This window comes from Cervus elaphus, chromosome X (genome assembly GCF_910594005.1).
Source record: "Cervus elaphus chromosome X, mCerEla1.1, whole genome shotgun sequence".
Taxonomy (NCBI): domain Eukaryota; kingdom Metazoa; phylum Chordata; class Mammalia; order Artiodactyla; family Cervidae; genus Cervus; species Cervus elaphus.
In genome coordinates this window covers 176,971,030-177,043,118 of record NC_057848.1, presented here as the reverse complement: position 1 = coordinate 177,043,118, position 72,089 = coordinate 176,971,030, and the positions used below count along the sequence as shown (strand labels likewise).

At 41.4% G+C, this 72,089-nt stretch overlaps 2 protein-coding genes across 2 annotated transcripts; one reads left to right on the top strand and one right to left on the bottom strand.

The window, feature by feature from the left end:
• Positions 1 to 16,916: 16,916 nt before the first annotated feature.
• On the bottom strand, positions 16,917 to 27,812 carry LOC122690065 (odorant-binding protein-like). The gene is made up of 7 exons (XM_043897016.1): positions 27,618 to 27,812; positions 27,018 to 27,154; positions 24,504 to 24,574; positions 20,362 to 20,472; positions 19,343 to 19,444; positions 18,867 to 18,909; positions 16,917 to 17,123 (listed from the first exon to the last, which is right to left on the bottom strand). Exons 1-6 carry the CDS (start codon positions 27,795 to 27,797, stop codon positions 18,890 to 18,892), a joined length of 621 nt encoding a protein of 206 aa, XP_043752951.1. The 5' UTR covers positions 27,798 to 27,812; the 3' UTR covers positions 16,917 to 17,123; positions 18,867 to 18,889.
• A 15,236-nt stretch (positions 27,813 to 43,048) lies between these two features.
• Positions 43,049 to 70,594, top strand: LOC122690067 (odorant-binding protein-like). The gene is made up of 8 exons (XM_043897017.1): positions 43,049 to 43,075; positions 62,451 to 62,579; positions 63,051 to 63,190; positions 64,080 to 64,150; positions 66,746 to 66,856; positions 67,867 to 67,965; positions 68,174 to 68,218; positions 70,435 to 70,594. The coding sequence occupies exons 1-7, from the start codon at positions 43,073 to 43,075 to the stop codon at positions 68,194 to 68,196; spliced, it is 576 nt and encodes a 191-aa protein (XP_043752952.1). The 5' UTR covers positions 43,049 to 43,072; the 3' UTR covers positions 68,197 to 68,218; positions 70,435 to 70,594.
• The last annotated feature ends 1,495 nt before the right edge of the window (positions 70,595 to 72,089 follow it).

The window sequence follows — 72,089 nt, the reverse complement described above, 5'->3', positions numbered from 1 at the left end:
AAACAATTCCATTCACCATAGCAACAAAAAGAATAAAATACTTAGGAATAAATCTACCTAAAGAAACAAAAGTCATAAAACTCTGATGAAAGAAATGAAAGATGGCACAAATAAATGGGAAAATATACCATGTTTATGGATCAGGTGAATCAATATAGTGAAAATGAGTATACTATCCAAGCAATCTACAGATTCAATGCACTCCTCATCAAGCTACCAATGGTATTTTTCACAGAACTAGAACAAATAATTTCACAATTTGTATGGAAATACAAAAAACCTCGAATTGCCAAAGCAATCTTGAGAAAGAAGAATGGAACTGCTGGAATGAACCTGCCTGACTTCAGACTCTACTACAAAGCCAATGTCATCAAGACAGTACGGTACTGGCACAAAGACAGAAATATAGATCAATGGAATAAAATAGAAAGCCCAGGGATAAATCCATGCATCTATGGACACCTTATTTTTACAAAGGAGTTAAAAATATACAATGGAGAAAAGGCCATCTCTTTAACAAGCGGTGCTGGTAAAACTGATCAACCAGTTGAAAAGAATGAAAGTAGAACACTTTCAAAAACCATATACAAAAATAACTCAAAATGGATTAAAGACCTAAATGTAAGACCAGGAACTATAAAACTCCTAGAGGAAAACATAGGCAAAACACTCTCTGACGTAAATCACAGCAGGATCCTCTATGACCCACCTTCCAGAGTAATGGAAATATAAATAAATGAATGGGACCTCATTTAACTTAAAATCTTTGCACAATGAAGGAAACTATAACCAAGGTGAAAAGACAGCCTTCAGAATGGGAGAAAATAATAAAAAACAAAGCAACTGACAAAGAGTTAATCTCAAACATATACAAGCAGCTCATGCACCTCAATTCCAGAAAAATAAGTGACCCAATAAAAAAAAATGGGTCAAAGAACTAAACAAGCATTTCTCCAAAGAAGACAGACAGATGGCTAACAAAGACATGAAAAGATGCTCAACATCACTCATTATCAGAGAAATGCAAATCAAAACCACAATGAGGTACCATTACACGCCAGTCAGGATGGCTGCTATCCAAAAGTCTACAAGCAATAAATGCTGGAGAGGGTGTGGAGAAAAGGGAACCCTCTTACACTGTTGATGGGGGTTCAAACTAGTACAGCCACTATCAAGAACAGCATGGAGATTCCTTAAAAGCCCAGAAATAGAACTGCCATACGACCCAGCAATTCCACTGCTGGGCATACACAGTGAGGAAACCAGAATTGAAAGAGACACGTGTAGCCCAATATTCATCACAGTACTGTTTACAATAGCTAGGACATGGAAGCAACCTAGCTCTCCATCAGCAGAGGAATGGATAAGAAAGTTGTGGCACATATATACAATGGAATATTACTCAGCTATTAAAAAGAATACATTTGAATCAGTTCTAGTGAGGTGGATAAAACTAGAGCCTATTATATAGAGTGAAGTAAGTCAGAAAGAAAAACTAATACAATATATTAACGCATATATATGGGATTTAGAAAGATGGTAATGATGACCCTATATGGAGACAACAAAAGAGACACAGATGTAAAGAACAGACTTTTGTACTCTGTGGGAGAAGGCGAGGGTGGAAGGATTTGAGAGAATAACATTGGAACAGGTACATTACCATATGTGAAATAAATCACCAGTCCAGGTTTGATGCATGAGACAGTGTGTTCAGGGCTGGTGCAGTAGGATGACCCAGAGGGATGGGATTAGGAGGAAAGTGGGAGGGGGTTTCAGGATGGGGAACACATGTACACCCATGGCTGATTCATGTCCATGTATGGCAAGAACCACTACAATATTGTAAAGTAATTAGCCTCCAATTAAAATAAGTAAATTTTAAAAATAATAATAGAGAACATAGGCAAAACACTCTCCGACATAAATCACAGCATGGTCCTCTCTGACCCACCTTCCAGAATATTGGAAATAAAACCAAAAATAAACAAATGGGACCTAATGAAACTGAAAAGCTTTTGCACAACAAAGGAAACTATAAACAGGGTGAAAAGACAGCCTTCAGAATGGGAGAAAATAGTAGCAAACGAAGCAACAGACAAAGGATTAATCTCAAAAATATACAAGCAACTCCTGCAGCTCAATTCCAGAAAAATAAATGAACCAATCAAAAAATGGGCCAAAGAACTAAACAGACATTTCTCCAAAGAAGACATACAGATGGCTAACAAACACATGAAAAGGTGCTCAACATCACTCATTATCAGAGAAATGCAAATCAAAACCACAATGAGGTACCATTACACGCCAGTCAGGATGGCTGCTATCCAAAAGTCTACAAGCAATAAATGCTGGAGAGGGTGTGGAGAAAAGGGAACCCTCTTACACTGTTGGTGGGAATGCAAACTAGTACAGCCACTATGGAGAACAGTGTGGAGATTCCTTAAGAAACTGGAAATAGAACTGCCATATGACCCAGCAATCCCACTCTTGGGCATATACACTGAGGAAACCAGAACTGAAAGAGACACGTGCACCCCAATGTTCATCGCAGCAGTGTTTATAATAGCCAGGACATGGAAGCAACCTAGATGCCCATCAGCAGATGAATGGATAAGGAAGCTGTGGTACATATACACCATGGAATATTACTCAGCCGTTAAAAAGAATTCATTTGAACCAGTCCTAATGAGATGGATGAAACTGGAGCCCCTTATACAGAGTGAAGTAAGCCAGAAAGATAAAGAACATTACAGCATACTAACGCATATATATGGAATTTAGAAAGATGGTAGCGATAACCCTATATGCAAAACAGAAAAAGAGACACAGAAATACAGAACAGACTATTGAACTCTGTGGGAGAATGTGAGGGTGGGATATTTCAAAAGAACAGCATGTATACTATCTATGGTGAAACAGATCCCCAGCCCAGGTGGGATGCATGAGACAAGTGCTCGGGCCTGGTGTACTGGGAAGACACAGAGGAATCCGGTGGAGAGAGAGGTGGGAGGGGGAATCGGGATGGGGAATACGTGTAAATCTATGGCTGATTCATATCAATGTATGACAAAACCCACTGAAATGTTGTGAAGTAATTAGCCTCCAACTAATAAAAAATTAAAATAAAATAAAATAAAATAAAATGATGGTAACGATAACCTTATATGCAAAACAGAAAAGGAGACAAGATGTATAGAACAGACTTTTAGAATCTGTGGGAGAAGGGGAGGGTGGAATATTGTGAGAGAACAGCATCGAGACATGTATATTATCAAGGGTGAATCAGATCACCAACCCAGGTTGGATGCATGAGACAAGTGCTCGGGGCTGGTGCACTGGGAAGACCCAGAGGGATCGGGTAGAGAGGGAGGTGGGAGGGGGGATCGGGATGGGGAACACATGTAAATCCATGGCTGATTCATGTCAATGTATGGCAAAAACCACTACAATATTGTAAAGTAATTAGCCACCAATTAATAAAAATAAATGAAAAAAAAAGAAGAAGAAGAATTTGCTACTGTCAAAGCCCATTCCACAATCTTGCAGAAAAAGAGGGCAAAGACCTTTCTGCCCTGTCAGATGGATCTTTCTGGGAGTGTCCCCCATCATTGCCAGTGTTTCATATGTTGAATTTCTCTTCTTTTTGTTCATTCTGGTAAAGTGTCCTCTTTACGACTGTAGACTTAGAAATGCTGAACTTGAAATCCAGGAGGCAGAATTTCAAGTTAAGGACTTTAGCATTTTTCTATGTATGGAAGGGTGCAAGAGTCAGGGCTCATTACAAATACTTTCTTGGTATGTACCTCAGCCATCTGAGGGCCTGTAATCCTATGTTCTCAGCGGTTCCTCTGGGTTCACCGTAGGGAGTCGTTGCAATCTGATGGCTGCTAGATGGCAAGTATTCTCCTTCCTCAGGGCTCACCAGCTCATGCTGGAGGTCGGCAGCTGCTGATTCCATTTCTCAGCTCTTCCCCTGTTGGTCAAGAATCTGACCAGTATTTGGGAGACATTTCCAGATTAACTTTTATCCCATGGCACTGGGAGGCTCAGCCTAGTCCAGGAGAAAATTCTTCATATGCCACTCCAGGTGTTAAGTTTTGGATGAGGCCCCATCAATAATTTAAAATTCTCTGGATTTTGTATAACTATAATCGAGGAGAGATTATCCCCTTTTGCTTCTTCCCATACATAGATTCACACTGTAACAATTACTTCATGTTATAAATGTGATTTTCTCTAAATGTTTAGCCATAGAAGTTTTGCTGGAGGCTTGATTACACATTAGTAACTTCAAGAGACAACAGTCCTATAAATGAGACAGGATATTAGTAACAAAACTAGTAACATTGATGATGACGTAGTTCAGCAGACAGGCACAAATCACGATTTGAAAAGAACTTTAAACAATGATTAGCATAACTCATTGCAATCCAGTTTCAATAATCATTTGACCCAAGGAGCCATAGATGATTTAATGACTTGTTTGCAGTTTTACTGTCCTGGCTGTGCACATTTATCCATGGCTTTATTTTTTTAGACAATTGTATGTTACTGGCAGTATCAACCTGCAAGAGGAAAAGAGATGTTTCAATTTTGCTAACAAAAAGTATAACATACCAAGTTACTCTACAGGGCTTCCCTGGTGACTCAGAGAGTAAAGAATCCTCCTGTCAATGCTGGAGATGCTTGAGACAGGAAAACCCTGGAGAAGGGAACGGCAACCCACTCCTGTATTCTTCTCTGGGAAATCCCATGGACAGAGGAACTTGGTGGGCTACAGTCCACAGGGTCACAAGGAGTTGGACAGGACTGAGTTACTAAACATGCACTCTACCAAGTTACTATAAGTCATAGTTAGTTAAAGGAGAAGATTTTTCTTATACCTGGAGAACACAGATTTAAACTAGTAATATTTTTGGTAGGAAGCATAAAAATTATAATCATATTTACTAGTTCACTCATTCCTATGTAACTAATTCTTTATGTTAACAGCTTTATGAAGCCCTCAGGTTTCCCATTAGAATTCTTTAATAATTTCTTTACTCAGTCAGCATTATGGTCTTAAATTAGAAAACTTGTGTTATCCAAAAGACTTTTTTTTATCATATAAATTTATTTATTTTAATTGGAGGCTAATTAGTTTACAATATTGTAGTCGTTTTGCCATACATTGACATGAATCTGCTGCGGGTGCACATGTGTTCCCCATCTTGAACCCCCCTCACGTCTCCCTCCCCATCCCATCCCTCTGGGTCATCCCAGTGACTTTTCTGTAAATCGTCTGGAAGAGGAGGCATTTTTGCCATGACATCAAAATGAAACCATAAGTATCTATAATGACAAAAAACTTAAGAAGGCAAGTTTAAATCTGATTACAATGCAGTTGACAAAGCAACCCAGTTAGTGCTGTGATATACATTTTCAGATAATAAATAGAATTATGACTAATAATATTCTACCAGGACATCCCAGGTTTTTAGGAACTCTATATAATCTCTACAATATCTGTATCATTTACAATGTAACTTCATATTTATTACTAATCTGACATCTCCCATGTAGTTTAACATACAAAGTGAAGCTAATTAGCTTAACATCTTCCACAGGGAGTGTTTTAGGGACTCTTGGAAACATCCTAAAGTTAGATAGAGGTATTTTGATTTGAGAAGTTTTATCAAACGAGCTTTTAGGAAAAAAGAAAAAAAAAACTTTTAAAGCACAATAGAATGACATGTCACTGTGAAAAATAGTTATTTATTTAGGCAAAGTGACAGTAAAAGATTTCAAAGGCAAATATTGAACAGATCACTTAAAAGATAAACAGACTGAAAATCTGTTATCCAAGGCAACATAACATCTTCAGAAAACTTGAGATTTTTAAAAAGAGAGAAAAGCCAAATTCATGTTTTGCCTCAGCTGACTTTAAAGGTTCATGGACTGAATGAAAATTGTATTAAATGTAGTTATTCTTGATTGATTATGTACAAAACCCTTTTGGGGGTCCATTTTCCACTCAATGAAAATGATGAAACCATTCATCACTCAATTTATTTTAGCACAAATTTAACTTTCAAGTTGTAGAATATCTGGACAGATCCTAAAAGACATAATTCTTTCTAAAAGTTCACTGAAAACTCAATATCAGTTACACTCTTTCCTCAAAAGTTTTTTCACATTGACTTACTTTCCTTGCTAACAAATTTGCAACAGATATCAGTTCAGTTCAGTCCAGTCGCTCAGTCGTGTCTGACTCTTTGCGACCCCATGAGTCGCAGCACGCCAAGCCTCCCTGTTCATCACTAACTCCTGGAGTTTACTCAAACTCATGTCCATCGAGTCGGTGATGCCATCCAGCCACCTCATCCTCTGTCATCCCCTTCTCCTCCTGCCCCCAATCCCTCCCAGCATCAGGGTCTTTTCCAATGAGTCAACTCTTCGCGAGAGGTGGCCAAAGCACTGGAGTTTCAGCTTCAGCATCAGTCCTTCCAATGAACACCCAGGACTTATCTCCTTTAGGATGGACTGGTAACAGATATAATAAGATGTTATTTAGCTTGTATTAAACCTACACACAATGAATGTATTATACTTAATGGTATCCATAATGAGGTGTTTAGACAAGGAATATGATTTTAACCAGAAAGGCAGTTGACAAATAAATGGCAGACTAATGTCTTAAAATAACCATCTTGTTGCGGTGTAGATGCAAGTTTCTTGAATAGAACCAGAAAAAGAAGCGGTGAGGATCTAGTCAAAAGGCAGAATAGAGAGGGAGAGGCAGTGAGGAAAGAGTGTAAAAAGGGTCTTAATTCTTGCAAAACATCTATGGGAAGTGAAGTGAAGTGAATGTAACTCAGTTGTGTCTGACTCTTTGCAACCCCATGGACTATACAGTCCATGAAATTCTGCAGGCCAGAATACTGGAGTGGGTAGATTTCCTTTATCCAGGGGATCTCCCCAACCCAGACATTGAACCCAGGTCTCCCACACTGCAGGCAGATTCATTACCAGCTGAGCCCCCAGGGAGGCCCATCTATGGGAAAAGCCAGTCTTTGAAGGGGTATGTTCATCTCTACTCTCTCTTCTTTTCACAGGTGAGCAGGGTCAGGTTACCTCTTTATGAACCCAGCAAAGGCATTTTAGTTTACATTCAGGCAGAGGGGCACTGTCCTTTGAGACAGGTATTATGTATGATGATGATAATAACAGCAGGGGCAAGTAAGCTGATGAAGCTACAGCCTGTAGCCACAGCTGGTTCTTCTTTGCAACAGTTGTGGGGCACAGGTTCCATCGTGCAGCCTGTGGGCTTAGTTTTCCTGTGGCACGTGGCATCCTAGAGATCAGACCCATGGCCCCTGCCTTCTTAGGGAGATTCTCAACCACTGTACCATCAGGGAAGCCCCAGGAGTATAGTTTTTGAGATCTGACCTTCTCTACACAGTGCTTCTCTTAAGGGATCATGTCCAGAGAAGGTGACAGGTGCCCTTGGTTCTAATGGAGCACATGCAGTGTTGAGCCTGGAACCTGAACTTCTAACAACCTCCCCAGGAGATGTCGTTGTTTCTGGTTCCAAATCACACTTCTCAGCAGGAAATCTTTTGAAAGACTAATTTGTGTTCAGAGTTCCCTGGGGGTACTCTTTCCCTTAACCAGCAGCTTTGGTTTGTCCAAATCTGGGAAGGGTTTCTAAGGCTGCTGGTGGAGTATTCTTCTCAAGCAGACACGCCTCTACCTCTGAGGGAGACATTTATCATATGGGGTCATGTTTCTGGGCATTACAATGGAAGACGTGGGAGGTGACACCTTCTATTTGGTCACTGGAGATGAATCAGGGTGTCTAACAGACTACAGAGCACAGGAAAACACCTCACAGAGGATTATGCAGTCATGTCCATCACGGGGAGGGTGGGAAATCCTGGATGACCTGAGTTAACCTGCTGCTCGGACAGAGAATGAAGCCTCAGTCCTTGTAGGATCCTGCAGCTTTCTACAGCACGTGGTCCTCCATCTAGTGTTACAGCCCCACGCTCCCTAACTCCTTCTCCTTGCCACTTCATCATCTCTTGCTCTTTATACAAGCAGCCTGCACGCACTAGTGAGTAACTTCCACTATGGTCCTGAATATTGATGTTACTGAATCTCCAGTGCTAGAGCTGATGAGTGAGTAACTGAGGGTGTTTCATGCAGAGTTTTGTTCTTGGATGGCAAATGTGGGCAACTGTGTGTACTGCAGGGGCATTTCTTGGTGAAAAGAAAGACCAAAGCACCTGTTAAAGTCTAGACTCCAAAACCATGTCCGTGGGTCCTTAGTCACAGGCACGGCAGTATGACTTCAGGAGAAAGGTCCCAGGACAGCATTGTTTTGTGGACAAGGTAGAAGGCTCTAGATATTTGGGGGGCACCAGCCCGGTTGTGCCGGGACCAGCCAGCAGTGTGAACAAGTCCCAACTGCAACAGCACGGAAGCCTGAGAAAGAAGAACTGAAAGTAACAGAATGGGGTCGAGAGGGCTGAATGCTCTTTAGACAAGTCAGCAGCTTTATTGAGTGAAACATCTACTTTTATACCTATACAAGCAGAAAACTTCATACATATGGAATGCCACCTGGTTTTAACCACATTAATACAATTTTGTTTATCATGAGTGATTGCAGAAGCTAAGGATATTGTTATTAACATTCCAAGATAAACTAGGTGTCTATGGCTAATATTCCTTAAGATAAGTAAAAACAGGTCTGTTTATAAAAAGGATAAAAGGCTACCTATTAATTAACCCTAGGGTCAGGAAAGACATGCTTGAATAAATTCCAAGAAAACAGAGAGCTAGGTAAGAGGTCACTATGTTTTTCTCGAGGAAGAACAAAGGACGCCTGATAAATATTTTACTTCTAAACCGTGGGGTGGTGGGACAGGGAATAGCTTCTCTCAAGGCCTTTCCCAGGGCCTATTTGGGCCTTGTCCAGGCCGGCTCCCCACACAGGTGTGTCTAGGAGTCACCCAGCACCCGGGTTCTGTGACTGTTTGTCCTGAGAACTGTGACATCAGGGAAACACAGCCATCAAGGTTCAGTTAGACAAACAGGAATGTACAAAGATGGAAGGAAGACATGCACACTGTTCTCTAGGGAGTCTCCACCAAGAAGCAGGTGACCGAGAGTAGGGATTCCTCTGAAATAGTTGTCCAGGTTGCACATTTCAGCATAGCTTCCAAGGGTGTCCCATTAGTGTGAGTCAGGAAAGATTTATCATTTTCCCACTCAAGGTTAGGGAAACGCTCGGAGGTGCACACAGCCAAAGCAAACAACAGATAAACAGCAATGGTTAAGAAATATCAGCGCTTCATCAATCAGAAGAATTGGTGCTATCAGAATAGAAATTTACCCTCAATTATAGCCCGTGGCATCTGACACTTCCTCTCTATGAAGCTCTCTGAGGGGCCAACACAAGTTCCTTTCCCGGTAATGCCCTGTAATGAATAAGGGGCTTTTTAGGGACATTTTCTTGATCAGACATGCCACTCTCAGTACAGTAAGAGGATCCTGTCTCCAGTCCCATGATAGTTTAGGCCTTTCTCTTCCTCTCACTTGGACACATGAGGGCATCACTCTCGAATCCTCATCAGAATGGTCTCTGATGAACACCTGTCCTAAAAAAGACAGTTTCCTGGATAATTAACGTGGACATTTGTGTGTTTTAAATTAGGTGACTTCTGCACAGACACACGTGTGCACGGCAAGCATTAAATCAGTTTATTTAAACCCTCAGAAATCAAACACCACCAGACAGGACGCGATTTGGTGACCAGGAGAGATGAGACGGGAGAGGGAGTGTGAGTGTGAAGAGAGAAGGATCACGTTAATCAGGAACCAAGAAGGTCATCTTCATGTTATTGATGTTGACTCCATGTAGATGAGAACGTGTGTCTCAGGGACTGCTCCCGTAGGTGAAAGAAATGGGCCCAAAGGTTTAGTCGAGTCGACTGTGCAACAGTTGACAGGGATGAGCCTCAGGCAGTAGGCTGTCCAGGGAACAGGAGCTGGTAGGAGATCCAGTGTTAGAATCCTGGTGGGCCTCAACACTCCACATCTCAGTGATGTAGGTGGGAGTCCTTGTGGAATTTTCCGCAGAATGTACATGCAGGGAAACTTTCCCATTGGGGATTGACACTAGGAGTAATATTTTCAGAATGCATGTTCATTGGAATGGTTCATCTAAAGATGGTTTAAAATCTCTGTTTCAAAGTTTGCATTTTCTGAATTAGTCTCTTCTCCTAATTCCAAAAGTTTGGTCTGTTGGGTCTTCAAGAGTTAATTGTTTAATTTTAATTTTATTTTGAAGTAGAATTGATTAACAATGTTGTATTGGTTTCAAGGGTACACCAAAGTGACTGATTTATACATGCAGATATGAATATCTGGGTTTTTTTTTTTTTAGGTGCTTTTCCCATTTAGATTTTTACAGTGTTGCATACAGCATCCTGCATTCCACAGGAATATCTTTTTGTCTATCCATCCTGTATATAATATTTTGCATCTGCTAATCTCAAACTCCTAAACATTCTCTTAGCCAACTTCCTCCCCCTTTACAACCACAGGTTTGTTCTCTATGTTTGTGAGTCTGTTTCTAATTTTGAAAATGATCTCCTCCAAGTCTTATTTTAGATTCCATATGTAAGTGATATGTACTGTTTTTGTCTTTCTCTTTGTGACTTACGTCACTTAGTATGACAACCTGTAGGTCCATGCATGTTGCTGCAAATGTCATGATTTCATTCATTTTTATGGCCGAGTAATAATCCATTGACTGTTTTCAGCATGTCTTTTTTTTTTTTTTTATCATATTCACCTGCAAGCTGGTGTTTTTCTTTGCCTCTTTTCTTTCATTTTTTCTTAACAGATATTTAAAGCCACACCTTAGCCTAGATCAGTGTCATCTTCTGAGGCTGTCTTACTTAAGAAAGTTTAAAGGTCCCACTAAAAGAAATCACCTTGTGAAGGGGAATACAATTAAAATGCTTATTTCAGCCAGTGCAGTTGGAATGGCTTTACTGGTTCTGTCAGAATCATGTGAGATTAAAAGTTAATCTTGCAGAACAGATGAACTGCCTTTAATCCTGGTTATCCTAGAGAAGGGAAATGTATGGACAACCACAAGGTCAAGACTGACAAAAACACTAAGTAGTTTCCACCAACTTGAGGTGATTCCTACTTCTCTCTGATGAGTCTGGCCTGCAAGATTCCTGAAGGTTGACATGCTTTCACAAAATACACTCACCGTTAATCAACCTGCCAGTTTGCAATGTAATATGGCTCCAGAGAAGAGAAATTGCCTCATGTGACAACGTTGTCTAGTGATAGGATGCTAAGTTATTGGGCCAAAAAATTGCCTGCAAAATCTGGCATGTATGAAATATGCAGTAGTGGTAAAGAAGCAACCTGTCCACACAGCAGATGTAAGAGATGTTAGTTTGATCCTGGGCTGGGAAGATCTCTTGGAGAAGGAAATGGCAACCCATTCTAATATTCTTGCCTGGAGAATCCCATGGACAGAGGCGCCTGGCGGGCCAAAGTACAACCAGTAGCCAAGAGGCTGACAGGACTGAAGAGACTTACTAGGCGTTAGGCATGAAATAACAGTATGTCCTTTTTTTATTTATTTGGTGGGGCAGTATCAATAACACACAATGTTTACTTACAAATTGTCCGTGTCCAAGTCACATTAGTTCACTCTGCTAGACAGTCATCTGTGGAAAAGCAAAATGGTAAATAAAACAGCCACCAATTACTACCAAACCACAATATTTCTAGGGTTTCTATCTTTCTATTTCTTTTTTTAAGTAATGTATTTTATAAGAGATTACTTTCATTCCAATCTCAAAGAAAGGCAAAGCCAAAGAATGATCAAACTACTGCACAATTGCACTCATCTCACAGGCTAGTAAAGTCATGCTCAAAATTCTCCAAGCCAGGCTTCAGCAATACGTGAACCGTGAACTTCCAGATGTTCAAGCTGGTTTTAGAAAAGGCAGAGGAACCAGAGATCAAACCGCCAACATCCGCTGGATCATCAAAAAAGTAGAGAGAGTTCCAAAGAAAAACATCTATTTCTGCCTTGTTGACTAGGTCAAAGCCTTTGACTGTGTTCAGTTCAGTTCAGCCACTCAGTCGTGGCCGACTCTTTGTGACCCCATGAATCGCAGCACGCCAGGCCTCCCTGTCCATCACCAACTCCCAGAGTCCATCCAAACCCATGCCCAATGAGTTGGTGATGCCATCCAACCATCTCATCCTCTGTCATCCCCTTCTCCTCCTGCCCTCAATCTTTCCCAGCATCAGGGTCTTTTCAAACGAGTCAGCTGTTTGCATCAAGTAGCCAAACTATTGGAATTTCAGCTTCAACATCAGTCCTTCCAATGAACACTCAGGACTCATCTCCTTTAGGATGGACTGGTTGAATCTCCTTGCAGTCCAAGGGACTCTTAAGAGTCTTCTCCAACACCACAGTTCAAAAACATCTATTCCTCAGTGCTCAGCTTTCATTATAGTCCAACTCTCACATCCATATAAGACCACTGGAAAAGCAATAGCCTTGACTGGATGGACCTTTGTTGACAGAGTGATGTCTCTGCTTTTTAATATGCTGTCTAGGTTGATAATAACTTACCTTCCAAGTAAGAAGCGTCTTTTAATTCCATGGCTGCCGTCACCATCTGCAGTGATTTTGGAGCCCCCAAAATAAAGTCAGACACAGTTTCCACTGTTGCCTGATCTATTTCCATGAAGTGATGGGACCAGAGGCCATGATCTTAGTTTGATGAATGTTGAGTTTTAAGCCAAATTTTTCACACTCCTCTTTCACTTTCATGAAGAGGTCCTTTAGTGCTTCTTCACTGTCTGCCATAAGGGTGGTGTCATCTGCATATCTGAGGTTGCTGATGTTTCTCCCAGCAATCTTGCTTCCAGCTTGTGCTTCGTTCAGCCCAGGGTTTCTCATGATGTACTCTGCATATAAGTTAAATAAGCAGGGTGACAATATACTGCCTTGACTGCATATTGACTTGACTCCTTTTCCTATTTGGAACCAGTCTGTTGTTCCATGTCCAGTTCTAACTGTTGCTTCCTGACCTGCATACAGGTTTCTCAAGAGGCGGGTCAGGTGGTCTGGTATTCTCATCTCTTGAAAAATTTTCCACAGTTTATTGTGATCCACCCAGTTGAAAGCTTTGGCATAGTCAATAAAGAAGAAATAGATGTTTCTCTGGAACTCTCTTGTTTTTTGGATGATCCAGCAGATGTTGGCAATTTGATCTCTGATTCCTCTGCCTTTTCTAAAACCAGCTCGAACATCTGGAAGTTCACGGTTCATGTGTTGCTGAACCCTGGTTAGGAGAATTTTGAGCATTACTTTACTGGCATGTGAGATGAGTGCAATTGTGCGGTAGTTTGGGCACTCTCTGGCATTGCCTTTCTTTGGGCTTAGAATGAAAATTGGCCTTTTCCAGTCCCATGGCCACTGCTGAGTTTTCCAAATTTGCTGACATATTGAGTGCAGCACTTTCACAGCATCACCTTTCAGGGTTTGAAATAGCTCAACTGGAATTCCATCACCTCCACTAGCTTTGTTTGTTGTGATGCTTTCTAAGGCACACTTGACTTCACATTCCAGGATGTCTGGCTCCAGGTGAGTGATCACACCATCGTGATTATCTGGGCCATGAAGATCTTTTTTTGTACAGTTCTTCTGTGTATTCTTATCACCTCTTCTTAACATCTTTTGTTTCTGTTAGGTCCCAACCGTTTCTGTCATTTGCACTGATCTTTGCACTAAATGTTCCCTTGGTATCTCTAATTTTCTTGAAGAGATTTCTAGTCTTTCCCATTCTATTGCTGTCCTCTATTTCTTTGCATCGATCCCTGAGGAAGGCTTTCTTATCTTTCCTTGGTATTCTTTGGAACTCTGCATTCAAATGGGTATATCTTTCCTTTTCTCCTTTGCTTTTCACTTCCCTACTTTTACAGCTATTTGTAAGGCCTCCTCAGACAGCCATTTTGGTATTTTTGCATTTCTTTTTCTTGGGGATGGTCTTGATTCCTGTCTCCTGTAAAATGGCATGAACTTCCATCCAAGGTTCTTCAGGCGCTCTGTCAATCAGTCCCTTAAATCTTGTTCTCACTTCCACTGTATAGTCATAAGTGATTTGATTTAGGTCATACCTGAATTGTCTAGTGGTTTTCCCCTCTTTCTTCAATTTCAGTCTGAATTTACCAATAAGGAGTTCATGATCTGAGCCACAGTCAGCTCCCAGTCTTGTTTTTGCTGACTGTATAGAGCTGCTCCATCTTTGGCTGCAAGAATATAATCAATCTGATTTCGATGTTGACCATCTGGTGATGTCCATGTGTAGAGTTGTCTCTTGCCTTGTTGGAAGAGGGTGTTTGCTATGACCAGTGCGTTCTCTTGGCAGAACTCTATTAGTTTTTGCCATGTTTCATTCTGTACTCCATGGCCAAATTTGCCTGTTATGCCAGGAGTTTCTTGACTTCCTACTTTTGCATTCCAGCCCCCTATAATGAAAAGGACATCTTTTTTGGGTCTTAGTTCTAGAAGGTCTTGTAGGTTTTCATAGAACCATTCGACTTCAGCTTCTTCAATGTTACTGGTCAGGGCATAGACTTGGATTACTGTGATATTGAATGGTGTGCCTTGGAAATGAACTCTGGATCACAATAAACTGTGGAAAGTTCTGAAACAGATGGGAATACCAGACCACCTGACCTGGCTCCTCAGACACCTGTATACAGGTCAGAAAGCAACAGTTAGAACTGGACATGGAACAACAGACTGGTTCCAGATAGGAAAAGGAGTACCTCAAGGCTGTATATTTTCACCCTGTTTATTTAACTTCTATGCAGAGTAGATCATGAGAAACGCTGGGCTGGAAGAAGCACAAGCTAGAATTAAGATTGCTGGGCAAAATATCAATAACCGCAGATATGCAGATGACACCACCCTTATGGCAGACAGTGAAGAAGAGCTAAAGGGCCTCTTGATGAAAGTGAAAGAAGAGAGTTGAAAAGTTGGCTTAAAGCTCAACATTCAGCAAACTAAGGTCATGGCATCTGGTCCCATCACTTCATGGCAAATAGATGGGGAAACAGTGGAAACAGTGGCTGACTTTATTTTTCTGGGCTCCAAAATCACTGCAGATGGTGACAGCAGCCATGAAATTAAAAGACTTTTTTTCATTGGAAGGAAAGTTATGACCAACCTAGACAGCATATTAAAAAGCAGAGACATTACTTTGTCAACAAAGGTCCATCTAGTCAAGGCTATTGTTTTTCCAGTGTTCATGTATGGATGTGAGAGTTGGACAATAAAGAAAGCTGAGCACCAAAGAATTGATGCTTTTGAGCTGTGGTGTTGAAGAAAACTCTTGAGAGTCCCTTGGACTGCAAGGAGATCCAACCAGTCCATTCTAAAGGAGATGAGTCCTGAGTATTCATTGGAAGGACTGATGTTGAAGCTGAAACTCCAATGCTTTGGGCACCTGATGCGAAGAGCTGACTCATTGGAAATGACACTGATACTGGGAAAGATTGAGGGATGGAGGAGAAGGGGGCGACAGAGGATGAGATGGTTGAATGGCATCACCGACTTGATGAACATAGGTTTGGATGTACTCCGGGAGTTGACGATGGACAGGGAGGTCTGGCGTGCTACGGTTCATGAGGTCGCAAAGAGTCGGACGCAACTGAGTGACTGAACTTAACTGAACTGCCTGATGGGGCCGGATACAGAATCTTAGTTTTCCGAAACAAAGAAACACGTTTTACATCCCTTGACAGTTTCATTTCTAGTTTTTCTTAATCCTTTTTCTTTAAAGACACATGAAGTAAGTTGGAAAGTGTTTTCAATTCCCAAGTTGGATGTTTGATGTCAGGTTTTAAGAAGTGTTCTTTGGGCATTAGAGGGTAACATACGTTTCTCATCTGTTTGAAGCCATCCTGAGGGGAGTAAAATATCTCCGTCAGACAGGGAACCTCACCATTCCTCAGGGTAATAATGGGGTTTTATATCAGTGTGAATCTTGTCCCACAGGAGGTGGTAGTTTAGTCACTCAGTCGTGTCCAACTCAAGTCCCCAACGACTGTAGCCTGCCAGGCTCCTCTGTTCATGGGATTCTCCAGGCAAGAATCCTGGACTGGGTTACCATTTCCTTCTCAGGGGATCTTCCCATCCCAGGGATCCAACCCAGGTCTCCTACACTGCAGGTAGTGTCCTGAATTAGAGGCAGCTTCTTTAGCAACTGAGTCAGGTGGGAAGCCCCACAGAAAGGGGGCATGAATATTAACAGACCGGGTGGCTGTCTCTCTTGTTTGCCGGTGGGCTCTTCTTTTTCCCTCTGTTATGTCAGAATCATCCATTTGATGGCCCCAGTGGGGTATTACTGCCACTTCTTTGGGTAGTTGAATTGCATCCAAGAGGGGTGTAGTCTTAATTTCATCTAAAAGGACAGGGGAGATCCTGTCCCCTGTCTCCTGTCCCATGGTTGTTTGGTCTTTTTTCTCCCTCTCTCCTGGACACCTGAGGGCATCTCTATCGAATCCTCATCAGAATTGCATCTGATGAACACCTGTCCTATTTAAGGCACCGTTTCCTGGGCTTTCCCTGGTAGATGGTAAAGAATCCACCTGAAATCATGAAGACCTGGGTTCAGTCCCTGGGTTGGGAACATTCCCTGGAGAAGGGAAAGGCTACCAATTCCAGTATTCTGGTCTGGAGAATTCCATGGACTACATAGTCCATGGGGTCATAAAGAGTCGGACATGACCGAGCGACTCTCACATTTCCTGGATATTTAAAGTGGAAAATTGTGTGTTTGAAATCAAGTGGCTTTTGCACAGCCACACATTTGCAGGGCAGATATTAAATCAATTTATTTAAGCCTTCAGAAACCAAATACCAGCAGACAGCACATGACCAGTGATCAGGAGAAATGACATGGGAAAGAGAGTGTGTGTGTGAAGAGAGAAGGATCCTGTTAATCAGGAAGCAGGAAAGTCATCTTTGTGTTGTTGATCTTGGTTCCATGCAGAAGAGGATGTGACTGGTCTCAGTGACTCTGAAGGTGAATAAAACAGGGTCAAAAGTTTAGTAGAGGTGAGTGTGTGATGGCTGAGAGGGTTGAGCCTCAGGCAGCAGGCTGTCCAGGGTATAGGAGCTGGTAGGGGATCCCGTGGACAGAATCCTGGTGGACGTTGATACTCCACATCTCTGAGATGGCAGGGTCCCTGTGGAAGTTTCCCCAGAATGTACCTATGGTGGGAGATTTTCCACTTGGGATTGATTTGAGGTGCAATGATTTCTGAATGCATGCTCATGGTGATGTTAATCTAAACGTGGTTTACTGTCAATGTGATTGAGATACATTCTTCTCCTAATTCCACAAAGTTTATCTTTTGGGTCTTCAAGAACTAATTTTTTTTTTTTTTAATTTCATTTAGGAATATAGGTGATTATCAAAGTTGTATTAATTTCAGGGGTACTGGAACCTGATTCATGTATACATACATATATTAATATTGATTCTTTTCCAGATTCTTTTCCAATTTAGGATTTTACAGAATATTGCATTTAGTCCCCTGTGCTATGCAGTTGGACCTTCTTGTCTATCTGTCCTGTTTACAATAGTTTGCTTTTGCTGACCCAAACTCCCAATCTATATCTTTCCCAAATCCTTTCCCCTTTGAAACAATGTCTGTTCTCGATGTCTGTGAGTCTGATTCTGTTTTGTAAATAACTACCCCATCTCTTATTTTTTATTTCATATATAAGTGATATGGATTGTAGTTGTCTTTTTCTTTCTGAGTTACTTCACTCAGTATGATAATCTGTAGGTCTAACCACGTTGCTGGAAATGACATGATTTCATTCTTTTTTTATGACTGAGTAATATTCCATTAGATATTTGCAGCATGTTTTTTTTTTTTTTTTAATTAATCATATTCCTCTGCAAGCTGGTGTGTTTTTTTGCCTTTTTTCTCTCAGTAACTTTTTCTTAACAGGAAATTAAATCCACACTTTAGCCAAGATCAGTGTTGTTTTCTGAGGCTGTCCTAGTTTTAAAACCTTAAAGATCCCAGTAACAGAAATTACCTTCTAAGGAGGAATATGATTCAAATGCATATTTCAGACAGTGTGGCTGGAAGGCATTTAAATTCTGTCAGAATCATGTGAGATGAAACACTGGTCTTGAGAAGCTGTGCACACTCTTTAATCCTGGTGTTTCTGGAGGACAGGTGTGTGTGGACAACTGTCAGGTCAGGACTGATGGAAACACTAAGTTGTTTCCACCAGCGTGTGGGGATTCCTGCTTCTCTCTGATGACTGTTCTGCAAGATTCCTGCAGGATAAGGCTCTCTCACCAAAGCTGCTCAGCAATAATCAAGCAAACAATTTGTAATTTCATACGTCTCAAGATAAGAGAAATTACTGAACGTAATAGACAAGGCACTCTAGTGCTAGAATGCAAGTTATCGGGACAAATAATTGTTACGTGCAATGTTTGGCATGTATGAAATAGGTGCTAGTGGTAAACAACCCGCCTGCTGATACAGGCAATGTAGAAAGGCTTGTATGGCACCCAGGCTGAGAAGATCCCCTGGGGAAGGAAATGGCAACCAACTTTAGTATTCTTACCTGGAGAATCCCATGGACAGAGGAGCCTGGTGGGCTACAGCCCATGGCGGTAGTACTGAGTCTGACACCCCTAAAGCCACTTAATGGGCATTGGGCCTAAAATAGCAATGTATCCTCATTGATTTATCTGGTGGAGCACCATTAATAACAAACTATGTATACTTACAAAACTGTTGACCTCAATTTTATTCACTCCTCTGGACAGTCATCTGTGGAAAAACAAAATGGGAGAAATCAAAGAGCCTCTGATTATGACCATTCTCCAGTATTTTTAAGATTTCTTTTCTTTTTTAAGCAATGTATTTTATAAGAGGAGCTTCCCTGATAGCTCAGTCAATAAAGAATCTGCCTGCAGTACAGGAGACCCAGGATCCATCCCTGGGTCTGAATGTTTGCCTGGAGAAGGAAATGGCAACCCACTCCAGGACTCTATGCTGGAAAATCCTATGGACAGAGGAGTCTGTCAGGCTACAGTCCATGGACTTACAAGAGTCAGATATGACTTAGAGACTAAACCACCATCAACCACCACTCTACATGAGATTACTTATGGAAAAAGAAATTTTAAATAAGATGATTTGTTTCCTGATATTTACATACCAGGTGAAAGATATAGTCAGAAAAAAAGTGTAATTTCATTACCATTATCAGTGAAATTTACAATATTTTCTTCTGGAATCCCTCTGTCAGTCGCCTCCTTTTTGAACTTCTGATACCTTCTGTCTGAAATCTTGTCACGTTTGCCTGAAAATCACCATGCAAAAAGGAGAACGCACAGAAATTTCTGAATATACAGAACAAGGAATTGAATGTGCCAATCTGATCTCCACCTGTATAATTTAAGAGAGACTCAAACAGTTTCCATGTCCCATGTTGCAGATATCTGCTGTCCTAAGATTTAGTTTCCCTCTAACTCTGTAACTAAATCCTGCCAGCATCAGCAGCAGGACCCCCAAAGACTTGCAGGAGCTCCATGAATTTGAGACTCAACCCATGTCAGTAGGCAACTGACTTGCTTCTTTTTTAACTTCCCAGGACCTGTACCTGGATTCCTGTCTTGTACTGGACTGAAATTAGCAGCAAACTGGGTTTTCCCATTGTGGAGACACATTAACCCCATCACACACCACTTGGGGGACAGTTTACTCTTTAGCCAACCTTTCTACACAATACCTTTTCTGAAACTGACATCTATTATCTCAATGGTACACGCACTGCAGTGCTTCTTGTGGTCAATTGGGGTCATGTCACTGTTCACAAGAAGAGTGCATTGTGATAATTGAACAGGATGAAGATACTTTATAAGTTTCTGTTCCAGGGGTTATAATGCATGAGAAAACTGATATAAAGTGATGTCATTCAGGCCAGCCTCATTATAGCCATGGCTTGAGCTTAGTTGACGTATTTTTTTAAATACTCTATAAAAACAATTTTTTAAAAAATCAACGTGTAGAGATTATTTTCAAATATATGAAAATTACTTTTGGCCCCAATTCTTATTAGGTTACCTTCCATGATACTTAGGTCAGTGAACACGAATACAAAGACCTTGCACAGTGAATAGTGAATATTGCCAACACCTCGTGATTTTCTGAATGAAATTTCTGACATGGACATGTGGTGTGACAGTAGCAATTGGAAATTTAGAATGCCATACATACCGATTATCCCAACCAAGTCTGTCTCTTTTCCATCTTCAGCCACATTGTGAACATATCCTACTATATGGGTAAGTGACAGTTGAAGAATTCTAACTTTGTTTTGACCCGCATCTGTGAGAGAGAAAAGAGATACATATGTACAACCCCGCATTCATTTGTTGTCAGTTAGATGTATTGTGACAGACTGGGGGCATTACGAACAGCATGTGTGGTATTGATGGATGCCTCGCTCCACAGGTGCCCTGAATGATACCGTGGATACAGCAGCAAGAAGAGCAGGCAAGACCTTCCCTCATTCTCATGTTCCCTACAGATAACCAGTCACTCCTTGCTGTCTTACTAAGACGCTTTCTAGAACCTGAGTCCTAGTGAAACCAATAGATGTATATTTTTAAAATTTATCTAATTTCAGTTAATTGTTTGCTACTCTGAATGTTCCTCACTGTCTGCAGGCTTTCTCTACTTGTCTGGACCCGGGGACCACTCTCCAGTTGGGGTACACTGGCTTCTCGTTGCAGTGGCTTCTCTCTGGTCGAGCAGAGACTCTAGGAGGTGTGGGCTGTGTCGTTGCTGCTCGCTGGCTCTAGCGCATCTGCTCAGTAGCTGTGGCACATGGGCTTTGTGCCCCATGGCATGCAGAATCGTCCAGGGCCAGGGATCCAATCCATGGGTCCTGCATTGGCAGGCCGATTCTTATCCACAGAATCACCGGGGAAGTTCCCAACAGCGTTTTCAACAGCATGAGGGTATTATCAAGCAGAAGTTCCAACATCCTTTGTATTCCTGTTATCCCAGCCATGGCATTGATTTCTCTGGACCAAAATCAGCCTACCATTCATAAGCTTGTGTTCCTGAGTGCCTAAGCCTCTTCCTGGCAACCTTCAGAATACTTTACATTAATTACTCTGTCTCCTCTGCCCGCTCAGTCTGGGGTATGACAAAGCCCACTGCCGTGTCTGTTGTTCTGAAGACAGTTCACCTTCTGGGACATGTAGGCAGTGAGCTCCATCCCCACCTGGAGCCCTGCCCCTCCTCTCTGCCTGCCCGACCACTCTGCCCCCCGTGTTGGGACAAGAAGCAGCTCTGACCTACTGCATGTCACCTCTAAACTGTCTACTTCCATTCTGCCTCTCCTGGCCTCCGTCACACCTTCCTGCAATCACTCAGCGAGATGGGATGTACAACTGCCCAACTGTGTTCCTGAGACATGAAAACACCTTTCTTCAGTGTCTAAAATACTGAAAATCATCAGTCTGCTTGAGAAGGAGAAGAAAAATAGCAGCTGAAACAGCTTCTCCATCTCATAACCCCGAAAATATATGCAACACATCCAAACCGACCATGAGTCCGTGAACCTTGGATCGAATTGGAATAACTTAAGATTGATGATGCATGTCCTCAGATTATCAGTGACCGCCTGTTTTTGACCATGACTTCACCAAGGTGGGCATGGCAGAATCACTGAATTGCCTGTGAAGGCGATGGTACACAGAGTAAATCTGTCTTCTGGGTTTCAGCTCACCGACAAGGTCACTGTCTGTGCTGTGCTTGATGAGAGACACCACACCCCACCAAAAACTCTTGGGGGTTAGCTCCTGAAAGAGACCTGTGCGAGACGGCAAACTCTTCTGTTTCTCTCCCTTGTCATTTGCTCTTTAAAAATCCAGCTAAAAGGTATTACGACAACAAAGGAAACAATAACAGTGGAAGCATTCATGACTCAGTCAAAGGAAAAAATAATATGGGAATAATGATGCATGGAAAGATTGAAGGCAGGAAGAGAAGGGGATGACAGAGGGTGAGATGGTTGGATGGCATCACTGACTCGATGTACATAAGTTTGAGCAAGCTCTGGGAATTGGTGGTAGACAGGGAAGCCTGGCGTGCTGCAGTCCATGGGGTTGCAAAGAGTCATGCACGGCTGAGCAAATGAACTGAACTGAAGAATATGAGAGCATAATTTAAAAATCAGATTTAGATTTAGATATCTTAAGATTGGTTTTAAAAAGTGATTGACCCCAATGTACAAACTCAAGACAGAATCTTGAGACGTCATTTCACAAAGCTCTTGTAATTTCCTGTGAGAAACATCTCAGTCTCAGTTCAGTCACTCAGTCGTTTCCGACTTTTTGCAACCCCACGGACTGCAGCACACCAGGCCTCCCTGTCCATCACAAGCTCCTGGAGTTTACCCAAACTCATGTCCATCGAGTCAGGGATGCCATCCAACCATCTCATCCTCTTTCTTCCCCTTCTCCTCCTGCCTTCAATCTTTCCCAGCGTCAGGGTCTTTTCAAATGAGTCAGCTCTCCACATCAGGTGGCCAAAGTATTGGAGTTTCACCTTCAACATCAGTCCTTCCAATGAACATTCAGGACATTCACGGTGAGAATCGTACAAAATACAAATTCAACACCTGTGCTTAGTCTCATTTTCCCGTTGTTCAGTAGCTGGGTCACGTTCGGCTCTTTGTGACCTGACAACTATAGGAATCCAGGCTCTTCTGCTCTCCACTATCTCCCAGTTTGCTCAAACTCATGCCCATCGTGTAGGTGATGCCATCTAATCCTCTGCCACTCCATTCTCCATTTGCCTTCTTTCTTCCCCAGCATTGAGTTCTTTTCCAACAAGTTGGCTCTTATCAGGGGGCCAAGGGATTGGAGCTTCAGGTTCACCATCAGTCCTTTCAGTTAATACTCAAGGTTGGTTTCCTTTAAGATTGACTGGTTTGATCTTCTTGCAGTTCAAGGGACTTCAAGAGTCTTCTTGAGCACCACAGTTCAAAAGAATCAATTCCCTTGTGCTCAGCCTTCTTTATGATCTGATCATCATATGATCTTTTTGCTCTCACATGCATACATGACTACTGGAAAAATCATAGGTTTGACGCTATGGTTTGTTGTCAACAAAGCAACATCTCTGCCTTGAACGGCAGTATCTAAATTTGTCTTAACTTTACTTCCATGGAATAAGCATGTCTTAAATTCATGGTTGCAGTCACCATCTGCAGTGATTTTGGAGCCCATGAATATAAAATCTGTCACTGTTTCCACACTTTCCCCTTTCTATTTGCCATGAAATAATGGAACCAGATGCCATGGTCTTCATTTTTTGAATTCTGTGTTTCAAACGTGCTTTTTCATTCTCCTCTCTCACCCTCATTCAGAGGCTCTTTAGTTCCTCTTCACTTTCTGCCAATAGAGTGTTATCATTTGCTTATCGGTGGCTCTTGATATTTCTCCTGGCCATCTTGATTCTAGCTTGTGATTCATCTAGCCTGGCATTTCACATGATGCACTCTGCACATAAGTTATGTAAGCAGGGTGACAATATTCAGACCTGAGTTATTGCTTTCTCAAATTGGAACCAATGCATGTTTTCCTGTGCAGTTCTAACTATTGCTTTGTTGCTTCTTGATTCGCATACAGGTTTCTTAGGAAACAGGTAAGGTGTTCGAGTATTCCCATGTCTTTAAGAATTGTCCACAGTTTGTGGCAAGCCTTTCGTCAAAGGCTTTAGCATAATCAGTGAAGCAGAAGTTAGTGTTTTTCTGGAACTCCCTTACTTTCTCCATGATCCAGCAGATGTTGGCAATTTCATCTCTGGTTCCTCTGCCTCTTCAAAACCCAGCTTGCACATCTGGAAATTCTAGGTTCACGAGCGACTGAAGCCCAGCGTGAAGGATTTGGAGCACAAACTGACTAGCATGCGAAATTAGCATGACCGTGTGGTAGTTACCATTGTTTGACATTGCCCTTCTCTGGGATGGGAACAGAAACTGCCTTTTGCAGACCTGTGGCCACTGCTCAGCTTTGCAAATTTGCTGGCATATTATGTGCAGCATTTTAACAGCAATATCTTTTAGGATTTTCAATAGTTCAGGTTGAATGTCATCAGCTCCACTAACTTTTTTCCTAGTAATATTTCCTAAGGCCTATTTGACTTCACACTCTAGGATGTCTGGCTCTAGTCTTGTTGAGTAAAACTCAGTTTTGTGGAGACGGTCCAGCCCTTGACTTCTAACTGTTAGGAGGAGTAGAATGCAGATGTATGGGGGTAACTGAAGGAAGTCAAGACCAAGATTGCCACCCAAACACGCTCCTCCCAGTGAAACACTCTTACATTCAACATCAAATACTTACATTCAACATCATAAAGCAAACCTTCTTGCCTTACCCCTGTGACACGTTTTTTTACGCATTCTCCGTCTGACCTTAAAGACAAAATATATTCAAGTTGTTTTATTAAAATAGGAAGATTTGGTATATAATTAGAATTTCTTTTTGTATCAGAGCCCAGACGGTGCTTGTATCACCTTAGTACCTGTGAACAATGGGAACAAAGAGAAGAAATATATTGTCTTAGATCCAGCAAATATCAGGTGACAAGGATGGTTTGTCTACACATTAGATCTGACTAGTTGTTCCAAAGATAAACTTCAAATACACTATAGGTTTGTTTAAAGCCAATACACATGGAGACGTCTAGAATTTTAGGAAAACCTAATAAGAATGAGCCGTTCCTTTATATAGTTTCTGAAAACTGAGAGGAATAGCCATGATGACAGACGTTGGCTGTTCTCACAACCTTGGGAGTGAGTTATTAGAGAATATGAGACCCAAATATCACCAAGAGTTAGAAGAAAATTTTTAATTTTCTCAGAACGCACACTCTTCGTCCATCACAATCCCATAAAAGGATTAAACGTTAAAGACATCTATGTGCTATATACACATCGACACATACAGACACACAAACAAAAACACAAGTACATATGGTATGCTTGTATGATATAAGGAAATTATGCATATATAATATATGTTAAGTATATATTGTCACCTATGTAACAGAAAGGTTTGGGTGACTTCCTATATTGTCCTCTGTGCATTGATGTGAAAAAAGAAAAAGGTATATTTGGCACATAGAATGCACAGGAAACAAATATTAAAATGGGCATAACTCAACAAGAATTGGGTTAATTTTTGAATGGACTCCTTGCAAAGAAATGTCCACAGTGAATTGATTTTACTGTTATCAGTCTTTAGGGAAATATACTGAACTTACTGAAGAGAATCATAAGGTGGGAACCAAACAATTTTCCAAAAGCTGCAAATTTACAAAATTTTATCTATGCAATCCAAGCCCTTTCATGTGGCTGAAAAACACAGCTCCCTGTATATGTGGACACAAAGTTAAATTTTAAAACCATTGTGCTGAGTGAGAGAAACCAGAGAAAATGATGCAGAGTACATAACTTTGTCATCTAAAGATCCAGAAAAGGTGAGAATAAGCTGGTCAGTTGTTAGCTGTTGCCCGAGGGGTAGACATTGAATAATGAGTGATGAAAGGGAGCTGTGATGGAGAAATTTTATATATATATATATATATATATATTCAAATTTATATATAATATATATATTTATAAATATATATATATAATCCTAATCTTTATCTTTGACTGTGCTGAGTCTTTGTTGCCATTCGGCTTTTCTCTAGTTGTGGTGATTGAGGGCTACTCTGGAGTCTCAGGCTTCTCACTCTGGGTAGCTTCTTTTGTGGAGCATGGGGTCTGGAACACGGGCCCTAGAGAACAGGCTCAGTAGTTGTCTCACACATGCCTTGTTTCTCTGCAGCATGTGGGGTCTTCCTGGACCAGAGATGCAACTTGTGTCTCCTGCACTGGCAAGCGGATTCTTTACCCCTGAGCCACCATGGAAGCCCAGAATTCTATATCTCAACTGTGGAGCTCATGGGACAGTTGTGGATATATCAAAGCATATGGAATTAAGACCTCGACAAAGGTGCAGATTATACATAAATACACTTCAGTAAAGCTGATTTCAGAAATGGTGGCTGTGTGACAAGTTAAATACAGGGCACCAAAATTGTCAAGACAGCAGAGGATAATAGGTGTTCTTAAAATATTAGTGACAACACACACGTGTATAAATATGTATGTGTGATATATATCTGTGTGTTTGTGTGAGTCTGTTTCTGTATGTGTGGTTATAATTTGACTGTAAGTATACTATCTCGGCTCAGTGGTAAAGAATCTGCCTGCAATGCAGGAGACCAGGGTCCCCTCCCGGGGTCAGGAAGATCCCCTTGGAGAAGGGAATAGCAACCCACTCCAGAATTCTGGCTGGGGGAAATCCATGTTCTTTACCCCTAGTATCACCTGGGAAGCTCATCTGGGGCTGTGAAGACTTTAGTGAATTCGGTGGTGATGAAATATTCCCGTGAGGAAGCCCCACAGAGCAGAGCTCACTGTGGGCTCTCCCAGTACCGTCAGGTTCCGGGCTTGATGGGAAGCATCTCTTACAGACTCTGCAGTAAGGGTTCAAGCCCCTGGTTGGTTCCAGGACATGAGCCTCTTCCCTCTGCCGAGTCCCTCTTTCATTTAGTGAGTTGCTGCCAGTGGAGCTTCTGGAACTCCCACCCTCTTCTAAGCAAAAGCACCAGGACTTCCCCTGGAGGCTCACAAGTGAACAGCCCCCACCCCAGCTCTGAGACCCTGCTCATCCACAATTCATGGCATTATGCTCTCAACATCATCCAGAATTCCCAGCAGATGGAGAAGCCACACCCTCTGCTAGACTCAAGAGCTTATAGTTTTTTTGTTTTTTTTTTCCCCCTTCAGAGTGATTTTTACTTACTTGACATAAAAGTCGATGTCAACTGTGTCATTTGGATGAAACTGAACATGACGTAAGTAAATGTGGAATGGTCCGCCCTCAGTGATAATGTCTTTGTTACTGGCTGCGAGGTAATGGGTTTTCCATTCCCCTGAAAACTAAAATGAAATTCTTGTGAGGAAGCTTCGTCCATCTCTGCAAATTCTGCCCGACATTATCCCTCAGGAGGTTCCCTTGTCCTTTCACTTGGGCAGAAGTTACCCATCTTTATGGACACAGCCTTAGGTATAAAATCAGGTGGAAACTCAACTCGCATAAAGGAGGGAACTGAGGCATTACTGAGCTGGCTTGAGCTGTCTTGCAAATGCAAGAGCCCTAGTCGAATAGCCGTGTGATCTTCCTTCTGTTTTACAAGAGCAGTGAACATGCATGAGAGCCAATGAATAGACGGCAGAGATGACATGGAGGCCATGCAGAACAGGTATAGAGTGAGTGAATGGAGCGACTTTGAGTTGCAGGGAGATGGCCAGACTTAGGGATCCACATGACCGAGCCTCAAAAGGGACACACACACACACATATACCCCAAGACCTCCTCCCAGCGTGCACCACCCCTGGTACCGGTACGAGAAGTAGCTGAGCTTCACCTAGGCCTGCATAAAGCAGACCAAGGACAGCGCTGAGCAGCAGAACCTTCATCTCACCGTCTCTTCTTCTGCAGAAGCTGAGGGTGTCCCAGTGGTTGGAGAGGATGCAAAACCGGTGCCTCTTTTCTAGCGTGCATCTGTTGGCGTGATGCATCACGGACCAATGGTTGTTCCTCTACAACCAAAGTCACACAGATGTCATCCTCCGTTTCCTGGTTGGTAGAGATAAGCATTTCTGGCACTCTGTCATTTCAGTAATGAGATTAGTCTGAAGAGAAGGTTACCTGGATCTGGCCTTTTGTCATTCTCATAAAGAGATTTGTTTCAAGAGAGGCTTATGAATGAAATCACAGTACACATGTGATAATTTCAAGGTCAGCAATATTTATTTTTTTTTTATATCCGGAGATATAAAATGGGATGAGCTGTCCAAGGTACACACCGCCCTCCCGTCATCGCCCCCCCCCCCCATATTGTTCACTTAACTTAGAGGAAAGTGTTTAAAATTTATTATGTAAAAGTAAATATTGACTGTGTGGGTTAGCCAAGGAAAATCTTTTGTAAGCGACCCTTGGAAAGCCTCCTGTTTCTCAAAAGTGAGGAGCATGTCTGTACAAAGCATCCCACAGTGGGCTCTTTCCTCTTAATTTCTAAAAGGAAGAGCCATTCAAATGCCCTTAACCTGATATGAAGAAGGCATGTTAACAATTCATTTTCATTACCCCTTTTCCAGACACCTTTTACCCACCTAATCTGTCATGTAGTAATTACTCGCTAACTCAGTTGTTTCTCTGTGTGAGTGAAAAAGCAAGATAGTAGTTCTTGTAATTTTTAGAATTTAAATGGGAAAAGTAAATTTACTAACTCTATACATCTAGTTATTTTCCTAACTCTGTATGAAAGAATCTCTTGTTTTGTATTTTTAGTCAAATTTTTACTTATGTTCATCTTCATTGATAGTGATTTATCAAATAAATACATTAAAAGATTAGTCTTGTTCTGAGTATAGAAATGGAGAAACAGTGAGTTTCAGGATTCCCAAGTCAGCTGAGGGCCAATCCCTGCAGGGTTCACCCAGTACTGGCTTCTCCTGGGACAAATCAGAGCTGAGAGTCCTATGCTTGGATTGAAGCCTGTCTCAAGAACGTCTTCAGCTCGTGGCTTCAGTCGAAACTTTCCATCTTTACGTGGAACAACGGTATTATCTTTTGCTTTCTCTTTCTTCTTTTCTTTTGGTTCCGTGTCATTTTTCTCTTTCAGTCACACATTCCTTCATATAGTATCCAGCTCTGGTATTTGGCTGTGACATCTGGATGATTGAAGGCTTTCATGTCTCAAAAGACCCTGAAATGGTTCCCTGTCTTTGGTCCTCGATCCAGATAATAATTTGGTTTTTTGTCTCTTTGTCTCTTTTGTCTTCACCCAGCAGCATGCAGGTTCTTAGTTGTCCAACCAGGATTAGAACCTATACCCAGCGCACCAGAAGTGCAGGATCGCAACCACTGGACCACCAGGAAAGTCCCTGAATCTGATGATTACAAGCAGGGATGTGACCCCAGCTAGCAGCCCTTGTCTTCCCATCATCACCCTTCCATCTCTTCCTCTGCACTTCCAGCACTTTCAGGTTTTTCTTTGGGGTTCACACCAACATGTGTCCCCTCGGAATGTATCCTAAGACCATCGCATCTTAGGACGGCCTCACTGTCTGCCAATCCAGGGGAAATTAAACATCATTTACTCTTAAGAGTTCATCGCACCAGTTGTGAAAATCCAGTTGTCTTCCGTTCATCTCAGCGCTCCTTCCCTCACTGTGTTCTCACGTCTGTTCTCTATGTCTGTGTTTCCACTCCTTCCTTCCAAGCTGGTGAGAAGTTGCTTTCACACAGGGAGACCAGCCATATGCTCTATGACGACCTAGAGGGGGTGAGATAGAGCGAGAGGAGGGGCTCAAAAATGAGGTGTTGCAAGGATAGTTATGACTGATTAGCTTGCTGTACGCAAGGTCTGAAGAGAACATTGAAAAGCAATTCTCCAATTAAAAAAATGAACTAAAAACGAAAATTGCCACTCATAAGGTAGTTCATTAAAAAAAAGAATCCTATTGTTTTTTACCAAAAGGAAGTCATACAGCCTTGAATGCAAACTATGTCATGAACAGTGGTCAAAATATAGATAATCTAATGATAAATAAAAAGACAACCATCTTACTCAAATATTAACTCTGCAAGCACTCAAAAATCAGGTTAAAGCTAGGCTTGCTATGTCTCCTTCTCGAATTTATCCACGTTTCTGTAACCATGAAGCCTCTCTCTTCCAGTACGTTAATTTTGTCTTGCTTGTCTCTTTTCTCTGTTAGCACTGTTTTTGCATCTTATTGCACACCTCCTATCTAAACAGTGGACGGAAGTTTTTGAGGTTGGTTTCCAAAAACTCTGCATTCCCTCTAACATTCATGAGCAAGGTTCCAATGAAATTAGAATTTAATTTGACATAATAAACCATAAGCCCACTTTTTTCAAAGAAAATAATTGCATATGTAGCTTTATTACCAAAAAGGTCTTTTAAAAATATTTATTTACATGTATTCCCCATCCCAATCCCCCCTCAAAGTAATTAGCCTCCAACTAACACAGATAAATGGAAAAAAATTATTTATTTCCAACTTTATTTGTTTCAGGTCTTAGTTGCAGCACATGGAATCTTTGTTTCATTATAGCCGGTTTTTAGTTATGGTGCATGGACTCTCTAGCTGTCTTACCAACAGGCCAATGAATCCGAGAAATGAGGTATTGAGGCAAGGGATATGACCTTATTCAGAAAGCTGGCTGACCTAGAAGATGGCAGACTAATGTCCCCAAGTAATCATCTTGTCAGGGTCCAGATGCCTGGTTCTTATATAAAGCCAGATGGAGAGAAGCAATGAGGGACTCAAGTCAAAAGACAGAAGAGAGAGCAAGAGATAGTGAGGAACTAAAGTAAAAAGCATCTTCAGTCTTGGAAAACATCTCTCCCAAGGGCCAACCTTTGGAAGGGGTGTGTTCATCTCTTCCTTTCATTGGTAGGAAAGGTCAGATTGTCTCCCTGTGAGCTGAACAAAGGCACTTTAGTTCAACAGCCAGGCAGAAGGGTGTGGTCCTCTGAGGCAGGCCTTTATGTTTGCCTATGATAGCAATGGCAAGGAAAAGCAAGTCAGAAGGAGCAGTTCCAACATGGAGTCAGAACCGGTTCTTCTCTACGACAGTTCCCCCCATCTAAGTCCATTCCATAAGTCTTGTTGAAAACGGGGGTGACAACCATCCTGCTTTATCAGATTTCTCTTTCTGGGGATGTCTCCCATTGCTGCTTACTGTGTTACATGTTGAAATGTGTCTTCTTTTGGTTCCTCCTTGTAAACGGTCTGGAAGTCTAGACTTAGAAAGACTGCTTCAAACCCAGAAGGCAGCATCTCAAGTTCTGGAAGCATCTCAAGTTTTATATGTGAAGATCAAAAAGCCAGGGCTTAATGAAATGACTTCCTTGGTCTGTACCTCAGCCATCTGGGCGCCTGTAAACCTGCTTTCTCAGTATTTCCTCAGGGTTCACCAGATGCAGTGGCTGAAGTCTGGTGACTGCTAAGTGACAGGCATTCCTCCTCCTCAGGGCTCACCAACTCATGTTCAGTTCGGGTCAGTCACTCAGTCATGTCTGGCTCTTTGTGACCCCATGGACTGCATGTTGGAGACCTATAATTGCTGGTTCCATTTCTCAGGGTCCCCTCTTGGTCATGAATGTGACCAGTGTCTGTGGGACACTTTCTGATCAACTTTTCTCCCACTGTGTTGAAAGTCTTGTTTCAGTGATTTTTTGTTTGTTTGTTTTTGCCCAGTCCAGTCACATATTCAAGCCACTACAGGTGTGATGTTTTGTACCAGGTCCAGCAGTTTTTTAAAAAGTCTGGATTGTGTCTAACTATAATCCAGGAGACATTTTCCCTTGAATCTTCTTCCCATCCCTAGAATCACACTGTTCCAATTATTTTATGTTACACGTGTGATTTTCTCAAAATGTTTAGCCATAGTGGTATGTTGAATGCCCTATGACATATTGGTTACTGCAAGAGACAAAAACCTTATAAATTTAACAGGATATAAGTAATGAAGCTAGTAACATAGACAGTGATGTAGTTCAACAGAGAAACCTGAGACGTGATTTGAAATCAAAGAGCAAAGTTAAACAATGGTTAGTATAACTAGTTTTATTCCAGTTGCAATAATCAAGTGACCGAAGGAGGCATTAACTGATTTAATGAGCTATCTGCAGTTTCATTGTACTGGCCACACATATTTATACATGGCTTAATGTTTGAGACAAGCCTATACTGGCAGAAACTTCTAGGTAGAGAGAAAAAGAAAATATTTGTTTTATTCACAAAAGTTTTATTTTACCAAGTTGGTATAAGTCATAATTATTTTAAGAGAAGATTTTTCTTACACCTGGAAAATACAGATTTAAACTAGTAATTTTGTATATAGAAATCATAAAATTTATGACCATATGTACTAGTTCACTCAGGTCTATGTAAGTAATTCTTTATGTTAACAGCATTGTGAAGGCTTCAGGTTTCCCATCAGAATTCTTTCATATTTTCGTTTACTCAGTTCAGCATTATGGTCTGACAGTTAGAAACTTGTGTTTATCCAAAATTCTTTTTTATCAGTGTTCTGAATGGAAAGCATTTCTCCAAAGGCATAAGAGTGAAACCATAGCTGTCTATAATGAGAAAAGACTTCAGAAGTCAAGTTTAAATCTGATTTTACAATGAAACTGACAAACCAATCCGGTTATTGCTGTGACATACACTTTCAGATAATAACTAGAATTATGACTAGTAATACTTTACAAAAACATATCAGATTTTTAGGAACTCCATATAATCTCTAGACTGTCTTTATCATTTATGATATAAGTTAAATTTTTACTAATCTGAAAACACTCCCATGAAGTTTAACATATCCAGTGAGCCTAATTAGGTCAATATCTTCCTGTGGGGTATTTTGGGAGCCCTTTATCGTCCCAAAGTTACACAAAGGTTATTTGATTTGAGAATTCTGTCAAAAGAGCTTTCAAAAACAAAAAAATTTTTAAATACAAAAGGCTCATATGTCTCTGTGAAAGAAGTTATTTACTAAGCCAAAGTGGCAATAAAAAAGTTCAAAGGCAAATACAGAACAGATCACTTAAAAAGGTAAAGAAACAACATTTGTTTTCAAAAGCAACTGAACATTTCAGAAAACTTGCCTTTAAAAAAAAATTTACATTTTGCATCCACTTACTTTAAAAATTCATTTATTCAGTTAAAGTTGTTTTAAACTTACTCAGTCCTGAGTGATCATGTACAAAGCCCATTTTGGCGTCTCTTATCCACAAATCTTTTGTCACGTAATTGTTTCAGCATAATTTTAACTTTTAAGTTGTAGAGTATGTGGAGAGATCCTAAAAGGCGGAAGCCTTTCTAAAAGTTCACTCAAAACTCCTGTTTAATTTGCATAATTTCCTCAAAAGTTTCTTCACACTGAGTTACTTTCCTTACTGACAGATTTGTAAGAAATATGATAAGATTTTATTTAGCTTTTGTTAAATGTTGACACAATTCAAATATTATACTTAAAGTTATGTCTAATGTTGATGATCAAGACAGGTCTATATTAGTTAGATCAACAAACTTAAACATTAATACCAGGCACTAATTTAATATGGAATATCCCAGCTCACATGAATGTGACATTGATTTAAAATAATGATTTTCTTTTATTTAGAATTGTATGGTTTGTATGTTTGTGAGCACTTACATTCACTTAAGTTAACTAAATAGAGCTCTTTTATAAATCAACTCTGGCAGCGTTATCCAAAGACAAAGATGCATACACACAGCAACAAAGAGGTGTCAGTTTATTTTCAAGAATTCAGTCCTAAGTCAGGTAGAGCAATGTAAAAATCCATCAACTTGCAAAAAAGTTTAGACTCAAGTGGGGTTTCTGAAAAATGGAACGAGTCAAGCTCACTTGGCTAGATGGCTGAATATTTGCAGAAAAAGAAATTTATAAGTATCTTGTACAAACCAACTTCTAAATTACATTACACTCTCTTAAATTTGCATGTAAAAAAGGCAGTGCAGATGACTGTTCCTGAGAAGGCCAGATGGGACATTTTCATCTCAAAACTACAGGCAAATTTTTCCTAGAATGACTTTGTTGCCCTCTGGCTTAATAGTCACCAGCCTCTTAAGATAAACGGGAAACTTTCTGGAGTGGTAAAGCATTTTTGGAGCCACCCTTGGGTCCTGAAAAGGCTACATTTGTAAAACAAAGACAGTTTTGTTTTTCTTTTTGAAAGAATTGCAAATGGTCACCTCAATGAAACTGAAGGACTTGCATACCCCTTTCCCTATGTTGGAAAGCTTTGCTTTTACTCATTTAACTTAGGGGAGAAGACCTCTTGAGAAGGCTCGCAGGCAACACCTAGGCTCCTGTAAATCAATCTGGACCGAAGGGGAATGAGGTGAAGGTACCAGGAAAGACAGACTGAGAAGTCTGCATAGTCCCGCCAGGAAGGCAGCAATCAGGGGGAAGTGGGTTCAGTGATTAGCTTGAACCAATATATGCCTCATTTGCATGGAAGCCCTGAGGACAAATGACCTCTGCAGCTAGGGTCTTTCCTAAATATTTTCTGATCATGGCCGGCTAGCCTCAAGCTCCTGGCTGGCTAAGCCAGATTTGTTACCAAGTCCAAGCGCCCTCTGGTGACCACATAACAGGCCACTGCATCTGAGAGACTAGGACAGGCCACTGCGTCTGAGAGACTAGGCGTTGAGGCGAGGAATATGACTTCATTTGGAAAGCCAGCTGACCGAGAAGATGGCCGACTATCGTCTCAGGGCAGCCATCTTGTTGGGGTCTGGGTGCCAGGTTCTTTTATAGAGTCAGACGGAGAGATGCAATGAGGAACTAATGTCAAAAGGCAAAACAGAGAGTGAGAGATAGTGAAGAAGTAAGGTAACCTGTGTCTTCAGTCTTGCAAGACATCCCCGGGAAGGACCAGCCTTTGGAAAGGATGTGTTTATCTGTCCACTTTTGTAGCCACTCACAGGTGGTCAGGTTCAGATGATCTCTCTATGGACTGAAGAAAGGCACTTGAGTTTACAATCACGCAGAGGGCCAGTGTCCTCTGAGGCAGGTCGTTATGTATCATGGGGCTTTCCTGGTGGCTCAGGGGGTAAAGAATCTTCCTGCAATACGAGAGACCCAGGTTCATCCCCTGGTCAGAAAAATCCCCTGGAGAAGGGAATGACTATTCACTCCAGTATTCTTGCCTGGAAATTCCCATGGATGGAGGAGCCTGGCAAGCTACACAGTTCATGGGGCCCCAAAGAGTCAGACATGACTGACTGGCTAAAAACTTTGACTTTGATTATATATGATTATAATAACAGCAGCAGTGAAAAGCAAGTCAAAGAAAGAGTTCCAGCCTGGGGTCAGAATTTTTCCTTCTCTTCTGCAGCAGTTGGGGCAAATAGGCTCAGCAGCGCATCATGTGGGTTTAGCTTCCCTGGAGCGTGTAGGGTCTAAGTTCCCCATCTAGGGACCGAACCTGCAGTCTCCAGCATTGCAAGGCAGATTCTTAGCTACCGGATCGCCAGGAAAGTCCCACAAGCACAGTTCTTGAGATCTACCTTGATGACCTTGTCTACACAGAGCTTCTCAAAGGGGAAGATGCTCAGTGACTCCCCAGACAAGGTGGCACACACCACTGGTTGTGATGGAGCATGTTTAGTGTTGAGCATGAACCTGCATTTCTTTTCTGTTTTTTAATCAATTTATTTATTTTAGTTGTAGGCTAATTACTTTACAATATTCTGGTGGCTTTTGCCATACATTGATTGACATGAATAAGTCATGGGTGTACATGTGTCCCCCATCCCAAACACCCCTCCCACCTCCCTCCCCATCCCATCCCTTAGGGTTATCCCAGTGCACCGGCGTTGAGTGCCCTGTATCATGCATCAAACTTGTACTGGTGATCTATTTCATATATGTTAATAGACATGTTTCAGTGCTATTCTCTCACATCATCCCACCCTTGCCTTCTTTCACAGAATCCAAAATTCTGTTCTTTACATCTGTGTTTCTTTTGCTGTCTCATATATAGGGTCATCGTTACCATCTTTCTAAATTCCATATATATTCATTAATATACTGTGTTTGTTTTTTATTTTTTTTCCTGATGTACTTCACTCTGTATAATAGGCTCCAGTTTCATCCACCTCATTAGAACCGATTCCAGTGCTGAACTTGGATGTCTAACAATCACCCTAGGAGATGCCATCACTTCTGGTTCCAAACCACACACGTTTCACCAGGAAGTGTTCTCAAAGGTTGTCACCTGTCTAAGAATTCCCTGCTATACCAGTTCACTGTGTAGATTTCTCTGTCCTTAACCAGCAGCTTTGATTTGACCAGACCCGGAAAGGTTTCTTCCAAGGGTGCTTTTAGGAAATTGCTTCTCAATCAGATGTGCTGTGGCTCCCAGGGGAGACACTTGTGTACGGTGATGTTTCTGGTTGTCACAGTGGGACAGGTCGTTGTTGACACTTTCCATGTGGTTGTTAGAGATGAATCAGGCTACTGAAGAGCCTGCAATGCACAGGACAGTAGCTCACAGAGAATTATCCAGTCGTGTCCATCACTGGGAGTCTGAAGGGTCCTGAATCACTTGAGTTAGTTAACCTGCTGCTCTGACCCAGAATGAAGCCTCAGTCCTTGTAGGAACCTGTAGATTTTCTACAGGATGTGTTTCCCCGTCCAGTGTCAAAGACCCAAGCTCCCTAAATCCTCCTCCTTCCCCAGTCATTCATATCTGGTTCTTTTTATAAGCAGTCTTCATTCCCTGATGAGTAACTTCCATAATGTCATGGTCTTCACGCTTTGATGTTGGCTGACTGTCCAGTGCTAGAGCTGGTGAGTGAGTGAGTCAGGGTGTTTCCTCGGAGGTTTTTGTCCCCAGTGGGCAAATTTCAGCAACCATGTGTGCAAGAGGGGGCATTTCTTGGTGAAAAGAAATATCACACAGGCATCAGAGAGGGCAGGTTCCACAAAGGGCGTTTCCATTGTGGCTCACCTCTGTGTACTTTTGGTTTTTTGTTCCCGAATTGGTATTTATCCGTTGGTGTCTGTTTGTCTCCAGTTCCGTGTGTGTGTGTTTGTTAATTCCTGTGTGGGTATTTCAGGCAGTAAGCCTTTGGGTGTAGTCTTTGATCAAAACGTTTCATTATTAATACCAATTGTATAGGAATTAAGATTCCCCACCTCTCCTCCCCAGCCCTACTCTTATCATTGGTGTCTGTTAGCAAATGCCAGGTTGGAACCCAAAGCCAGCATCAATAACAGTAAACCTCAGTTTTTGCCGTTCTCAAGGTGTGTGCACCAACAAATGAGACAAAAGTTTCATTTTCTGCAGAATGTCTTGATTTTTCCTTTTCCCTACAGAAACAGACTAGAGATTAAGTTCAGTACAATGTGCTGTAAACCTTTACCTACATGTACATCATAAAGAATGTGTGTTCTGTAGGATTCCTCCTCTCATTGCTTTGTCCCGAATCCCGCAAATACAGATTTAATGCCTACAACTGCCTAAGCCTGAGAATTTAGCAAGAAGCAGACAGACTCAGTACATCATCCAGTGAGCAGCCTTGCTGTGAAAGGAGGCAGAATATATAAGATCTTAACAAATAATTGGGCTTCCCTGGTGGCTCAGCTGGTAAAGAATCTGCCTGCAATGCAGGAAGTCCTGGGTTCGATACCTGAGTTGGGAAGATCCCTTGGAGAAGGGAGAGGCTACCCACTCCAGTATTTTGACCTGGGGAATTCCATGGACTGTATTGTCCATGGGGTCGCAAGGAGTCACACACGACTGAGCAACTTTCATAACATGAGTTTGTAAGTTGTAGGATGAAAAATAAAGAAAGCTGGGAAAAGGTATTGATGAGCATATTTACCGGGCAGGAATAGAGATGCAGAGATAGAGAACAGACATGTGGACCCAAGGAGGGAAGGAGAAGGTGGGGCAAAGTGAAACAGAAACACTAACATATATACACTACTGCATGTAAAGTTGGTTGTTAGTGGGAAGCTGCTATATTGCAGTAGGACTCAGCTGGGTGATCTGTCATGACTGAGAGGTTTGGGATGGCAGTTTGACGGAGGCTCAAGACAGAGACAATGTATGTATACATATAGCTGATTCACGTTGTAGTACGGCAGAAACCAACCTCGCATTGTAAACCAGTAACACTGCAATTAAAAACAAATTTTAAAAATTAAGTGTTAGTATGCTCTAATGATCTTTATCTTTCTGGCTTACTTACTTACTTACTTACTTACTTCAGTCTGTATAATGGGCTCCAGTTTCATCCATCTCATTAGAACTGATTCAAATGAATTCTTTTTAATGGCTGAGTAATATTCCATGGTCTATATGTACCACAGCTTCCTTATCCATTCGTCTGCTTCCATGTCCTGGCTATTACAAACAGTGCTGTGATGAACATTGGGGTGCACGTGTCTCTTTCAGATCTGGTTTCCTCGGTGTGTATGCCCAGAAGTGGGATTGCTGGGTCATATGGCAGTTCTATTTCCAGTTTTTTAAGAAATCTCCACACTGTTCTCCATAGCGGCTGTACTAGTTTGCATTCCTACCAACAGTGTAAGAGGGTTCCCTTTTCTCCACACCCTCTCCAGCATTTCTTGCTTGTAGACTTTGGGATAACAGCCATCCTGACTGGCGTGTAATGGTACCTCATTGTGGTTTTGATTTGCATTTCTCTGATAATGAGTGATGTTGAGCATCTTTTCATGTGTTTGCTAGCCATCTGTATGTCTTCTTTGGAGAAATGTCTGTTTAGTTCTTTGGCCCATTTTTTCATTGAGTCATTTATTTTTCTGGAATTGAGCTTCAGGAGTTGCTTGTATATTTTTGAGATTAATCCTTTGTCTGTTGCTTCGTTTGCTATTATTTTCTCCCAATCTGAGGGCTGTCTTTTCACCTTGCTTATAGTTTCCTTTGTTGTGCAAAAGCTTTTCAGTTTCATTAGGTCCAATTTGTTTATTTTTGCTTTTATTTCCAATATTCTGGGAGGTGGGTCATAGAGGATCCTGTTGTGATTTATGTCGGAGCGTGTTTTGCCTATGTTCTCCTCTAGGAGTTTTATAGTTTCTGGTCTGACATTTAGATCTTTAATCCATTTTGAGTTTCTTTTTGTGTATGGTGTTAGAAAGTGTTCTAGTTTCATTCTTTTACAAGTGGTTGACCAGTTTTCCCAGCACCACTTGCTAAAGAGGTTGTCTTTTTCCCATTGTATATCCTTGCCTCCTTTGTCGAAGATAAGATGTCCATAGGTTCGTGGATTTATCTCTGGGCTTTCTCTTCTGTTCCATTGATCTATATTTCTGTCTTTGTGCCAGTACCATACTGTCTTGATGACTGTGACTTTGTAGTAGAGTCTGCAGTCAGGCAGGTTGATTCCTCTAGTTCCATTCTTCTTTCTCAAGATTACTTTGGCTATTCAAGGTTTTTTTGTATTTCCATACAAATTGTGAAATTATTTGTTTTAGTTCTGTGAAAAATATCGTTGGTAGCTTGATAGGGATTGTGTTGAATCTATAGATTGCTTTAGGTAGAATAGCCATTTTGACAATATTGATTCTTCCAATCCATGAACACAGTATGTTTCTCCATCTGTTTGTGTCCTCTTTGATTTCTTTCATCAGTGTTTTATAGTTTTCTATGTATAGGTCTTTTGTTTCTTTAGGTAGATATACTCCTAAGTATTTTATTCTTTTTGTTGCAATGGTGAATGGTATTGTTTCCTTAATTTCTCTTTCTTTTTTCTCATTGTTAGTGTATAGGAATGCAAGGGATTTCTGTGTGTTAATTTTTTACCCTGCAACTTTACTATATTCATTGATTAGCTCTAGTAATTTTCTGGTAGAGTCTTTAGGGTTTTCTATGTAGAGAATCATGTCATCTGCAAACAGCGAGAGTCTCACTTCTTCTTTTCCTATCTGGATTCCTTTTACTTCTTTTTCTGCTCTGATTGCTGTGGCCAAAACTTCCAAAACTATGTTGAATAGTAGTGGTGAGAGTGGGCACCCTTGTCTTGTTCCTGATTTCAGGGGAAATGCTTTCAATTTTTCACCATTGAGGGTGATGCTTGCTGTGGGTTTGTCATATATAGCTTTTATTATGTTGAGGTATGTTCCTTCTATTCCTGCTTTCTGGAGAGTTTTGATCATAAAAGGATGTTGAATTTTGTCAAAGGCTTTTTCTGCATCTATTGAGATAATCATATGGTTTTTATCTTTCAATTTGTTAATGTGGTGTATTACATTGATTGATTTGCAGATATTAAAGAATCCTTGCATTCCTGGGATAAAGCCCACTTGGTCATGGTGTATAATTTTTTTAATATGTTGTTGGATTCTGTTTGCTAGAATTTTGTTAAGGATTTTTGCATCTATGTTCATCAGTGATATTGGCCTGTAGTTTTCTTTTTTTGTGGCATCTTTGTCTGGTTTTGGAACTAGGGTGATGGTGGCCTCATAGAATGAGTTTGGAAGTTTACCTTCTTCTGCAATTTTCTGGAAGAGTTTGAGTAAGATAGGTGTTAGCTCTTCTCTAAATTTTTGGTAGAATTCAGCTGTGAAGCCATCTGGTCCTGGGCTTTTGTTTGCTGGAAGATTTCTGATTACAGTTTCGATTTCCTTGCTTGTGATGGCTCGGTTAAGATCTTCTATTTATCTCTGGTTCAGTTTTGGAAAGTTGTACTTTTCTAAGAATTTGTCCATTTCTTCCAAGTTGTCCATTTTATTGGCAAAGAGCTGCTGTTAGTAGTCTCTTATGATCCTTTGTATTTCAGTGTTGTCTGTTGTGATCTCTCCATTTTCATTTCTAATTTTGTTAATTTGGTTCTTCTCTCTTTGTTTCTTAATGAGTCTTGCTAATGGTTTGTCAATTTTGTTTATTTTTTCAAAAAACCAGCTTTTAGCTTTGTTGATTTTTGCTATGGTCTCTTTAGTTTCTTATGCATTTATTTCTGCCCTAATTTTTAAGATTTCTTTCCTTCTACTAACCCTGGGGTTCTTCATTTCTTCCTTCTCTAATTGCTTTAGGTGTAGAGTTAGGTTATTTATTTGGCTTTTTTCTTGTTTCTTGAGGTAAGCCTGTAATGCTATGAACCTTCCCCTTAGCACTGCTTTTACAGTGTCCCATAGGTTTTGGGTTGTTGTGTTTTCATTTTCATTCATTTCTATGCATATTTTGATTTCTTTTTTGATTTCTTCTATGATTTGTTGGTTATTCAGGAGCGTGTTATTTAGCCTCCATATGTTTGAATTTTTAGTAATTTTTCTCCTGTAATTGAGATCTAATCTTACTGCACTGTGGTCAGAAAAGATGACTGGAATGATTTCAGTTTTTTTGAATTTTCCAAGACTAGATTTATGGCCCAGGATGTGATCTATTCTGGAGAAGATTCCATGTGCACTTGAGAAAAAGGTGAAGTTGATTGTTTTGGGGTGAAATGTCCTATAGATATCAATTAGGTCTAGCTAATCCATTGTGTCATTTAAGGTTTGTGTTTCCTTGTTAATTTTCTGTTTAGTTAATCTATCCATAGTTGTGAGTGGGGTATTAACGTCTACCACTATTATTGTGTTACTATTAATTTCCTCTTTCATACTCCTTAGCGTTGGCCATACATATGGCGGTGATCCTATGTTGGGTGCATATATATTTATAATTGTTATGTCTTCTTCTTGGATTGATCCTTTGATCATTATGTAGTGTCCTTCTTTGTATCTTTTCACATCCTTTATTTGAAAGTCTATTTTATCTGATATGAGTATTGCGACTCCTGCTTTCTTTTGGTCTCCATTTGCATGAAATATTTTTTTCCAGCCCTTCACTTTTAGTCTGTATGTGTCTCTTGTTTTGAGGTGGGTCTCCGGTAGACAGCATATATAGGGGTCTTGTTTTTGTATCCATTCAGCCAATCTTTGTCTTTTGGTTGGGGCATTCAACCCGTTTACATTTAAGGTAATTATTGATAGGTCTGGTCCCGTTGCCATTTACTTTGTTGTTTTGGGTTCACGTTTATACTACCTTTCTGCATTTCCTATCTAGAGAAGATCCTTTAGCATTTGTTGAAGAGCTGGTTTGGTGGTGCTGAATTCTCTCAGCTTTTGCTTGTCTGTAAAGCTTTGGAATTCTCCTTCATATCTGAATGAGATCCTTGCTGGGTACAGTAATCTAGGTTGTAGGTTATTCTCTTTCATTACTTTAAGTATGTCCTGCCATTCCCTTCTGGCCTGGAGAGTTTCTATTGATAGATCAGCTGTTATCCTTGTGGGAATGCCTTTGTGTGTTATTTGTTGTTTCTCCCTTGCTGCTTTTAATGTTTGTTCTTTGTGTTTGATTTTGTTAATTTGATTCATATGTGTCTTGGGGTGTTTCACCTTGGGTTTATCCTGTTTGGGACTCTCTGGGTTTCTTGGACTTGGGTTCCTATTTCCTTCTCCATTTGAGGGAAGTTTTCAGCTATTATCTCCTTGAGTATTTTCGCATGGCCTTTCTTTTTGTCTTCTTCTTCTGGGACTCCTATAATTCGAATGTCAGGGCGTTTCACATTGCCCCAGAGGTCCCTGAAGTTGTCCTCATTTCTTTTGATTCTTTTTTCTTTTTTCCTCTCTGCTTCATTTATTTCCATCATTTTATCTTCTACCTCACTTATCCTATCTTCTGTCTCCGTTATTCTACTCTTGGTTCCCTCCAGAGTGTTTTTGATCTCATTTATTGCATTATTCACTTTTAATTGACTCTTTTTTATTTCTTCTAGGTCTTTATTAAACATTTCTTTCATCTTCTCAATCTTTGTCTCCAGGCTATTTATTTGTAACTCCATTTTGTTTTCAAGATATTGGATCATGTTTATTATCATTATTCTAAATTCTTTTTCAGGTAGATTCCCTATGTCCTCCTCTTTTGTTTGACTTGGTGGGCATTTTTCATGTTCCTTTACCTGTTTGGTATTTCTCTCCCTTTTCATCTTGTTTAGATTGCTGTGTCTGGAGTGGGCTTTCTGTATTCTGGAGGTCTATGGTTCCTTTTTATTGTGGAGGTTTCACCCAGTGGGTGGGGTTGGACAATTGGCTTGTCAAGGTTTCCTGGTTAGGGAAGCTTGCGTAGGTGTTCTGGTGCGTGGAACTAGATTTCTTCTCTCTGGAGTGCAATGGAGTGCCCAGTGATGAGTTTTGAGATGGGTCTATGTGTTAGGTGTGACTTTGGGTAGCCTGTATGTTGACGCTCAGGGCTATGTTCCTGCGTTGCTGGAGAATTTGCATGGTATGTCTTGCTCTAAAACTTATTGGCTCTTGGGTGGTGGTTGGTTTCAGTGTAGCTATGCAGGCTTTTGGATGGTCTCTTATTACTTAAAGTTCCATGTAGTCAGGAGTTTTCTGGTGTTCTCAGGTTTTGGGCTTAAGTCTCCTGCCTCTGGATTTCAGTTTTATTCTTCCAGTAGTCTCAAGACTTCTCCAACTATGCAGCACTGATAATAAAACTTCTAGGTTAATGGCAAAAAGATTCTCCACCGTGAGGAACACCCAGAGAGGTTCACAGAGTTACATGAAGAAGAGGAGAGGGAGGAGGGAGATAGAGAGGAGCAGGAGGAGAAAAAGGGGGACTCAAGAGGAGAGAGACAGATCTACGCAGTTGTCTGTTCCCAGAGTGTTCTCTGTAGCCCAGACAGCCACAAAGATTCACAGAATTGGATTGGGAAGAGAAGGGGAAAGGAGGAAATAGAGGTGTTCTGAGTTAGAAAACGGAGAGTCAATATTGGGAGAGAGTAATCAACACACTTCTGAATAAAAATGGGAACTGAATATTGGATTCTTAAATGTCCACAATTTATATCATATACTGAAAAATAAAAATTAAAAATCTAGAGTAGAGGTTAGACTCTTAAAAATACAATATTAAAAACAAAAACCAAAACACACAAAAAAATTTTTTAGAAATATATATGAAGTTCGGTTTAAAAATAGGTCCTCTCTTTTTTTTTTCTTGGAAGGTTATAGTGTAATGAAAATGAAAATTAAGGAGTAGTATAGGAATAATAGAGGACTTTAAAAGGAAATAAGAGAAAAAGAAAAATGGAAAATAGAAGAGAAAAAGGAGAAAAAAACAAGAAAAAAATTTTTTCCTAATTAAAAAACTCATAAAAATCTATGAAAATGAAAGTTAAGTAATGGGGGAGTAATAGGAAATTTTAAAAGAAAATAAAAGAGAAAAAATAAAAAAGAAAAGAAATTTTTTTTACTGAAAAAAAAAAAAAGTAAAAATATATCTAGCAATTTCTCTGGAGCTGTTGGGGTCAGTGTGGGTTCGGTTCAGTTTCAGATAGCTCCTCATTCCAGCTTACACTTCTCGATATCTACAGCCCCATCCCGTTTAGTCGGTGTTATCTACAGGGAATTTAATCTGTTGCACCGGTCCCTTCCGAAGTGGTTCCCTTTGTTTATTTGGCTTCTGTTTGCCGGTCTCTTCAGTGCCTAATTTCCGCCCTGACACAGGCGGGCTGAGGTGGTCTCTTATTCAGACTGCTAGTTCCGTTGAGCTGCAGGGTGGGGTGGGGGGGCGCTGCTTTCCCCTCTACACTGCTCAGCCTCCTGGCTGTTCCATATGAAGCGTGCCCTGTGCTGCACTCGGTTTTGTGTTCCACAAAGGCGTGGAGTAAAAAGCTGCGCCTGCTTTTTGTGCCTTCCCCATCAGAGCGGTTCAGGCAGCCAGGAGCTTGACGGGCGCACTCTCCCTTGGTGCAGCGTGCCTTCTCCCCTCCGCAGTCCCAGTCTCAGTTTCCACCCACACCAGTCCAGTGCATGCACCTTCTCCCCTCCACGTTCCCAGCCCCAGTCCCTGCCCGCGCCGGTCGGGTGCCTGCACCCTGTGTCTCGCCGAGACCCTCCCGGCGGATGTCCACCATCCAGAATCTCAGGAGGTCTTTGCTTAGAAACTGGAGGCCTGTTTGCTGTGTGGTAGGGGATGCGGTCCTTGGGGCCGAGCCTGCCCCTTTCCCTCCCCCCTGCCTCCAGCGGGGCTGGGCCGGTCCGCAGCCTGCGAGCTGTTCTCTGGACTTGCTCGGTCCCTTTGTTCTGCGAACGGCCAGCAGTGTTCTGGCCGGTTAATTATCTCTCTCTCTCTTGCTATCCCAAAGTTTAAGTTGGAATCTCACAAAAGCTCCCTCCGATTGTCCTCCGGGCACTCAGGCCCGGTCCTTACCCTAAGAAATGCTGCCCGCTCCTCTCCGTTCCACCCCCACTTGCTGGTGGCAGATGCGGGCGTCTGGGGTACTTTTCTGCTGGGAGTTGCTTTTAGGCACATAATCTGTGGGTTTTATTTATTCTTCCCCTCCCAGTCAGGTCGACCTCCAAGATTCAAACACTTCCCCCAGACCCGCCAGTGCGAGGGTTTCCTGGTGTTTGGAAACTTCCTCTATTAAGACTCCCTTCCCGGAATGGATCTCCATCCTTAGCTCTTTTGTCTCTCTTTTTATCTTTTATATTTTGTCCTACCTCCTTTCGAAGACAATGGGCTGCTTTTCTGGGCACCTGATGACCTCAGCTAGCGATCAGAAGTTGTTTTGTGAAGTTTGCTCTGTGTTTAATTATTCTTTTGATGAATTTGTAGGATAGAAAGTGGTCTCCCCTTCCTATTCCTCTGCCATCTTGGCTCTTCACCCCTAGTTCCATATCTTTTAAGTAATGTGTCTACATTTCACAGGGATGATTAATTCCAATAACATAATTCTGTTTCTAGTTTCCCAGTGAAATTAATCTGTTGGATTTGTGGTGATAATTTGTTTTTTCCTATTAATACTGATAAAACAAATACACATATATGTACACATGTATGCATATGATATTTCACAGTTTATGACTTGCTTATGCCAAGTCTTGCCTTTCAATAACCATTAAGAGATTCACCCCATTCCTCTGTTTTGTTGCCTCTGTGTGTTTCCACCCATCCAATCCAGTATTTGCAGAAGTACTGTGAAGACCAGAGTCAGAACTCCAACTGCATACACTCTGCTTTACAAGTAGGAGAACTTAAAGAAAGCCCTTGACCACCATTACTATGAACTAAGCCACAGAAACATTCATTCCTGGGAGCTTTGACATTGACTGGTTGTAGCCAATTTGGAGGTCATGTCTATGTAGGCCCAACAGACTGGTTCCAAATAGGAAAAGGAGTATGTTAAGGCCGTATATTGTCACCCTGCTTATTTAACTTATATGCAGAGTACATCATGAGAAACGCTGGGCTGGAAGAAGCACAAGCTGGAATCAAGATTACTGGGAGAAATATCAATAACCTCAGATATGCAGATGACACCACCCTTAGGGCAGAAAGTGAAGGTGAGCTAAAAAAAGCCTCTTGATGAAAGTGACAGAGGAGAGTGAAAAAGTTGGCTTAAAGCTCAACATTCAGAAAACTAAGATCATGGCATCTGGTCCCATCACCTCATGGCAAATAGATGGGGAGACAGTGGAAACAGTGTCAGACTTTATTTTGGGGGGCTCCAAAATCACTGCAGATGGTGACTGCAGCCATGAAATTAAGAGACGCTTGCTCCTTGGAAGGAGAGTTATGCGCAACCAAGAGAGCATATTAAAAAGCAGAGACATGCCAACAAAGGTCCGTCTGGTCAAGGCTATGGTTTTTCTAGCGGTCATGTATGGATGTGGGAGTTGGACTGTGAGGAAAGCTGAGTGCCGAAAAATTGATGCTTTTGAACTATGGCTTTGGAGAAGACTCTTGAGAGTCCCTTGGCCCACAAGGAGATCCAACCAGTCCATCCTAAAGGAGATCAGTCCTGGGGTTCATTGGAAGGACTGATGCTGAAGCTGAAACTCCAGTACTTTGACCACCTCATGCGAAGAGTTGACTCATTGGAAAAGACCCTGATGTTGGGAGGGTTTGGGGGCAGGAGGAGAAGGGGATGACAGAGGACAAGATGGCTGCATGGCATCACCTACTCGATGGGCATGAGTTTAAGTAAACTCCGGAAGTTGGTGATGGACAGGGAGGCCTGGCATTCTGCGATTTACGGGGTCACAAAGAGTCGAACACGACTGAGCTACTGAACTGAACTGTCTATGTAGAAAGTAAAACATTTATTCTTTTACTTATCACTAGGTCTAGTATTATTTTACCAGGACTTGGAGCAGATCTTTAAACTTTTGTCCAATCTTTTAAACAAGTTCTATATCTTTATGTTTTTGAGAAAAAAAAATAGATATTTGCTTTTTTTGACTGCTCTGAATCTTAGTTGCTGCACTGGCTTTCTCTAGTTGCACCGAGCAGGGGCTATTCTTTAATTGTGGTATGCAGGCTTCTCATTGTGGTGGCTTCTCTACTAGGTGAGCACGGACTCTGGGCACACAGGTTTCTCTAGTTGTCATGCATGGGCTTTGTTTCACTGCCGTGTGTGGGATCTTCTGGGATCAGGGATGAACCATGTGTCCCCTGCAAAGCAGGTGGATCCCTTACCCCTGGACCACCAGGGAAGCCCCATAAATTCTACATCTTGAGTGCTGGATAGGTCTTTTGGATTCTAAATACCACGGTCAGTGTGCTCTGCCCATTGTCATGGGAATGTTCAGTCCTTGGAAATGCTAGTGTCTGCAGCTCTTTGAATCATAAGTGGCTGGAAGAGTATCTTTAGATCATGTGACTGTGGATCAGTTACAGCTGCCTCATTTTGCTCCCCAGTGTCAGCTGCTGCCCCATCTTTGATTCTTTCTGTTGCAGTCATTAAGAAGTATGAGTTCTTCAGCTCAGTTGCAGAAATGTTGGTGCTGTCAGAAGAGGCATTTCCTCTCAATTATGATAAATGTCCTCTGACACTTTCTGTTCGTACATTATAGTAAATCCGAACACTAGTTTCTTTTCCTGTAATGAGCAAGATGGTTTCTGGGGACATCTTTCTTGAGCAGACTGCCACCTCGCACTAGAGAAAGAGCATCTATGATCCTGTCCCTGTCAAATGATGGATTAGTTCTTTTTCTCCTCCCATGGATACCTCTAGGACATTTGTAGTTAATCCTCCTGATGAATGTCTCTGATGAATACTGTCTGATGAATATTTCTCCTGAAACTGAAAGTATTAGTTGCTCAGTCGTGTCTGACTCTTTGCAACCCCATGAACTGTATCCCACCGCAGTCCTCTGTCCATGGAATTCTGCAGGCAAGAATACTTGACTGGGTCACCATTTCCTTCTCCAGGGGAACTTCCCAACCCAGGGATCGAACCCACATCTCCTGCACTGCAGGCAGACTCTGTATCAATTGAGCTACCAGGGAAGCCTATCTATGCTATTAAAGGCATATGTTTCTGGATAGTTAAGTTTAATGCATATATATGTGTTTTTTAAGCCAAGTGACTTTTGTGCATACACACATGTACAGGGATGATATTAAATCAACTTATTTAAACCCTCAAAAATCAAATACCACCAAACAGGATGGGATTAGTGACCAGGAGAGATTAGATGGGAGAGGAAATGTGAGTGTGAGAAGGATTGTGTTACTCAGTAACCAGGAAAGTCATCTTCATGTTGTTGATCTTGATTCCATGGAGACGAGGACATGTTTGGTCTCAGGGACTGTTTCTGTAGGTGAGTAAAACAGAACCAAAGGTTTAGTAGAGTTGACTGTGTGACGGCTGACAGGGGTTAGCCTCAGGCAGTAGGCTGTCCAGGGTACAGAAGCAGGTAGGTGATCCAATGTCAGAATCTGGGTGGACCTCAGTACTCCACATCTCTGTGATGTTGGAGTCCCTATGGAATTTTCCCCAGGATGTACATATGGTGGAACCTTTTAGGTACTGGACAGTCTAGGAGTAATGATTTCAGAATGCATGTTCATGGGGATGGTTCAAATTAAGATGGTTCGCAGACCCTGTGATTGGAGTAAGCACCTCTGATTCCACAAGTTTTGCCTTTGGGGGCTTCAAGAATCAATTTTTAATTTATGCTGGATTATAGTTGATTAACCATATTGTTTTACTTTCTGATCTACAGCAAATTTGTTCACACACATGTATATATGTGTGTGTGTATACATATATCAGTTCAGTTCAGTTGCTCAGTCAGGTCCAACTCTTTGCAGCCCCATGAACCGCAGCACACCAGGCCTCCCTGTCCATCACAAACTCCTGGAGTCCACCCAAACCCATGTCCATTGAGTCGGTGATGCCGTCCAACCATCTCATCCTCTGTCATCCCCTTCTCCTCCTGCCCTCAATCTTTCCCAGCATCAGGGTCTTTTCCAGTGAGTCATATATTCTTCTGCCTATTGTTTTCCATTATGGTTTATTGAATACAGGACATTGAATACAGTTCCCTGGGCTTTACAGTAGGTCCTTTTTGTCTATCCATCCAGTATGAAATAGTTTTTATCTCTCTGTGAATCCCAAACTCCCAATCCTTCTCTTCCCCTCCCCTTAGCGATCACAAACATGTCGTCTGTGTCTGTGTCTGTGAGTCTCTGTTTTGCAGATAAATTCATGTGTGTTATGTTTTAGAATCCGCACATAAATGATATCATATGCTATTTATCCTTCTCTCTCTGACTTACATTACTTAGTATGGGCTTCCTGGTGGCTCAGATGGTAAAGAATCTGTCTGCAATGTGGGTGACCTGGGTTTAATCACTAGGTCAGGAAGATCCCCTGGAGAAGGAAATGGCAACCCACTCCAGTATTCTTGCCTGGAAACTCTTATGGTCAGAAGAGCCTGGTGGGTTCTGGTACATGGGATTGCAAAGAGCCAGATACAACTGAGCAACTAACATTCAATATTAAGGTACTTAGTATGATCATCTCTAGGTCCATCCACATTGCTGCAAATAGTATTATTTTGTTCTTTTTTTATGGTTGAGGAATATTCCATTGTGCCTATGCATTACATCCTTTCTCTTTACCATATTCACGTGGAAGACAGTGTTTTTATTTTCATTTTGCCTCAACAGAAAAATAGAAGCCACAGTTTAGCTTAGATAAGTGTCATTCTCTGAAGCTGTCTTAGTTTAGAAAGTTTAAAGATCACACTAAGACAAAATTGCCTACTGAGGAGGAATATGAAATAAATACAAGTCTCAGACTGTGGTTGGAAGGCCTTAAATATTCTGTAAGAATTATGTGAGATTAAATAGTGGATTTGAAGGACACGTGAGTTCTCCTTATTCCCCATTCTCCTGCAGGAGGGATGTGTGTGGACAACTGCGTGGTCTGGACTGTTGGGAACACAAGATTCCACCAACTTGTGGGGATTCCTGCTTCTTTCTGATGACTCTGGTCTGCACATTTCCTTCAGGTTAAAACTTTTTCACCAAAGCTGCTTAGTATTAATCAGCCAACCAACTGGAAATTTAATATGACTCAGTGTAGTTCAGTTCAATCACTCAGTTATGTCCAGTTTTTAGCAACTGTATGGACTGCAGCATGCCAGGCCTCCCTGTCCATCACCAACTCCCGGAGCTTGCTCAAACTCATGTCCATTGAGTCAGTGATGCCATCCAACCATCTCATCCTCTGTCGTCCCATTCTCCTCCTGCCCTCAATCTTTCCCAGCATCAGGGTCTTTTACAGTGAGTTGGTTCTTCAGATAAGGTGGCCAAAGTATTGGAGTTTCATCTTTAGTATCACTCTTTCCAATGAACACCCAGGACTCATCTCCTTTAGGATTGACTGATTGCATCCCCTTGCAGTCCAAGGGACTCTCAACAGCCTTCTCCAACACCACAGTTCAAAAGCATCAATTCTTCGGTGCTCAGCTTTCTTTCTGGTTCAACTCTCACATCCATACATGACTACTGGAAAAACCATAGCTTTAACTAGACAGACTTTTGTAGGTAAAGTAATGTCTCTGCTTTTTAATATGCTGTCTATAGCTTTTCTTCCAAGAGCCTCTTTAAATTTCATGGCTGCAGTCAACATCTACAGTGATTCTGGAGACCCCAAAAATAAACTCTCTAGCTGTTTCCACTGTTTCCCCATCTATTTCCCATGGAGTGCTGGGACCAGATGCCATGATCTTAGTATACTGAATGTTGAGCCTTAAGCCAACGTCTTCACTCTCTTCTTTCACTTTCATCAAGAGGCTCTTTCGTTCTTTGCTTGCTGCCATAAGGGTAGTATCATCTGCATATCTGAGGTTGTTGATGTTTCTCCCAGCAATCTTGATTCCAGCATATGTTTCATCCAGCCCAGCATTTTTCATGATGTACTCTGCATATAAGTTAAATAAGCAGGGTGACAGTATACAGCCTTGACATACTCCTTTTCCTATTTGGAAACAGTCTGCTGTTCCATGTCCAGTTCTAACTGTTGCTTCCTGACCTGCATATAGATTTCTCATGAGGCAGGTCAGGTGGTCTGGTATTCCCATCTCTTTCAGAATTTTCCACAGTTTATTGTGATCCACACAGTCAACGGCTTTGGCCTAGTCAATAAAGGAGAAATAGATGTTTCTCTGGAACTCTCTTGTTTTTTGGATGATCCAGCAGATGTTGGCAATTTGATCTCTGGTTCGTCTCCTTTTTCTAAATCCAGCTTGAATATCTGGAAGTTCACAGTTCACATATTGCTGAAGCCTGGCTTGGAGAATTTTGAGCATTACTCTGCTAGCGTGTGAGATGAGTGCAATAGTGTGGTAACTTGAGCATTCTTTGGCATTGCCTTTCTTTGGGATTGGAATGAAAATTGACCTTTTCCAGTCCTGTGGCCACTGCTGAGTTTTTCAAATTTGCTGGCATATTGAGTGTAGCACTTTCACAGCATCATCTTTCAGGATTTGAAATAACTCTACTGGAATTCCATCACCTCCACTAGCTTTGTTCACAGTAAAGCTTCCTAAGGCCCACTTGACTTCACATTCCAGGATGTCTGGTTCTAGGGGATTGATCATATCATTGTGATATTCTGGGTCATTAAGACCTTTTTTGTACAGTTCTTCTGTGTATTCTTGCCACCTTTTCTTAATATCTTCTGCTTCTGTTAGTTCCATACCGTTTCTGTCCTTTATTGAGTCCATGTTTGCATGAAATGTTCCCTTGGTATCTCTAATTTTCTTGAAGAGATCTCTAGTCTTTTCCATTCTATTGTTTTCCTCTATTTCTTTGCATTGATCACTGAGGAAGGCTTTCTTATCCTTCCTTGGTATTCTTTGGAACTCTGCATTCAAATGGGTATATCTTTCCTTTATTCCTTTGCTTCTTCTCACAGCTATTTGTAAGGCCTCCTCAGGCAGCCATTTTGCTTTTTTACATTTCTTTTTCTTGGGGACGGTCTTGATTCCTGTCTCCTGTACAATGGCATGAACTTCCGTCCATAGTTCATCAAGCACTCTGTCTATCAGATCTAGTCCCATAAATCTATTTCTCACTTCCACTATATTATTGTTAGGGATTTGATGTAGGTCATTCCTGAATGGTCTAGTGGTTTTCCCCAGTTTCTTCATTTTATGTCTGAATTTGGCAATAAGGAGTTCATAATCTGAGCTACAGTCATCTCCCAGTCTTGTTTTGCTGACTGTATAGAACTTCTCCATCTTTCGCTGCAAAGAATATAATCAGTCTGATTTAGGTGTTGACCATCTGGTGATGTCCATGTGTAGAGACTTCTCCTGTGTTGTTGGAAGAGGGTGTTTGTTATGACCAGTGCATTCTCTTGGCAGAACTCTATTAGCCTTTGCCCTACTTCATTCCATACTCCAAGGCCATATTTGCCTGTTACACCAGGTCTTTCTTGACTTCCTACTGCTGCATCCCAGTCCCTTTTAATTAAAAGAACATCTTTTTAGGGTGTTAGTTCTAGAAGGTCTTGTAGGTCTTTATAGGATCATTCAACTTCAGGTTCTTCAGAATTACTCTTCAGGGCATAAGCTTGGATTACCATGCTATTGAATGGTTTGTCTTGGAAATGAACAGAGACCATTTTGTCATTTTTGAGATTGCATCCTAGTATTGCATTTCAGATTCTATTGTTGAGTATGATGGCTACCCCATTTCTTCTAAGGGATTCTTGTCCACAATAGTAGATATAGTGGTCATCTGAGTTAAATTCATCCATTGCAGTCCATTTTAGTTTACTGATTTCCTAAAATTTTGATATTCAGTCTTGCCATCACCTGTTTGACCACTTCCAATTTGCCTTGATTCATGGACCTAACATTCCAGCTTCCTAAGCAATATCTCTCTTTACAGCAATGGAGCTTGCTTCCATCACTAGTCACATCCACAACTGGGTGTTGTTTTTACTTTGGCTCCATCTCTTCATTCTTTCTGGAGTTATTTCCCCACTGATCTCCAGTAGCATATTGGGCACTTACTGACCTGGGGAGTTGATCAGGCAAAAATATTGAAGTGGTTTTTCATTCCCTTTCTCGAGTAGACCACATTTTGTCAGAACTCTCCACCATAACCCGTCCATCTTGGACGGCCTTACAAGGCAAGGCTCATAGTTTCATTGAGTTAGACAAGGTTGTGGTCCATGAGATTAGATTGGTTAGTTCTCTGTGATTCTGGTTTTCAGTCTGCCTGCCCTCTGATGGAGAATAAGAGGCTTGTGGAAGCTTCCTGATGGGATAGACTGACTGAAGGAAAACTGGGTCTTTTTCTGATGGGTGGGGCCATACTCAGTAATTCATTAATCCAATTTTCTATTGATGGGTGGAACTGTGTTCTCTCCCTGCTATTTACCTGGGGCCAAACTCTGGCGGGCTCCATAAAGGACAAATGGTATGGACCTAACAGAAGCAGAAGATATTAAGAAGAGGTGGCAAGAATACAAAGAAGAGCTGTAGAAAAAAGATCTTCATGGCCCAGACAATCATGATGATGTGATCACTCACCTAGAGCCAGACATCCTGGAATGTGAAGTCAAGGGGGCCTTAGAAAACATCACTACAAACAAAGCTAGTGGAGGTGATGGAATTCCATTTTTTGGAGCTATTTCAAGTCCTCAAAGATGATGCTGTGAAAGTGCTACACTCAATATGCCAGCAAATTCGGAAAACCCAGCAGTGGCCACGGGACTGGAAAAGGTCAATTTTCATTCCAATCCCAAAGAAAGGCAATGCCCCAAAATGCTCAAACTACCGCACAACTGCACTCATCTCACACACTAGTTAAATAATGCTCAAAATTCTCCAAGCCAGTCTTCAGCAATATGTGAATCGTGAACTTCCAGGTGTTCAAGCTGGATTGAGAAAAGGCAGACAAACCATAGATCAAATTGCCAACATCTGCTGGATCATCCAAAAAACAAGAGAGTTCCAGAGAAACATCTATTTCTCCTTTATTGACTAGGCCAAAGCCTTTGACTGTGTGGATCACAATAAACTGTGGAAAATTCTGAAAGAGATGGGAATACCAGACCACCTGACCTGCCTCTTGAGAAACCTGTATGCAGGTCAGGAAGCAACAGTTAGAACTGGACATGGAACAACAGACTGGTTCCAAATAGGAAAAGGAGTATGTCAAAGCTGTATATTGTCACTTTTCTTATTTAACTATATGCAGAGTACATCATGAGAAATGCTGGGCCAGATGAAGCACAAGCTGGAATCAAGATTGCTGGGAGAAATATCAATAACCTCAGATATGCAGATGACACCACCCTTATGGCAGAAAATGAAGAGGAACTAAAAAGCCTCTTAATGAAAGTGAAAGAGGAGAGTGAAAAAGTTGGCTTAAAGCTTAACATTCAGAAAACTAAGATCATGGCATCTGGTCCCATCACTTCATGGGAAATAGATGGGGAGACATTGGAAATAGTGTCAGACTTTAGTTTTGGGGGCTGCAAAATCACTACAGATGATGACTGCAGCCATGAAAGTAAAAGATGATTACTCCTTTGAAGGAAATTTATGACCAACCTAGATAGCATATTAAAAAGCAGAGACATTAGTTTGTCAACAAAGGTCTGTCTAGTCAAGGCTATGATTTTTCCAGTAGTCATGTATGGATGTGAGAATTGGACTGTGAAGAAAGCTGAGCACCAAAGAATTGATGCTTTTGAACTGTGGTGTTGGAGAAGACTCTGGAGAGTCCCTTGGACTGCAAGGAGATCCAACCAATCCATCCTAAAGGAGATCAGTCCTAGGGGTTCATTGGAAGGACTGATGCTGAAGCTGAAACTCCAATCCTTTGGCCACCTCATGCAAAGAGTTGACTCATTGGAAAAAACCCTGAGGCAGGGAGGGATTAGGGGCAGCAGGAGAAGAGGACATTAGAGGATGAGATGGCTGGATGGCATCACCGACTTGATGGACATAAGTTTGAGTAAATTCCGGGAATTGGTGATGGACAGGGAGGCCTGGAGTGCTGCGATTCATGGGGTCGCAAAGAGTTGGACACGACCGAGCGATTGAACTGACTGAAACTGTGGTGGAGGTAATAAATTTAATGGCGACCTCCTTCAAAACATCCCACTCATGTTCTGCTACACCCAGAGCCCCCAATCCTGCAGGAGGCCTCCACCATCCCGTGCCTCAGCCAGAGACGCCTGGACACCCACAGGCAAATCTGGAACAGTCTACTGTGGGGGTCACTGTTCCTTTTTCCTCAGTCCTTTTGCACAAGATTCTGTTGTGCCCTCCAAAAGACTACTTCTCAGTCTTGTTATGTTCTCGCAGCTCTACTGTGGGGTTAACTGTGACCTCCTCCAAGAGAACTTATGCTGTACCCAAGTCTGCTGCACCCAGAGTCCCTGTCCCTGCGGCAGACCACCGCCGACTGGTACCTCCACAGGAGATGCTCAAACACAGTCTGTCTCAGTCTCTTGGGTTCCCTGGGACCTCATGCCCACAAGGTTTGCTTGAGTCCTTGGATCATCTCTGGAGGGAATGGGGTTTGATTCTAAACACGAATTTGCCCCTGGTACCATCTCTTTGGGGCTTCTCCTTTGCCCTTGGACATGGGGTATCTCCTCAGATACTCAGATAGGCTGCCAGATACAGAGTGTCAGGGTTAATCTCTTAAGAAACGTTGAAAAGCACTGCCTTGCATAAACAAATCAAAATATTCTTAAACATCATATAATTACATATGCATTAATGTTTATGTATATATGTGTGTGTGTGTGACTGTATGAACTTGTGATAAATATTACCAAAAAAAGGATTATCACCACAAATCCAGAAGACAAAAAACACGACAAAACTATAAACAAATGCTGTTATTCAAATTAACACTCAATATGAAATTTACACATTACCTCAAAATATGTTGCTAAAATTAAAATGCAATGAAACAGAAACTTTTGAATGTCCTTTATCTATTAAAGAAATTGAGCACAATGTTCCAGAAATCTGCAGGGCAAGAAGATTTAATTGAAAAATTTTCAAGAGGTAAAGGAGAAATATCACTGGACTCAGACAAAGCCCTCCATGTGATCATACGAGTTAAAATTAAAGTACTTTCCACTCAAATTTGATTCTTAATGTCCTAGACAGAATTAGGTACTTCTGAAAGTTTTCATTAAAACATAGATATGCAGAGAAAACCATAATTTCAAAATGTACAAGCGCAACAATGTACATTAGAAGTATGTACAATAGCCAGGGCACGGAAGTGACCTAAATGTTTACCAATAGAACAATGGTTAAAGGAAAATTTCTAACAACTCTGTACACATATGAATGTTTTTTCATTAATGCACAAACATACTAACCTACTGGAAAGATGTCTCTGTTTTACACATACATGAGAATTAAAATATAAAAACAGTCATATTTTTGTTTATTTCAAATACTAATATTTTTACAGATTCTGTGGATTCATAGAGATCTAATGTATGAATCCAATTTCTTATATTTCCCCCTATGGATATTTCATAGCTACTAGACTGTAAAATTTATTTCTAAATGATTTACCACCACAAGCAACAAATCAGTTAATGGTTTTTGTATGTATCCATGGTTTTATAATTTCTTTTAATAAAATGCTTCTTCAAAGTGAATGCACTTCTAGAAACTTCCCTGTGGGTCCAGTGGTTAGAACTTCACCTTCCAATAAATAGGCTCCAGGTCCCAACACTGATCGGGAGCTAAGACCTTATATGTATCTTGTTAAAAAAAAAAAAAACCCAAGAAACAAAACATGAAATAGAAACAATATTGTAACAAATTCAATAAAGACTTTAAAAGGGGTCCACATTAAAAAAAAATCTCAATAAAAAAAAGAGTGAATGGACTTATAGAATTTTGATAGATAAACCAACCAAGGGGATTTTTCAAAACACATCTGTACTTTTTTATCTCAAGTCATATTTTGTTCTTCTCACAGATTCACACTTAACTCACTCATCCAACTATCCTCAGAGCATCACTGAAAACCATCTCTATGGAAATATTCCTTTCCTCTGAAATAGGACCAAACACACTCTAGTTCTCACCTTTCTGTATTCTTCATCCTACAACATATAAAGAGGGAGAGGGGAGCGAAAAAGCTGACTTAAAACTCAACATTCAGAACACTAAAATCATGGCATCTTGGTTACATCACTTCATGGCATATAGATGGGGAAACAATGGAAATAGTAAAAACTTTATTTTCTTGGGCTACAAAATCACTGAGAATGGTGACTACATCCATGATATTAAAAGATACTTGCTCCTTGGAAGAAAAGCTATGACAAACTTAGACAGCACATTAAAAAGCAGAGAAATTATTACTTTGCCAACAAAGTCCATATAGTCAAAGTTATGGTCTTTCCAGTACTCACGTATGGATGTGAGAGTTGGACCATAAAGAAGACTGAGTGCTGAAGAACTGATGCTTTCTAACTGTGGTGTTGGAGAAGACTCTTGAGAGTCCCTTGGACTGAAAGGAGATCCAAACAGTTCATCCTAAAGAGAATAACCCTGAATATTCATTGGAAAGATTGATGCTGAAGCTGAAGCTCCAATACTTTGGCTACCTGATGGGAAGAGCTGATTCATTGGAAATGACTGGGTGGCTGAGAAAGATTGGAGGCAGGAGGAGAAGGGGACAACACAGGATGATATGGTTGGATGGTATCACCAACTCAATGGACATGAATTTGAGCAAGCTCCGGGAAATGGTGAAGGACAGGGAAGCCTGGTGTTCTGCAGTACATGGGGTCACAAAGAGTCAGACACCACTGAGCTACTGAACAACAACAAAATTGGCAATCATCTGTTAGCTGCTATTAGTATGTATCTGTCTGCTTTCACAGGAAGACAGCTCATTGGATGAATTACTGAGTCTATCTGCTTTCTGCTGAATCCTGAGGCTTAGTCTCTTATCGGCATTGAATCTATATTTACTGAATTCATGCCAAAGCATGAAGAGGAGGAATGTACAGAACATACATTCTTTATGAGCACATGTAGGTAAATGTTTACAGCACACTGTACTGAACTTATTCTCTAGCCTGTTCCTGTCTGATAAAGGAGAAATCGAGACATTCTGTGGACAATGAAACTTCACAATTCCTATACAAATGATCTTAATAATAGCACACTTTTGTCAAGGGCAAGGTCAACAGACTGACTGACTGAAATACCCAGAACAGAATTAACATGTGCCATTCAGCCAGACTAACATGTGTGATGAAAAGAAAACAGATACTGATTAATAAATACCAGTACGGAAACATAAAAACAAAGGTGCACAGTGGTGAGAAACAATGGTACCTTTCTCTATGGGACCTGTCCTCTCTGATATCTGTAGAAAATTTGGTCCTGTCCACATCAACCTGCAATCCTAAAAGTTTTCCCAAGTATTAGGAAGGTCATGGACACATGACTTTTGCTTCTTTTCACTTCTCTCTGTTTCTCTCCAGCTGGAGAGCTTCGAGAGATTTTCAATGGCAAATACAAGCTCAAAGAAAGTGATGATTTATAGCACGAAAACTTGACTTTAAGTATAGATGTTACTTCCTCTACTCACATTGCATGTTATCTGTCATTTGCTTGGGCTGTGCGCACCTCAAAGTGTTTCCCTGACATTTAATGGAAAAAGGGTCAGTCTTTCCTGAGTCAGACTAAGAGGGCACCTTAGGAAGCTATGCTGAAATTGTACAACTTGGGTAACTATTTACAGGAGTCCCTGCTCTGTGTCACCCTTCTTCTAGGTGGGGACGCCCATGAGAACAATATGTGTGTCTTCCTTCCGCCTTTGTACATTCCTGTTTGTCTTACTGAACTTACTGACGTATTTCCCTGACATCACAGTTCTCACGACAAACAGTGGCAGAGTCAGGGTTCTGGGTGACTTCTAGACACACCTGGGCCAGTGCCCCCTGGCCTTCTAGAGCCTTCTTCCTTGTCCACTGGATACTGCTGAATACAACCTTTTCTACCATATGCCCATACATCTAATGACCCTTGGACAATGGTTCTGGATCCCAGTCCTTAACATATCCTTCGGTCTTTGTTTTGACTAAGAAATGCCCCTTATATATATACACACATGGTGGCCCACATTTGCCCATCACAAGCCAAAATCCCCAAAGAAACACCCTGACTTATTCATTCACCAGCTCTAGCAATGGGGACTGAAACAACACTAAAGCGCAAAGGCCATGATGATGCTGAAGTTACTCATCAGTAGTTGAAGACTGATTTAAAAAGAACAGAGGATGATAAAGTGGGGAAGAAGAAAGAGTAAGGGGGTGTGGGGATGTCACACTGGATGGAGAACCACGTCCCGTACAAATCTACATGTTCCCATGAGGACTGAGGCTTCATTCTGGGTCAGAGCAGCAGAGTAACTCAGGTGATTCAGGATTTCTCAGCCTCTCTGTGGTGGACATGTGATGGGACGATTCTCTGTCAGGTGCTGTCCTGCATATTGTAGGCTGTTTAGCATCCTGTTTCATTTCTAACACCCAGATGGAAGGTGTCACCACCCACCTCTTGCACTGTCACAACCAAACATGACAAGTGTCTCTCCCGAGGCGGGGGGCACAGGCTTCTTCTGAACCAGCAACAACAACTACCTTCTCTGGGGTTACTGAGCATGTACTCAATTGAGAGTCACCATGTAGAGAAACTGTGGAAATTTCTGAAAGAGATGGGAATACCAGACCACCTGACCTGCCTCTTAAGAAATCTGTATGCAGGTCAGGAAGCAACAGTTAGAACTGGACATGGAACAACAGGCTGGTTCCAAATAGGAAAAGGAATACTTCAAGGCTGTATATTGTCACCCTGCTCATTTAACTTATATGCAGAGTACATCATGAGAAACGCTGAGTTGGATGAAGCACAAGCTGCAATCATGATTGCTGGGAGAAATATCAATAACCTCAGATATGCAGATGGCACCACCCTTACAGCAGAAGGTGAAGAAGAACTAAAGAGCTTCTTGATGAAAGTGAAAGAGGAGAGTGAAAAAGTTGGCTTAAAGCTCAACATTCAGAAACCTAAGATCATGGCATCTGGTCCCATCACTTTATGGCAAATAGATGGAGAAACAGTGGAAACCATGGCTGATTTTATTTTTTGGACTCCAAAATCACTGCATATGCTGACTGCAGCCATGAAATTAAGAGACGCTTACTCCTTGGAAGGAAAGTTGTGACCAACCTAGACAGCATATTAAAAAGCAGAGACACTACTTTGCCAATAAAGGTCTGTCTAGTCAAGGCTATGGTTTTTCCAATAGTCATGTATGGATGTGATAGTTTGACTATAAGGAAGGCTGAGTGTTGAAGAACTGATGCTTTTGAACTGTGGTGTTGGAGAAGACTCTTGAGAGTCCCTTGGACTGCAAGGAGATCCAACCAGTCCATTCTAAAGGAAATCAGTCCTGAATATTCATTGGAAGGACTGATGTTGAAGCTGAAACTCCAATACTTTGGCCACCAGATGTGAAGAGCTGACTCACTGAAAAAGACCCTGATGTTGGGAAAGATTGAATGCTGGAGGAGGAGGGGACAACAAAGAATAAGATGGTTGGATGACATCACCCACTCAACGGACATGAGTTTGAGTAAACTCTGGGAGTTGGTGATGGACAGGGAGGCCTGGCCTGCTGCAGTCTATGGGTTCACAAAGAGTCAGACACCTTAACTTAACTGAAGTAGAGAATGTCTCCAGGATCAGACCTTAAAAGATGGGCTTGCGGTTCTTTCTTTCAACTTAGATTCTAAGTACGTTCAACCTTGGTCAGGAGTCCATGAGGAAACCTGTGTGCTGTTGGTGACCAAGGTCACAAGTTTCCTTGTGTTGTTTAGATAGGAGTTGCATAATCTAAGACATAAAAATGGTGATCACGGAGAAAAAGGAAAGTAAGACAAAATGAATAAACTGCGAAAGAGAGGCTTCGTCGTTCCAGAAAACTGGAGGATCGGAGGAGACATCAGGAAGATGTACCAAGCATGGTTTATCATTATTAGTTGGGGGATTATAAGATTATTGTTTGAGTAAGGTGATTCTTCTTTATTTATCAATTTGTTACCTACATTTTTGGTCAATATTTATGAAGGGGACTTTGGATTAAAGGTCTTATGACTTCCTTTAGTTACAAACAAACGGGACTGCTTAAGCCTGTTGCAATAACCTCTTGGAGAGATTGTGTTTAATCCCCTCTTGATTGACAGTTAGAAAGGTCTTCCTGAGGTGGGGTGGTCCGAGAACACACTCCCAGGTGACACATGTTGGTAAGAATCTAAAAGGAAAAACTGAGAAATTTGGATGTGCCTAAGGAGAGAGATAAGGATGATGCTGGGTGGATAAGAGGTGTGAGCTGGGATCATACTTCTGTTAAAGTGATCTGAATCAGGATGACCCTGGCGGTCCAAGGGTTAAGGCTCAACACATCCACTACCTGAGGTATGATGCCACCCCTGGTTGGGGAACTAAGATCCCTGGTTGAGAAAAAGAAAGAAAAAATGCAAAGTAGAGATTCTTTACTATCAAGTGACCTTGATAGTAAATAGATGTATAGAGTTAGGAAATTTCCTTTTTTCTTTTAAATTCTACAAGTTACAAGAAATACAGTCCTGCTTTTTTGCCCCCTTAGAAACCATTGAGGCAATGAGTAAATGATATATCACAGATTAAATGGATAAAGGATGTCTTGAAGGGGAGAGATGGACAGAATTGCCGACATGCCTTTTTCAGACACGAGGGTAAGGGGCATTTGGACGGAATCCCCTCTTAGCTATAAGGAAGACAGAGCCCACAGTGAGGCAGGAAGAGGTTGTAAACACTTTGTGCTGACGTGTTCCTCCTCTCAGAGAAGCAGGAGGTTTTCCAAAGGTCTCTTCAGAAATACTTTTAACTTTGTTAAGTCACATACTCAACTCAACTTTCGAAAATAAATTTTAGGCTATCTCCTAAATGTTAAGGAAACAATACAGGAGTTGGAGATATGTACCTTGGACAGCTTATCCCAGCTTTACCTCAGGATACAAAGGCAAATAAATATTCCTGGTCTTGAAATATCAGAGTGTATTGTGATATCTCAGTCATTCTAGATGTCACATGTCCAGATCCTCTTAAGCTCTTAAAACAACCCTCATGATAAAGATAACAAAATGATATGGCAGCCGATCCCTGCCAAGCAGGATGCTGAAAATGACTTCTGTGTAACCTTGGGCTTAGGAGGAACAACCATTGGTTTGTGACACGTCACACCAACATGATGATCCTATAAAAAGTGGCACAATTCCCATCGTCTCCAGGCACTGGGACACACTCAGTCTCGACAGACGAAGGACCACAGAGACAAGATGAAGGTTCTCTTCCTGACCCTTTTCCTTGCTGTGGTTTGCGCTGCACAAGACGAAGAAGCTGAGCAAAGCCTTTCAGAGGTACCAGGGACGGTCTGATCTGGGAGGAGGCCTTGGGTGTGTGGGTGCCTGTGTGTGTCCGTTTTGTAGTTTTGATATGTGGACCCACGAGCCGATCCGTCTCCCTTCGACTCAATACTGCTCCGTTAACTGACTCTAGACATGCTCCGTTTGGTCTCTGTATCACCTCTACTGTGTGTTAACTGACTCTCATGCATTTTTACTAGTCTTGTAACAGAAAAAGAGGATCAGCCAAACAGCTGTTGATTTTGAGATCTTGTATTTGACATGAGACCTCAAGCCATCTCAGAAATGTCTCAATTCCCTCTTTTACTCTGACTCAGTTTTTCATTGTTTCATAAATCCTGCTTTGTCCAGTTAAGGTAGGTAATGTGTGCTGACTTGCACTGGGGGTGGGAAACTCGTGACTGATGATGCTGGATGAAATAAAAAGATAAGGACTACACTTTCTAAGGTGAATTTTGATTTCAGCTTTCAGGACAATGGAGAACAGTGTACATTGGATCCACTAACCCAAAGAAAATCCAGGAGAATGGGCCATTCAGGACTTACTTCCGTAAACTCGTGTTTGATGATGAAAAAGGCACAGTAGACTTCTACTTTTATGTCAAGTAAGTAAAAATAACCAAGAAGGAAAACACATATGTAAAAAATCAGACACAATTGAGCAGCTATCACACACACACACAAACACACTTTTGAATTTTCATATGGCTAATCTTTCTGAAATCAACTTTATTGAAGTGAGCATGTGGCTTGCTAAGTCGTTTCAGTAGAGTCTGACTCTTTGCAAACCTATGGCCTGTAGACCACCAGGCTCCTCTGTCCAAGGGGATTCTCCAGGCAAGAATACTGGAGTGGATTGCCATGCCCTCCTCCTGGGCATCTTGCTAATCCATGGATTGAACCTGCATGTCTTATGTCTCCTGCATTGGCAGGTGGGTTCTTTACCACTTGCGCCTCCTATGATAATGAGCAATTATTATATGCACCTTTGTAAAAGGCACAGGGCTTCCCTGGTGGCTCAGATGGTAAAGAATTTGCCTGCAATGCAAGAGAACTGAGTTTGATCCTTGGGTCAGGAAGGTCCCCTTGAGAAGGAAATGGCAACCCACTCCGGTATTCTTGCCTGGAGAATTCCATGGACAGAGAAGCCTGGTGGGCTATGGTCCATTGGACTGCAAAGCATCAGATGTGACTGAACAACTAATTTTTTCTTTTGTGGAGGGCATAGTTCAATGTGTTTTGACAGGCACACATCTTTTCCGTGAACTCCACTGCACAGATACCAAATTTCTCCATCTCTGCCCAAACTCTCCTTTTCTTCAACATTAGATATCTACCCACTGAGCCACAGGTTAACGACAGATCTGCTTATTGTCTCCTCTCTTACAACTTCAGATGACAAGATTACCCAGTGGAGATAAAACAAAGAACATTCTAAGCATATGTCTACTTTTTTCATAACTTCAACCACCTTGTATATATTTTGTTTTTAAGGCGTAATGGAAAATGGAAGGATGTACATGTCACGGGAACAAAGCTTGATGGTGGCACTTTTGCTGTTGAGTGTAAGTATCACTGCTTCACTGGTCAGAGTACCTTTGGGTAGAAATCTTGGCACGACTTCCTTCAGTAACCCCACACACCTGAATTCTACTCCTACTAACAATTAAAGGGGTGAGCAGGCTCCAGTCCTTAGGATATCCAAGCACTTTACTTTGTCATGAGACAACGATTCAAACACATGACTTGGAGGTCCCCTCCCAATCAGGAGTGTTAGCCCCTGAGTATAACATGTGTAGGCCTGTATTTTACATGGTTCTCAGACAGTTTACAACAGCCTTAGGAATTGATGTCTCAAGGGGTCTATCTTGAGTCTGCACATCAGTGTCAGTCACTTTTCTCAAACAGTTTTAAATGTCTTAATCCATCCAAGGTGCAGAGGATGAACTTGAACCCAAGGAAATCATCTTGAGTTCAACCATAAAGGAAGTTGTTGGTCAAAGCAGTAGGGACGACTGGCTAAAATTTTTAAGTTCTTTATAATGGCCCTAAACTACCTTCCTAATTTTAAACATCCTAAGGGGTACATATTTGACTACAATTTAAATGTACCAGCATGTGATGACAACCCGTGCCTAAATGAAACACTGGCACAATGCTTATACGATGAACACAAATCAGTGACATTTATGCCTGAAAAATTTCCTGGATGGCTTTTAATATTTGACAACTTTTAAATTATGCTTTCATTTTCTTATTCTGATATTATTTTTTCCTTTGGCTAAATCTCAGTGCTTCTGCTGTCTTTACTTTTCTCCAGTTTTGCAAGCCTTTTTAGCTGCAGTTTTTACAGAGTGACTAAAGAAGAGAGAGATAGATTATAACCCCTTCTTATAAGGTCTCTTGGGGATCAGCAAGTGCTACCCCACAAGTGCATTTTGGGGACTGTGAGGAGTACCCACATCAAGCCTAGCATGAGTAGTGGCCTTGATAGGATAAGATAAGATAGGTTTAATAAGATAGGTTTGCTCTCACTGTTCCATCGCCTTCATTAACGTCACAGCCAATCCAGTGATGCTGCAATGTCCACCTTGCTGAAGTCATGGTCAACCACAGGTAGTCACTGATCATCTCAGGGCCTGCATAATCTGACTTCAGTTGTCTCAACATGACCCCAGGCTCTAGACTCATGGTAGGCTTGGGCACATTGCATGCAACATCTAGGGGCTGTGAGACTATGATGCTGCTTTGGCCACTATTTTTTCCCTCCTTCTTCATCACACTAATAATTTTCAGTGTTTCAGACACTGAGCAATGGTGTGGGCATGTTTCAGGTACACAGATGGGTGGTTTTATCTCCCGTCTTTCTTAGTGATTACTTAGGTGTGATGGAAGCCAGAAGAGAGAATGAACATAGAGGGTGTAGAGGTGACACGCAGTAGGTCAGAGTTTCTTCTTGTCCAGAGACGTGGGTCAGAGTGGACAGGCAGGGCAGAGAGGAGGGGCAGGGATCCAGGTGGGGACGGAGCTCACTGCCCGCACTTCCCAGCAGGTGCACTCTCTTCACACCAACAGGCATGTCATACCCCAAACTGAGGGGCAGAGGAAGCACAATAACTAATGCGAAGTGTTCCTAAAGTTGTCTGGCACAGTCTAGGCACTCAAGAACACATTTTTTTTCTTTCATTAACTATTTTTAAAATGTGATAATTATAATTTTAATTGCATATTAATTATTTAAATAGCAGCTCTATAAAGCATCTCAAATGGTCCCAAATTTCTTTTTTTTTTTTTTAATTACTTTTAAACAGACCGCCAGTCCAAGTTCGTAGCATGAGAGAGGGTGCTCAGGTCTGGTGTACTGGGATGATACCCAGAGGGATGGGATGGGGAGGGAGGTGGGAGGGGGGCTCAGGATGGGGAACACATGGACACCCATGGCTGATTCATGTCAATGTATGGCAAAACCACTACAGTATTGTAAAGTAAGTAGCCTCCAATTGAAATAAATAAATTAAATTAAATAAATAAAAATTTGCTTTTGATTGGAGGATAATTGCTTTACAGTGCTATGTTAGTTTCTGCTGTACATCAATCAGGTATACGTATACATATGTCCCTTCCCCCTCGAGCCTCCCTTCCCTTCCCCCACCCCACTCCTCAAGGTCATCACAGAGCACCAAGTTGAGCTCCCTCTGCTATCTGGCAGCTTCCCGCTAGCTCTCTGTACTACACATAGTAGTGTGTACATGTCAATGCTACTCTCTGAAATGGTAAGTTGACTTTGGCCCTAAAGAAAAATCAGTTCCTGGCTGGAATAACAGAGATACAAATAATTTTGGATCTTGGATTGGACAAGACACTCCTGTTTAAAAAAAAAAAATCCTGTTGGGTTCATTAGAGCACATGTCGTAGAAGACACCTGAGTAAGAGGGCAAGGAGTGACAGGTTAGTTGTATGAGAAGGTGGGAATAAGGAAAAATCTTGACTGCTCCTACTCTCCTTGCTGCCATAGAAGCTGTAGGATTCAGCCTACCTATGGAGTGAAACACACATCAATATAGGACGTACTATTGCTATTACTCCCAATTTGCCATGATGAATCTAACTGAAAATAGATTAAGGTGGAGTCATATATATGCCTGTTCTCTCTCTCACAGATGAGGGTCAAAATGAATTTAAAGTTATCTCTGCGTCAAAAACGCATCTGGTAGCACATAACGTCAACGTGGATGATGACGGCAACAGGACAGAATTGACCGGACTATTCGGTATGCATGACGTCCTCCTCTTCACATTGACATTGTCATGTAGCACTTCCATTGTCAGTGCTGTTATCCATAAAATCATTAAGTGGTGATGATGTCTATTATGCAGCCCACAGAACCTAGATCTTTTTGTTCATGGAGATAAGGACCCTGGAACAAAATCTACCAAGAAAGAGGAGCTCATAGGGTTTGAGGAGATCATATCATCAGATATTTCTAAACAATTCCCATTTGCTGAATTTAAAAATAACAAATGAGCTTTAGTGGAAATAGTTTTTTGTTTAAATTTTTCATTGAAGGAAAATTCTTGTGTTGGTTTCTAGTTTTTTTTTTTTTTTAACACTTTAATTAATTTCAAGATATGGCTATAAGGAGACTACTCTCATTTGTTGAGTTTATACCAGTTTCTCAATTGACTCTAAGACTTGGAACAGAAACTTTTATTTTTAATCTTTCTCCTGTGCAATTTTTCAAATGTTCTGCTATTATGAACACTGACATAAGCCCAGATACCTACATAGAAACACTGAGAGGAGAGTACACCATTGGAACAACATATGTCTGGTTAAGGAAAGATTCTGAGCAGAATAGTGGGTTAATTAAAGGATAAAGCATCTCCCATTTTCATGTGTGATGAGGTGAGTGCATGTCTATCAGGGGAGAACTCTGCCTGCTTTTTATTTGGGTCAGAACAAGACCCGAGTGGCAGGTACAGATACTCGGAAGTTGGTCAGCAAGCAGGTCAGTTCCATACTGTGATGGATGAAGCCCCCAGATCCATGGAACTCCTGTGAGTCTTTGGGGCCCTCCTGCTGGTGCTGGGGTGTGGCTCTAGTTACAGAGTTGGATGGGGATTAGTTCTTCAGACAGGCAGCAGACATCTGAGTCATGAAATGGTAACTGAGACTTAATTTATATTAAGTGAAGATCTGACTTGGACACTCCACTTCTTGTTCTGCACTCAGAATGGGTTCTGAGGGGCAAAATTCTGCCTTCTATGTGATGTTTTTCAGTTAAATTGAATGTTGAAGAGGAAGGCTTGGAGAAATTCAGGCAGCTGACAGAACAGAAAGGAATTGAGGAGAAAAATGTTGTGAATTTCATCGAAAATGGTAATGGAATTCTATTTTTTCCTAAGTATATCATTCACCTTATATGAAAATATACTCTCAGGAAACAAATCAATTTATTTGATATCTATTTCTCCATAAATATTATTTGGTATAATCTGGTACTTGAAACAAAACAAAACAGTCTTGGAAATCCTGTGGAATGGTACTAATTGGATCTTTCTTCCCTATCCATTTGATTTCCCCCCAGAAGACCATCCTCACTCTGGGTGACAAGGTCAGAACAAACATCAGTGTAAGTGAAAATAGTCTCTTACTAATACTGTTCCATTAAATAAATAAATATGCATGGTGATTTCATATCTGCCAAATTTTGTAGATAACAATGATTTTTGGCCCCACAACGTACATTTGATCACTAGAGAAATATTTCTGTCACAGCAGGTAATTTCTCTTCTCTCAAGCCATATTAAATTGCCACTTGGTTGGTTGATTCATCCTGAGCAGTTTTGATGAGAAAGTCTTATCCTGCAGGAATCTTGCAGACCAGAGTCTTCAGGGAGAAGGAGGAATGACCACGAGTTGGCGGAAACTTAACTAGCTTTCTCCTCAGTCCTGACCTCGTGGTTGTCCACATATATCCCTCCTCTAAGAGAAACAGGATTAAAGGGTGCTCACATTGACTACAGGAAAAGTGTTCAATCTCATATAATTCTGACAGAACCAGTAGAGGTCTTCCAGTCACACTGTCTGAAACATGCATATGAGTTCTACCCCACCTTCACAAGATGATTTTCTTGAAATGAAATCGTTAAACTTTCTAAACTAAGACAGCCTCAGAAAATGACACACATCTAGGATAAAGTGTGGCTTTTAATTTCCTGTTGAGAAAGAAATGAAAGGAAAAAAGCAAAGACAAACACTAGCTTCCAGCCAAATATGATAAGAAAGATGTGGTACATATATTCAATGGAATGTTAGTCAGTCATAAAAAGGAATTAATGGCATTTGCAGCCACATGGATGGACCGAGACATGATCAAACTGAGTGAAGTCAGAAAGGGAAAGACAAATATCCCATGACATCACACATATGTGGAATCTAAAATAGGATGTGTGAAAATCTCTCAGTCGTGTCTGACTCCCTGTGACCACATGGACTGTAGTCCATGGAATTCTCCAGGCCAGAATACTGGAGTGGGTAGCTTTTCCCTTCTCTAGGGGATCTTCCCAACCTAGGGATCAAACTTAGGTCTCCCGCATTGCAGGCGGATTCTTTACCAGCTGAGCCACAAGGGGAGTCCAGGGATTCTGGATTGGGTAGCCTATCCCTTCTCCAGGGTGTCTTTCCGACCTCGGAATCAAACTGGGGTCTCCTGCATTGCAGGCAGATTCTTTACCAACTGAGTTGTCAGGGAAACCCAAAATATGACATGGAGGAACTTATCTAGAAAACAGAAACAGGGTCACAGACCTAAATAACAGATTTGTGGTTGCCAAGGGAGAAAGGCTGGAGAAAAGATGGAATAAGTATTTGGAGTCAGAAGGTGCAAGCTACAATATACAAGATAGACAGACCAAAAAGTCCTAAAGTATAGCACAGGGAACTATATGCAATACTCTTTAAAAACCCACATGAGAAAAGAATCTGAAAAAAGAATAGGTATATGTATGTATAAACTAACCACACATGAAACTAACGCAACATAGTTAATCAACTATACTTCAATGTGAATTAAATATTTTTAAAAACTATTTCTTGAAGACCCTAAAGATGAAACTTGTAGAGTTAGAGGAATGCACTCTAATCACAGAACCTGAATGTGCATTCTGAAACCATTACTCCTATAATGAATCATATAGATAAAAGGTCACCCCATATGTACATCCTGGGGAAAATTCCACATGGACCCCCACCTACATCAGAGATGTGGAGAAGTGAGTTCCATCAGTATTCTGACATTGAATCACCTATCAGCTTCAGTACCCTGGACAACCTACTGCCTGAGGCTCACCACATCAGCCATTACACAGGCGACTCCACTAAACTTTTCAGTTCAGTTCAGTTCAGTTCAGTTCAGTCACCTGGTTGTGTCCAACTCTTTGCGGACACAGAGTATCCATGAACTGCAGCACTCCAGGCTTCCATGTCCATCACCATCTCCTGGAGGTTACCCAAATTCATGTCCATCAAGTCGGTGATTCCAACCAGCCATCTCATCCTCTATTGTCCCCCTCTCCTCCTGCCTTCAATCTTTCCCAGAATCAGGGTCTTTTCCAGTGAGTCAGTTCTTCGCAGTAGGTGTCCAAAGTATTGGAGTTTCAGCTTCAGCATTAATCCTTCCAATGAATATTTAGGACTGATTTCATTTAGGATGGGCTGGTTGGAACTCCTTGTAGTCCAAGGGACTCTCAAGAGTCTTCTCCAACACTACAGTTCAAAAGCATCAATTATTCAGTGCTCAGCTTTCTTTATCAACTAAACTTTTGGTCCTGTTTTATTTACGTACAGAAATAATCATGGAGACCAGACACATCCTCATTTCCAAGGAATCAAGGTCAACACAAAGATGACTTCTCTGGTTCCTGATTAACATGATCCTTCTCTCTTCAAACTCATACTCCCTTTCCTATCTCCTCTCTGCTGGTCACTAATCACATCCTGTCTGGTGGTGTTTGATTTCTGAGGGTTTAAATAAATTGGTTCAATTTATAGTCAAGTTACGTGTGTTTGTACCAAAAGTTTGCATTATCAAACACCCAAAAATGCACATTAAATTTAACTCTCCAGAGACATACTTCTTTAATAGGATAGGTGTTCCATCAGAGGCAATTCTGAGGAGGAGTATATAGAGATTCCTAGAGGTGTCCAGGGGAGAGGGGGAGAAAGGACATGGGGTAGGGAACAGGGTTATGGATCATCTTAACTGCAGTGGGAACAGGTAATCTGGTCAAGAAAGATAATCTAGAAAGCATCATATTCATTACATGGAAAGGAACTGTGTTCCAGTCTCTGATCTTCATAGAGAGAAAGTATAAGATGCCATGGGCCACAACGTAAGGGAAACGTATATTCTGATGACACCAACACTTCTGCAGTTGAGCTGAAGATGCTTCTTATTGACTTGGATCACTAGGAATCAAAGCTGAGTAGCACCTTGGTCAATTCGTAGTATTGTGAAGTCAGTGCAGTGTTTGGAGGAACAAGAAGATTGACAGCTCAGGCAGGAAGCTGTCACTGTTTACAACACCTGAAGATGTTTCTTCCAGCCTCTTATGCATCAGAGAGCAGTAGGTGTTGGTAGTTGAAAGAGAGGCCATTTCCTTGTCATGGGGAGAGCACCCTGACCAGATCCCCTTGCTGTTTGCAATCTACAAGATTGAATACCCTCAAGACACAGAACTTATGGGACTTGTCTGGTGGTCTAGCGGTTAAGAATCCGCCTGAGGATGCACAGGACAGGGGTTCGATCCCTGATCCAGGAAGATCCCACATACCAAGGGAAAACTAAGCCAACGGAGCAGAGCTACTGAGGCTGCATGACTGGAGCCCATGCTCCGAAGAGAAGGCACCACAATTAAGACCCTGGGCAGTGCAACTAGAAAGTAGTCCCCATTCCCTGGAGCAGCAGACGGCAAAAGCAGCATCAAAGACCCAGCGCAGCCACAAATAAATCATCAAATCTCTTTTCAAAGAATGGTGCAGATGGTGACTGCAGCCATGAAATTAAAAGACGCTTACTCCTTGGAAGGAAAGTCATGACCAACCTAGACAGCATATTAAAATGCAGAGACATTGCTTTGTCAACAAAAGTCTGTCTAGTCAAGGCTATAGTTTCTCCAGTGGTCATGTATGGATGTGAGGGTTGGACTATAAAAAAAGCTGAGTGTCGAAGAATTGATGCTTTTGAACTGTGGTGTTGGAGAAGACTCTTGAGAGTCCCTTGGACTGCAAGGAGATCCAACCAGTCCATCCTAAAGGAGACCAGTCCTGAGTGTTCATTGGAAGGACTGATGTTGAAGCTGAAACTCCAATACTTTGGCCACCTGATGAGAAGAGTTGACTCATTGGAAAAGACCCTGATGCTGGGAGGGATTGGGGGCAGGATGAGAAGGGGATGACAGAGGATGAGATGGCTGGATGGCATTACCGACTCAATGGACATG

Bases quoted from the DNA above. Each gene is read 5' to 3' on its own strand.
- LOC122690065 (XM_043897016.1), bottom strand. From the start codon at position 27,797: ATGCATCACGCCAACAGATGCACGCTAGAAAAGAGGCACCGGTTTTGC. The intron at 24,575-27,017 runs GTAAGTAAAAAT...TTTGTCTTTAAG, and splicing joins GACATCGACTTTTATGTCAA to GTCAGACGGAGAATGCGTAA. The intron at 20,473-24,503 runs GTAAGTATTTGA...TCTCTCTCACAG, and splicing joins TTTGCTTTATGATGTTGAAT to ATGCGGGTCAAAACAAAGTT.
- LOC122690067 (XM_043897017.1), top strand. The intron at 63,191-64,079 runs GTAAGTAAAAAT...TTTGTTTTTAAG, and splicing joins GACTTCTACTTTTATGTCAA to GCGTAATGGAAAATGGAAGG. The intron at 64,151-66,745 runs GTAAGTATCACT...TCTCTCTCACAG, and splicing joins TGGCACTTTTGCTGTTGAGT to ATGAGGGTCAAAATGAATTT.